At 32.9% G+C, this 72,089-nt stretch overlaps 4 protein-coding genes across 6 annotated transcripts; all 4 read left to right on the top strand.

Moving 5' to 3' along the window:
* Positions 1–2,580: 2,580 nt before the first annotated feature.
* Positions 2,581–6,100, top strand: LOC25479483 (cysteine-rich receptor-like protein kinase 25). Its single transcript, XM_039827054.1, has 7 exons — positions 2,581–3,374; positions 4,077–4,114; positions 4,420–4,541; positions 4,697–4,907; positions 5,022–5,259; positions 5,366–5,519; positions 5,755–6,100. Exons 1-7 carry the CDS (start codon positions 2,581–2,583, stop codon positions 6,085–6,087), a joined length of 1,890 nt encoding a protein of 629 aa, XP_039682988.1. The 3' UTR covers positions 6,088–6,100.
* A 3,753-nt stretch (positions 6,101–9,853) lies between these two features.
* Positions 9,854–22,440, top strand: LOC112418463 (replication protein A 70 kDa DNA-binding subunit-like). Its single transcript, XM_039827053.1, has 6 exons — positions 9,854–10,003; positions 10,091–10,358; positions 10,543–10,642; positions 10,738–10,859; positions 10,945–11,014; positions 22,011–22,440. Exons 1-6 carry the CDS (start codon positions 9,854–9,856, stop codon positions 22,438–22,440), a joined length of 1,140 nt encoding a protein of 379 aa, XP_039682987.1.
* Positions 22,441–27,459: 5,019 nt separating this feature from the next.
* LOC25479489 (disease resistance protein RPV1) lies at positions 27,460–37,066 on the top strand. 2 transcript variants are annotated; one of them, XM_024774816.2, is made up of 7 exons: positions 27,460–28,200; positions 29,441–30,551; positions 30,734–31,018; positions 31,218–33,174; positions 33,631–33,814; positions 36,050–36,147; positions 36,228–37,066. In XM_024774816.2, the coding sequence occupies exons 1-4, from the start codon at positions 27,704–27,706 to the stop codon at positions 33,108–33,110; spliced, it is 3,786 nt and encodes a 1,261-aa protein (XP_024630584.2). In that variant the 5' UTR covers positions 27,460–27,703; the 3' UTR covers positions 33,111–33,174; positions 33,631–33,814; positions 36,050–36,147; positions 36,228–37,066. The 2 variants fall into 2 exon arrangements, with proteins under 2 accessions (XP_024630584.2, XP_024630585.2); XM_024774817.2 differs by lacking the exon at positions 33,631–33,814.
* Positions 37,067–57,842: 20,776 nt separating this feature from the next.
* On the top strand, positions 57,843–65,413 carry LOC25479490 (disease resistance protein RPV1). Of its 2 annotated transcripts, XM_013588094.3 has the most exons (6): positions 57,843–58,433; positions 59,437–60,547; positions 60,739–61,026; positions 62,188–63,373; positions 63,727–63,910; positions 64,933–65,413. In XM_013588094.3, exons 1-4 carry the CDS (start codon positions 57,937–57,939, stop codon positions 63,307–63,309), a joined length of 3,018 nt encoding a protein of 1,005 aa, XP_013443548.1. In that variant the 5' UTR covers positions 57,843–57,936; the 3' UTR covers positions 63,310–63,373; positions 63,727–63,910; positions 64,933–65,413. The 2 variants fall into 2 exon arrangements, with proteins under 2 accessions (XP_013443548.1, XP_024630586.1); XM_024774818.2 differs by lacking the exon at positions 63,727–63,910.
* The last annotated feature ends 6,676 nt before the right edge of the window (positions 65,414–72,089 follow it).

Genomic DNA, 72,089 nt, shown 5'->3' with positions numbered 1-72,089 from the left:
GTGATTAAATTGGTCAAAGAACGAAATTTTAAATGATTAATGATTGCAAGGATAGTTTGCAAAGATTAGCAATTTCAGGGACCAATTTTTAAACGACCCCTAATTGCAAGGATCAAATACATATTTAAGCCTTTTCTATTAATACACAGATAAATAATATAATATAAGATGTTGTAGGATTCGTCTTGATGAATATTTTTCAAATATTAAATTTTCATAATTTTTCTATAATAGATAATTAAAGATAAAAATATGCATTACTATTACTATGTGTGACAAAGTCAATTGTGCCATTTAATATAAGACGGAGAGAATAAAAGATAAGTGGGAGTAAATTTGTTAGCTTACTCCTTAGTATTTTTGGGTAGGAGTAAGTTAACTGCCAACCCTTATATATATAAATATATAAGTTTTTCTATCATGTGCAAATTTGCATATGTCAAGAATTTTAAAAAAGTAATAGGCTAAAATATGGTTTTGATCCCTGCAAATATGCTTCGTTTTGATTTTAGTCCCTATAATTTTTTTTATTTTTTTTTTTGGTACCTGCAAATATGTCTCGTTTTGGTTTGGTCTCTGACCCCACTTTTGTGATTATTTGCACACGTGGCACATGATGACTGAACTCATTTATTAGATAAATAGTCCCTGCAAAATCTTTTGATTTTTAAAAAGGTCTCTGCAAAATATTTTACTTTTGAAAATAGTCCCCAGGGACTATTTTCAAAAGTGGGGACTATTTTCAAAAGTAAAATATTTTGCAAGTACCAAAAACAACAAAAAAAATTATAGGGACTAAACTCAAAACGAGACATATTTGCAGGGACCAAAACCATATTTTAGCCATGGTAATATTGTATCAGAACTTGTGCATTTCATATTAAATACTCCCTCAGTCCCAAATTGTACGTCGCTTCAGGGAAAAAATTTGTCCCAAATTATATGTCGTTTTACAATACCATTGCAACAATTGTTACTTTTCCTATTATAACCTTAACTATTTATTACTCTCTCTCCTTTCAATTCTTTCGTTTATTTTTCCCATATTATTTATTAAGGACAATTTTATAAAACAACTCATAATATCTATTTTGCACTCAATATTAATTGTATTTTTTAATATATGTGAAATGCCCAAAACGTCATACAATTTGGAATAGAGGGAGTATAATTTTTAATAAATAATTGTTCTTATTCAATGTAAAGTTACTACTTTTAATTCCTTTAACATTAAATAGACTTGGTGCTAGCTTATTTCGGTAGACTAAAATAAAAACTGTGTATTAGCCCACATCGCCCGTTTAAGGATTCTTTAGTCCCAGTCAACGTCGCCACAAAGCGTGTATTCCGTTTTCATGCTAATATTAGCTTTTGGAAGAATCCTCCTCATTCCCAAAGAAAAAGTTTTTCCAAATACTTCACTTTTTTTTTTTTCCTTCATAATAATTGAGAAAACCGTTGGTTTTAGAATTACAAAATACCTTTCCCTTAAAAAGAATTAGAAAATACCTTAAAATGATTACTACATAGCAGATTATTGAAGTGAAACGTTTCGCGGCGCTGTCTAAAACTGTGGAAAACAGACCATCAACCATACCATCTTTTTTATAAAAAAAAAAAAAAAAAACTAAGTTTATTGTTGTGGTTATGTAATGTATAATAGAAAATCATTTGAGAATTATCACTACTAAAAAAAACTAAATTTATTGAGGGAAATTTAGTGAGGGAAAACGTAAAATCCCTCTCTAATTCCGTCACTAAATTTTGCGACCAAGGAATTTGTGAGGAATTTCATTTTTTCCGTCACTAATTTTCCTCGCTAATTTTGCTTTTTCTAGTAGTGTATTATACCCTTAAAGATGGGACGTCTAACCTTCGAAACTGAATAGACGAAAGAAAATAATAGCTCGTTAAAACAAGCTGAAGGAGAAGATCAAGTAACAAAAAGGTTCAGATAAACTTGGGGGAGTAAGTTCAACACACATGTATCAGATATGAGGGATACAAATAATTAGTTGGATCGGATAGACACGAAAAAACTTGATCACTAAAGGAGTGGTTTCAGAAGACTTACGGGACCGATTAGAAACTTTCAAGAGTTATGAGACCAAATTGAGAAAGAGAAATAGGTTAAGGGACTTACCGATGAATTAAGACTAAAAAATATATATCATTTAGCTCAAGCTCAAGCTCAATCCGTTAACCGGCTAGATGGGCGTCGTAGTCGCATGTGATATATTATTTTCGTGAGTGGTCAATCTGTTCACAGAAGTGGGCACAACGGCATCCTTACCAATGTGTTTGATATATCCAACGTAAAACATTTACTTTTTTCAATTCACATGATAATAATTCTATCCAATGTAAGACTTGGTGTTTAGTCTTTCAACTTACATTTTTGTTGCGACAAAAATATTGAAATAATTAAAAGGACACAATTTTATTGTTTCGTTAAGGGAATCAAAAAACTTAGGACCGGCCCTGGATATAATATTATATATACCTGGGTAATTAAACTTTGTTGGCATACATTGCCTCTGTCATTGCAAATCAAACAAACACATTCTCTCATCAAAATCCATGGCTTACTCTAAAATTCTCTTTCTCTCAATCCTTATTCGATTCTTTTGTTTTGCAACTATCAAGGCACAGGACTCTACTTTTCTGTATTCCAATTGTTCCACCAATCGTACCACAGCCAATAGCACCTTCCAAACTAATCTCATGACCCTCCTTTCTTCCTTGTCATCAAAAGCCACAGGCAACACCGAATTCTACAACATCACAGGAAACCCCTCTGATTCTGTCTATGGATTGTTCATGTGCAGGGGTGATGTCACCTTTCAAATCTGTGATGAATGCATAGTTAATGCAACTCAAAAACTGTCCTTAGATTGCCCATTATCCAAACAAGCTGTAATTTATTACGAAAATTGCATGGTTCGATACTCCAATGAGTCTTTCTTTTCCACTGTTGATACAAATCCTTCGTTTGTAATGTGTAAGTCCGCCAACGTCTCAAACACGACAAGCTTCGAGCCTTTATTGTCTTCAACTATGCATCAAACTGCAGACATGTACAAGAAGCAGGCAACAAAAGATGCACGTCGACTTATTGGAACCATAAACAAGAACTTTGCAACAAGAGAAGCACGTTTCAAAAATCAGACCCTGTACTGTCTAGAACAGTGCACGCCGGACTTGTCCCCTAACAATTGCAGAACCTGTCTCCATAGAGCTATTGAATATCTTCCTATGGTTTGTGATGGAAAGGAGGGTGGGAGAGTTGTTTTTCCTAGCTGTAATATTAGGTATGAACTATATCCTTTTTATAGGTCTATCAATACTACTTCTTCACCAAATGAGCTTGTTCCTCAAACAAACTATTCAAAACAAGATACTAGATTTTCAAAAGATCCCTTTTATCTTTCCTATAATTGCTCAAGAAACCAAAGTACAATCACTAAGAAAAACTTCAAATTACTTCTCTCTTATTTGTCCTCCAACGCCACAAATGGCGAAAAATCCCATACTGTTAAAGTGGAAGAAACGCTGTATGGCCTCTTCATGTGTCGAGGTGACCTTCCCGTTCACCTCTGTGCTCGATGTGTGAAAAATGCAACGGATCAAATATACTCAAAGTGTCTTTCACGTCCCAAGGGTATAATTTGGTACAGCCACTGCTTGGTTCGCTATTCAGATAATAAAATCATCTCTAACATGGAAACAAGTCCTATGTATAGAGATATAAATATCACCAAAAATTGTAGCACAAACCAAAACTTGTTCACTAGTACATTATCCAATGAGTTATCTCAACTTGCGAATGATACAGGGGACAGTGATGATAGATATAAGACTAATTCATTAAAACTGAATGATGTACAAACCTTGTATAGTCTTGGACAATGTACGCGAGATTTGTCTAGTGAGGATTGCGCTACTTGTCTAAATGATGTGATCGCTACAGCAATTCCCTGGTCAAATTTGGGTAGTGTTGGGGGCAGAATTATATATCCTAGCTGCAATCTGAGGTTTGAATTGTTCCAATTTTACATGGACGGTAAAAAAGCTCAGCCACCTGGGAATCCTTCTCCATTACTAGACAATGCAGGTAAGGTTTGTATTGTTTATTACTACATTAAAATTATGAGATTTATAAATGTTAATTACTTTGTGCAGAGAAAATTGTCGTCATTGTTGTCTGTACAATTTTTCCGGTGATGCTATCTTTTATTTGCTATATTCTTAAGAAAAGGGGAAGAAAGAGTCGTAGGACTATTCTTCGAGAAAATTGTAAGTACTGTCTTATTTATGTATGCAGAAAGGTTCCTTTGATCTTCCAACTTCATATAAGATTTAACAAGTTTAATAACTTAATTTAAAAACTAAATCAAATAAATTGTATCTACTGTCTAGTTGGTGAAGAAAGTGCGACTTTAGAACCACTACAATTCGATTGGGTGGTAATTGAAGCAGCAACCAACAACTTTTCTACTGACAATTACATTGGCAAAGGCGGGTTTGGAGAGGTTTACAAGGTGAGAAAATGCAAAAATAGGAAACATTATTGAAAACTTTCAAGCCATTATTTTGGTATTTTCTATAGTTAGTTATCATTTTCACTCTATCTCAATTGAAGAGGAAAATTCATAATTAAATATATTTGACAGAAGACCGTTCCTTATGTTTTTAGGGAATACTTGTTGATGGACGAGAAGTGGCTATAAAAAGGCTTTCAAAAAGTTCTAATCAAGGTGTAGAAGAGTATAAGAATGAAGTTTTGTTGATAGCCAAGCTTCAACATAGAAATCTAGTGGCATTTATTGGTTTTTGCCTTGAAGAACAAGAGAAAATACTTATTTATGAATTTGTGCCCAACAAAAGTCTTGATTTCTTTCTATTTGGTTAGACACTTTTCTTTTTAAACTCTTTCATTTGTCAATATTTAGATTGATGCATTACATATATAAGTTTTTTCTATATATTGGCTTAATTTTATTTCCTGAACTATTTTGTAGATTCTCAAAAACAAAAGTTGTTAACTTGGGGTGAACGCTTCAACATCATAGGAGGAATTGTTCGAGGGATTCTTTATTTGCATGATCATTCACGACTCAAAGTTATACATCGGGATCTCAAACCTAGCAATATTCTATTAGACGAAAATATGATTCCTAAAATTTCAGATTTTGGTTTGGCTCGGATTGTTGAAATAAGTCAAGATGAGGGAAATACAAATAGAATTGCTGGAACATAGTAAGTTTTGAATGTTGACACCTCTGTTATCTTTTTCTACTCTTTTTTTTGGTTCAAATCTTTTCGCACAACTTCATAATTAAAATACATTTAATTTATTTTGTAGTGGTTATATGTCTCCGGAATATGCAATGCTTGGACAATTTTCTGAAAAATCTGACATTTATAGTTTTGGAGTTATGCTTTTAGAGATTATTGCTGGAAAGAAGAATAAAAGTCCATTTACTCCACACCATGTTGCTTATGACCTCTTGAATCATGTGAGTGTAATGATCTAGCAGTAGTATCCTTTCATTTTTCCTTTTATGATAATTGCATATACTCTCGAGTCAGAACATGGAACAATCTTTAGTCGGACTTTATATATCTTTTGGTCGGATTTCAAGTTACGAGAGCTTCTTTTCGAGTTACAAGAAATATATATTATTTGCACTTAAATATATCACATGCGACGTGGATATTAGTTGAGAAATTGGATTTCATACATTATTTCAGGTATGGAGACAGTGGATGGATCAAACACCTTTAAGTATATTGGACCCAAATATTAAAAAAGATTATTCTACAAATGAAGTCATTAAATGCATTCAGATTGGTCTGTTATGTGTTCAAAATGACCCGAATGCTAGACCTTCAATTGTGACAGTTGCTTCTTATCTTAGCAGTTATGCAATTGAATTACCAACTCCAAAAGAACCTGCGTTTCTCTTGCATGGTAGAACTTATTCCGACGTTCTTGCACAAGAATCAAGTTCTACTCAATCTGCCAATAGTTCTGCACTTTTCTCATACAATCAAATGTCTGCAAGTACTTTTATTCCTCGATAGTTTATTAATTTTTACAATATTTGTATAATTGTTGTCAACAAACTATGTTTTCTAATATAAAATAGTATAAGTTTGAAAAGGATTTAGGAAATAATTTTTTTTTAATTTGTGCTTTGTTGGATTTTTTTTGTTGATGAATGGTGTAATTTTTGTCAAAGTTGATGTAATTTACCTTTCATGATGTATAAGTAAATGCTTTACAAGGGCATTGTTCCCAATAACTTCATTTACCCTTTAATGATTGAATTTGTTAGAAAGATGAATAGAAGAAATGCAAAGTATTTATTGGAAACTTTCAATGAAATTTAGTTTTTGAGTGTTCTTCTTCCACAGCTTGTGCTCAACTAGGAGATTGGTATCTAAGAAAAAACAACATAGAATGTGGTTTTGGTGATTGGAACAATGCTTGTGAGACATATTTTAGATTTACCTTCCCTAATTTGTTCCACAATTCAACAAAAAAGAACCTGGATGAGAGATATCATGGCTGATGGATAAAATGCTTAAATTCTTGAGAACCTGGATGATGCGTTTTGACTGAGTTGGGTGAACTTTTTTTTTTTTTGGTAATGCTGGTTTTGCCTTTCTGCAATTCTGTCACTACAACATAATTAAGATTTAGTAACAGTTGAAAAATGTAACTAAATAAACAAAATGTTACTAAATGAATATAGTAACATTTAACCAATTATTTGGCAAACCCCTGTTACTAAATAGCTTCAGTAACATTCAAAAAATGTTGCTTATTTATATTTTCGTAACACTTTAAATATCACCAATAATATTAAAAAAATGTTGCATAATAATTTTGAGAATTTGTAAAAAAAAAAGGTGTTGTAAAGTTGTCTAGACTAAAATTGTGAATCTACCATTTTAGATTTTGCTTAGATTTGCAAAGAAATGTTTCTTAGACTTATTTGTACACATTTGAAATTTGATTTCATAATGGAATTGAAATGTGCACAACACAATTTTAATTGCATACTAAAACAATTACAAAATGTCATCCAATAAAGCATGTAAATGTAAGAAAAAGAATGTGTAATAAGCCTTCATTATGGAGGCATACAAAATATATACAGATTTTGTTCCTTTTTATTATTCTTTCATTTTCACACTAAGTAGTGCACATCCATAGCCCCACTAGTTTTTGAATGCAATATCCTCAAGCATGCGACCGATTAGCCCCTTAGCTTTCATCACCACAAGTTGACCAAAAGATTTTTTACCTTCGAAGAACCTGCAACAAATTTGAAAACATTGAAGGAATAAAACTATATGGATATATCAAGTCCTCTGCTCATATTCTTTCATTTCACCTCCATGTATGAACCATAGAATTCAGCTTACCATGTTGTTTTCCCATGTTTGTAAAAACTAAGAAAGAAGCCGGTACATGAAAAAATAGCTGATACATTACTATTATATGGACAATTTTTTAATGTGGCTTCATAAATACTTGACTAACAATCTTTCCTAGTGTTACTGAAAAAATGACCAGGTGTTTCAAGGTGAAGTGCAAGATCTAAGAAATAGGGTAATCTAATAGATATAGCAACACAAGCAACATAGTGAAAACATAATCTATAAGGTTATGGATTTCAATAACTACAGATAAATCTTCACTATTGTAGCTATATAATGCTCCTTGCTTCAATATGTTGAGCTTCAAGCTCTACTTTGAAGCATGAGTACTTGTAAAATGGTAAAGTATCGGTACCGGGTATGCACCTATATGGGGTACGCGTACCGTACTCCATTCTTGCTCATTATTGTATTGTGAGTGAAATTTGAGGCTTTCTCTTTATATTATTGAGTTTCATACTTGGTTTTATCACAACGAGTCCATGGTATAAGACTAAATTAAAGAAGATGATGAATTTATACTGTGATCGAACATCTGTTGACTTCAACTCAGTTGTTTTCTTATTCGATGGCCGAAAAATACGGGATGAACAAACTCCCGATGAGGTATGTCTTTCTACTTGAATATTGTTAACACTGGAAAAATATGTTACAAAATAACACTACAAATTTTATGCATAACTTTTCAGCTTAAAATGGAGTTTGTTGAGAAGATCGATGCAATGCTACACCAAACTGGTGGAACCCCATTAATCTATAGAATTTTATGTTGGTTTTTTTGAAAACTTTAATACATCACTTGGAAGTATTTATTTGGATGTATGTATCCTATGGATTTATAATATAAGAATTGTGTGATAAATTTTAACATCTTTATTGTAGATCTTGCTTGAAATATATGATATGCTCTTAAGGATGTAGTTTTGTCAATCACCTCCCTTTTGAAATATGGAGTATTAAATTACTATTTTTTACCTTTTAGATTTTGTAGTAGAATTTTGTTTTGAAATAGCTTTATCTTTTCTGCTAACATGACACTCATGTTAATTGTTTAGAAATGATAATGTCCAACTATATATATATTCTCATGGTTTGGATATTTCTCAGTTTGTATCCTCGCCTTTTTTATTTTATTCAAAAAAAATGCATAATTAATTACTATTGATATGAATTATCAAATATAAACTTGCTCGTCGTAAAAAAGTATAAAATATCTGTAAGCACTCTTTGAGTCATGAGAAACTTATTTTGAACTTATTAATTCATTGAGAGTTAACTTATACGGGTCTCTTTGGCAAGATAAAAAAAGCTATCTTAGGACTTATAACTTATAAATTCGCATGACAAATGAATTGTTTAATAACATTCATTTCCTTATGAACTTCCAATTTATTCCACTAGCTTCTAGCTTACTTTTTATTCATTATTTCATGTAGTGTTTGAATGTATATATAATTTGTAACTTTTTCTTCCATTTTTTCCCTTTTTATTTTATCTAAAAATTCTTTTTTTTTTCCCTTTTCATTTATTACTACACTACATAGATTCATAGTGATATACATCCAATCCAAACACAAGAGATACTTTAGTTACCATGGTGTGCATGACTAACAAAAGAGAGTTGTTTAATGTTGGAGAAGGATCAACAAGCAAGCTTGTCTCCAAGCTTTCATAGCCCTCCATTGGATTCATCTACACTCTACTTTCATCCTCTCTCTATAATGTTTTGGGTTTACAAATTGATTACAATTACAAATTACTTACACTTCTATTTAGGTGGCATTTCACATGGGAAAGGTTAATCTTTTCCACCATGGGAAAGTTGGATTCAATGATTAGATTAAGTGAAGAACATATTCTTAACATGCTCTCTCAACACTAGATTTTTCTTCACACTATCTTCCAACAATTTAAAAATTCTGAAAATTAATTTTCAAAAATTAAAAAAATCGAAAAAATATAAAAAAATTCAGATAAATGTTACACTAAGGCATTAACCTACTAATTAAAAAATTAATTGTATTAAATAGTTTTTAAGGTTATATAATTAATTTTTGTTTGTTACAAAACTATATTACATAATTATTTATAAGATATTATTAAATATTAAATTAAATTTCAAATGTTATGAAGTTAATTTTTTGTACGTTACATGAAATATAATTTAATCGTTTAATGCACGTTTTATAATATCAAAGACGTTGATAATATTAATTTTAAAACGGTTAAATTGATAATTAATTTATATTAACCGTTATGGTACTATTTTTCTATATAAATAGTAGAGATTTTGGGTATGAGTACACAACAATCACAAAATATAGTTCTTCGTTTTCTGTTCTTTGGTGCTATGATATCAATATTCTAAACTATTTCTATAATTTTTCTATTGCAAATGAAAATGTCTGCGAAACACGACTTCATCTCTAATGTTTCTCCAAGAAAACAATCGTGGACATTGGTTGTGAGGGTTGTTCGTGCTTGGTTTGGTCAAGACCACAAAAATAAAAAACTACCATTTTCCATGGAGTTGGTTCTAATGGATCGAAAGGTACCTTTTTCATATCGTTTTTCTTTTTTGTTTTTTTTTTTAGTATTTTTTTGTTTAAAGTATAGTGTTCTCATCTTTTTTATCTAGGGTGATCAAATTGGTGCGTCTATACGAAGAACATTGATCTACAAGTTCAAGGAGCAACTCCAAGAGGGAATGGTGTTCACGATTTCCTCATTTGATGTTGATAGCAACAGTGGTTCGTATCGACCATCACGCAACGAATACAAACTGAATTTCACAATCAACACAAAAGTCAAACTATCTAAAACTGTTTTGGTCCCAACAAACGTGTATTCGTTTACACCTGCACCTGATGTTTTCAATGAATCTTACGACAACAACTACTTAGTTGGTAAGTGACTATAATTTTCTTCATGTAGATTTTTTTAAATATTATTTTTGCTTACAAGAATAACACAATAATTTATATATTGAATTAATAAAATGTTTTGTTTAATATGATTCAATTGTACATTATATTGTTTTAATAATAAATAGTAATTTGATCGATATTTTAATGTGTGTTATATATGCAGATGTAATTGGAGTCATGATTGGAGTTGGAGTTGAAAGAGAGTACGAAAGAGATGGTGTAAAAACTAAAATGAATGTCATGACTTGGATTCAAATTGGTAGGTTTGATTTTATTTTTTTTTGTAATTGTAATTTTTTAAGACCTATTTTATAGTATTTTTATTAATATTTGTATAATCTTTGACAATTTTAAATAGGTACCGTTTTAAATGTACTCTTTTTGGAGAGTATGTTGAAGAGCTGAACTCTTTCCTATCGTCCGATGAATCTCAAAATGTTGTTGTAGCCATTATGTTGACAAAAGTTAAACTGTTTCAAGGTAATAATTTATGACTAGAAATTGTGATCGTTTGTTTATACGAATATATATACTTGATTCATATACTTTTGAATCTTAATGATAGGAAAATCAGCATTGCAAAATGCATTTTCTTCCACTAGAATCACATTCAATCCTGAAATTGGTGAAACAAAGTAACTAAAGAAAATGTATATATATTTTTTTTAATATAACATTTTTTTTTCTTAAGTTATAATATTATTGATTGATACTTTTTATTATAGCTTTCTTAGTGGAGTAAACAGTCAATTTCCCCCCCTGAAATTGTAAGTTTCATCAATTACCCCCTGAAATTAACAAAACTTCAATTACCCCCCTGAAATTTCACAACGTTAGTCAATTTACCCCCTCCGTCAATTTTTTTTGTTAGTGAACATGACATTTTGCAAATACCCCCTGAAGTTTTGCACTTATGTGCAAAATGCCCCCCAAACTTAAAAATTTATATTATTTTTTCTTAAAAACAAACAATTAATAGTTAAATATTAAAGCTAACTATTAATTTTGGAGTTTAGAAAAACTACATACATATTTACATCAAAATAGGGAAAAATGTGTATTTTTAAAGTGACAATAATGATTATTTCTAATAGACAAATTATTATTTTTAGAGGTTTATAAACAAATTAATAATCAGATTTAAATTTATATTTTCTCCTTCACCATCTTAGTCTTTTAACTCCTCCAACTCCTTCAACAATTTTCTCAAACCATTTAAACTACACAACCCCCAATATTAATCCACAAATCATCCCATTATTGTCACTTTAAAAAATACATATTTTTCCCCATTTTGGAGCCTATTTTGATGTATATATGCATGTAGTTTTCCCAAATTCCAAAATTAATAGTTAGTTTTAATATTTAACTATTAATTATTTGTTTTTTTAAAAAAATAATATAAATTTTTAAATTTGGGAGGCATTTTACACATAAGTGCAAAACTTCAGGGGAATATTTGCAAAACGTCATGTTCACTACAAGAAAAATTTGACGGAGGGGGTAAATTGACTAACGTTGTGAAATTTCAGGGGGGTAATTGAAGTTTTATTAATTTCAGGGGGTAATTGATGAAACTTACAATTTCAGGGGGGAAATTGACTATTTACTCTTTCTTAGTGCAAATACAAATTCTCCTGCATCAGGATTGATCCAGTTACCAAATTCATCTCGCATACCTGTAAATGAGGATTTTCTCTTACTTACTCCTAGGACCACTATTGAGGAGTTGAAGAATGTTAATAAGGTTTTATTTTTATTACAGGTCTATTTTGGTAAAGTTTGTACACCTTTTGGTATAATGTTATTTTGTACGGTGATGCAGGGCACCTCTTTTATTGTCTTGGGAATTTCAATTTTCAATTGAACAAATTGTTTTTGTTGCATGTATTGACACTTCAATAAAAAATAAAATAAAAAACCAGTTTCCATATTTACAATTTACTTATGTCTTAAACTTTACACAAATTCTAAAGTAAATACAAAAATTAAGTTTCCCTAAGTGTGAATAATTAGCGATAACCTATCATTTTAAAAATATTGTTTTTGTGTTTTAAACTTATTTTTTGTTCACAAATATAAAACCAAACTTGATTTGTTAATGCTTTTTTTATATTCAAAATTTAACATAAAAATTCTTTTTTTTTAATGAAATACAAAATATACATATATTTATGAAGTAAATTTTATTCAAAAATGTGCTTATTTTGATAAATTAAAGAAATAATGTCAATGAATATTATTTATGAAACCAATAAAAATAATAGATGTAACTAAAATTTTGAATTTAGGTTTTTTTTTATTTATAATTGCGATCATAGAGATCATTGTGATTAAATAAAAAATTAATATTTTTATTAAGAGTGAAAAATTAAAACATAGGTAATCATATCCATTTGATATATTGAATGACTGACAAACCAAAGCTAACCATAGGTAATCATATCCATTTACTAATTAGTTAATTTTTTAGAAATATATTAATTATTTATAGTGTTTTTATCTTTTGGGTTTAATTGTACTTTTGTTGATTATTTTATCACTCTCACAAAAATAGTCATCTATAAAATTTAACTTTTTCATCTCAATAAATGATTATTTATTGTTCAATTTTAAATACGAAGATAAAATACCACATAATGCCAAAATTATGGATGAAAAGAAACAAAAACAATAATATTTAAAAAATCTGTTAAAATTTAAATCATATTAATAAAATTAAAATAAAATGTATCCCGTGCTTGGCTCGGGGAGTTACACTAGTAATAAAACATAACGTACTCTAACTTACTAATATAAAGGCCCCATAATTTAAGCCCAATATTTTATTATTTAACATCTACCCTCAAACTCACAATGAGTCAACGGGAAGCATTGTAATTTTGTCAAACAAAATACGAAAAACATACTAATTAATATAAAATTCTAACACCACCTCTCAAGCTGAAGCTTACTAAGCTTTAAGCTTGTTACAAATTGACCGAGGAAAATAAATCAAATCAGCTGTTAAAAGAACCAATAAAGAGCAGCAACCAAAGTGAGCTACCTTCGTAGAGAGAGCAGCAAGAACCACTACCACCAACCAGTCAAATAGAGAACCATCCAAACAAAAGAACCGGTAGAGATAACTAGCCATACATAAGAACCAATAGAGAGAAGTGCAATGCTATCAATCAGAAAAATCCATAAGGGGAGAAGTGCAATCAATCAGAAGAATCAAAAGAACCAGTAGAGATAACGCCCAATTTTTATTTGTTTATTTATTTTATTGAGCATAGAGTCTTTTAGAATAATTTATTTAAAGGTTAATAGGCCTTTACCCTCTTGCAATATAGGTCACTTTTGGTTTTCCCCCCTGTGAAATTTTTTTGTTAGATTCCGTCCTTGTAAAATTTTTTTGTTTTGGAAAACCCCCTAGGCCAGCTGACTGTGCATTTTCGCTGATGTGGCACGCTGACTGTATAATTTTATTATTTTTCATTTTTTTAGTGTGTACATGTGGCATTTGTGATTTTTTTTTTAAATAATTAAAAATATTCATAAAATAAATATGTATCGAAATTTTTGAAAAAATTATAAAAAAAAAAATCTTAATTAAGTTCGTGAAAAATTCTAAAAAATATCAAATTCCTGAAAAAAAAATTGAATTATTTTTTTAAAATTTCGAAATAAATTTTCGTATAAAAAATACTCCCTCCGTCCCTTAATAAATGACCTAGTTGACAATATACATTATTGACTTGACATACTTTGACCATACTAGTCTACTAATTTACAAAGATAAATAATATCATGTAAGATGTTGTTGGATTCGTCTCGATGAATATTTTTAAAATATTAAATTTTTATAATTTTTTTTAGTAGAGAATTGAAGATATCAACAGTAAATCATATGCATTGGTACGTGTGTTAGAGTCAACTAGGTCAGTTATTCAGGGACCGAGGGAGTAATAAGATTTTTAGAATTTCTAAATAAATTTTCTTATTATAAAAATAACACTTTTTATAAATATTTCTTATAAAAAATAATAAGATTTTCAGAATTTCTAAATATATTTTCTTATTATAAAAATAACACTGATTATAAAAATTTCGAAATTTTTTTCAGGAACTTGATCTTTTTTAGAATTTTTCAGGAACTTAATTAAGATTTTTTTTTTTTATAATTTTTTCATTATATGAGATTTTTTTTTATTTTTCTTGTATTTTATAAGATTTTTTCATTATTTATTTTTTTATAAATTTTTCTAGAACTTTTTAAGATTTTTTTTTTTGTTTTTTTTATTTTAAATTTTTTTCCAGAATTTTTGTATTTTTTCAGCTTTTTTTTCGTTTTTTTTTATTTTTAATTATTTTTTTAAAAAAAATCATAAATGCCACGTGTAGACAATAAAAAAAATTAAAAATATACGGTCAACGTGCCACATCATCAGAAAATGGTGACTCAGCGTGCCACATCAGCGAAAATGCACAGTCAGTTGGCCTAGGGGGTTTTCCAAAACAAAAAATATTTACAAGGACGGAATCTAACAAAAAAAATTTCACAAGGGGGAACACCAAAAGTGACCTATATTGCAGGGGGGTAAAGGCCTACTAACCCTTTATTTAATTATTGTGATATGTTTTATTTTTGTGTTATGTGGGGCATTTATTAGTAGCTTTTATTTTATTATTTAGTGGAGGAATATAATTAAAATAGAATTATGAGGCTTTGGGGGCAGATTTGGAAATAAGGGAAAATAAGTAGGTTAAGGATTTATATAAAGGGGAGAGTTGGAATTAGAAAATAAGGAATATGTGTAAACTGTGTTTTCGGGAGAAAAGGGAGAAACCAAGAGAAGAGAAGAGTTGGAGAAGAGAAAGCTTGTAGAACCTTGTGATCAATCAATCTAAGGTAAGGGTGAGATTAACTTTATCTAATAATGGGTTGTATAATTCTGAAAAAGGGTTTAACCTTGTAGTTGTTGTTAGGTTTGATGATTAGAGAAATTAGGGTTAGAGATTAAAATTGATTTGTTGAAAGAGTAGGTAATATGATGAATTAGGGTAATAATTGGTGTTTAGGTTGCAGAATAATCATAAGTATATTGTTCTGAAAAAGAGTTTAATTTTATAGTTGTTGATAGTTTTGATGCTATAGAAGTTAGGGTTTTAAATTGCAATTTGATTGTTCAAAGTGTAGGTAATCCATAATCCAATGAACTAATATAAAAATCGATGTTCAGTGTAACGCTAGTTTTGATTTATTTAATTATTAAGAAAAGTTTAAAATATATTTATGTGATTTTAGATGATTTATATGATTGGTGTGATTTATGTTATTTTATGAGGACTTGTGACTTATTTTATTGTTTAGTAAAATAAGATTTAAAAATAAAATAAATATTGAGTTGAGGGGTCGTTTTGAGATTTTAGAGAGTTTTGGGGGAGAAAGAGGAATAAGATAAAATAGATAGAGGAGATATAAATAGGAGAGACCTAGTTTAGAAAAATTAGTTTGTACGATTAGTTTTTGGAGAAAAGGGAGAAAAAGTCAAGAGAAGAGAAAGAGACCAAGAGAGCTGCGATTTTTTATTTTTAAGGTAAGGGTGAGACTAGCATTCAATTCTATTAATCTATATAATTCTGATGGTTGTATTTAACAAGGGTAGGATTGATTTTAGAGAATTGGAGAATTAGGGTTAAGTGAGAAATTGAGGATTAATTGATGTAGAATAACTATGTTATGATGATGAATTAAATCCGCTGCGAAGTTTTGAATAACTATGTTGAAAAAGATAAATTGTTATTTATCTCATTTATAATTTTTAAGAAGTATAGCATTCCGTTTATGTGTTGATTACTCTGATAAATGTTATGAAATTTTTAAGTTGGGAAAACGGGGTGTTACATTCAGGTTGTAGAATAACAATAGGTGATGTTTCCAATCAAATTTGGGAGTCTTGTGTTTGAGTCTAGTGAATTAAGAGTGATTCTTAAGAGAAAAACACATTGTTAAGCTGATTTTTGAACTGTTGTGAAGCTCAAAATCGGCCGCCGAGTTGCCAAAATCGGCCACCGATTTCTGAGCTGATTTGCCAGTTTTGGTTCAACGAAAATCGGCCGCCGATTTTCTGTCAGGAAAATTTGGAAAATATTCACAATTTTCACCCCTTCTGTTTGAATATTGCCTCTACGTGGGTAACGTGCAGTTAACCAGGATTAGTTGCTGATGTGAGTTGACTCTCTCACGCGTCGTCTTATGGTCGCTCTGATACGTAACGAGATGGGGATATTTGTATTGTTTTCCAATTGTTACGTATTATTATGATTTATATTGATGAACCATTTGAAATCGAATTTTTAAGAAGTTGTTTATGTTGAGGCCATAGTGTCATTTTGTTGAATAATGAAATGTTTTTCCGCTGTGATGTAATTTTAATTATTGATAAAAGATGTTTAAATAAATAGTAATTTTACTCTATTTATCTTTTAAAGAAGTGTGACATCCTATTTAAGTTGAATACTCTGATTATCATGTATTATTTTGCATGTTGGGAAAACGGGGTGTTACAAATGGTATCAGAGCAGGTCGGTCCGTCAAGCCAAATAGTTGAGTCGTTTGTGTTGTGTGACAGTTGAAGATTGGCGTTGTGTTTTTCTAATTAATGGTTATGTTTTATTATGTGATCATGTATAACTAACTAACTTTAATGTGGTTTTTGTGTATTGTTTGAAGTTTCTATTTGTTATATATAGTTTAAGATATTTAAGCAATAATTAAATTCATTTTCTTTTGTGCTCTGAATTTCAAGGACGAAGTTCTTCTAAGTGGGGGAGAGTTGTAACGCGCTATTTTTATTTGTTTATTTATTTTATTGAGTATAGAGTCTTTTAGAATAATTTATTTAATTATTGTGATATGTGTTATTTTTGTGTTATGTGGGGCATTTATTAGTAGCTTTTATTTTATTATTTAGTGGAGGAATATAATTAAAATAGAATTATGAGGTTTTGGGGACATATTTGGAAATAAGGGAAAATAAGTAGGTTAAGAATTTATATAAAGGGGGGAGTTAGAATTAGAAAATAAGGAATACGTGCAAACTGTGTTTTCGGGAGAAAAGGGAGAAACCAAGAGAAGAAAAGAGTCAGAGAAGAGAAAGCTTGTAGAACCTTGTAATCAACCAATCTAAGGTGAGGGTGGGATTAACTTTCTCTAATAATGAGTTGTATAATTCTTAAAAACGGTTTAGCCTTGTAGTTGTTGTTAGGTCATGATGATTAGAGAAATTAGGGTTAGAGATTAAAATTGATTTGTTGAAAGAGTAGGTAATATAATGAATTAGGGTAATAATTGGTGTTTAGGTTGGAGAATGATCATAAGTATATGGTTCTGAAAAAAGGTTTAATTTTGTAGTTGTTGATAGTTTTGATGCTATAGAAGTTAGGGTTTTTAAATTGCAATTTGATTGTTGAAAGTGTAGGTAATCCAATGAACTAATATAAAAATCGATGTTCAGGTTGTAGAATAACAATAGGTGATGTTTCCTATCAAATTTGGGAGTCTTGACTTTGAGTCTAGTGATTTAAGAGTGATTCTTAAGAGAAAAACACATTGTTAAGCTGATTTTTGAACTGTTGTGAAACTCAAAATCGGCCACCGAGTTGCCAAAATCGGCCACCGATTTCTGACCTGATTTTCCAGTTTTGGTTCGGCCACCGATTTTCTGTCAGGAAAATTTGGAAAATATTCACAATTTTCATCCCTTCTGTTTGAATGTTGCCTCTACGTGGGTAACGTCCAGATAACCAAGATTAGTTACTGATATGAGTTGACTCTTTCACGCATCGTCTTAGGGTCGCTCTGATACGTAACGGGAGGATTAACCCCTTTGCCTACATACCCTTAAAGAAAAGGGATCAAAACCAATGTAGTTCCCCTAAAGAATTTCTTTGGTGGGTTGGATTGATTTTAAATTTTTGAAATTGGTTTTAAGAAGAGATAAGAGGCCTCAAGGCATGAGAAAAATAAGTTAAGGTTGGTCAAATTTTAATTACAAGAAATTCAAGTCTAATATGGATATTAAATTGATTAAACATTTGATTAAGGAAATAAAAGGAAAAAACACTTGGGTTAAATCCAAGGTTTACTAAGAAAATATTTTTGAAGTTTCATATATTTGATTTTTTTGGGAAAATGATTTTCTAAGTTAAACGCAAGCTAAAAAAACTAATTGCAACGACGTAACGTAATAAAAAGTGAGAAATTTACAAAGGACGTTGGATCCCAAGCAAATTCTCAAGTAAGTGAACCGAAAATTACTAATAGTTTTGATTTTAAGAAAATTTTTGAAGTCCGATAATTAACCTAAATATCACTAATTCATTTTGGTCCTTGATCGCGATTATGACTTAAAATGGTAAAAATAAAGTTTGGTGTTGGTGCTACTTCTCATTTATGGATATTTACAAGGGACCTAGATACATGCTAAAGTCTCAAGCAAAATGTAAATAACAAGAAAAATAAAAATGCATGAATTATATTACATCAATTCCTAAATACACACTAAAAATCAATGACAATAAAATAAATGACATGAATTAAAATATGCATGAGAGAATTCTAAATAATAATGCAAATATACTCTAGAAATAATTAAAAAAAACAGTAAATGAACAATTAACACAAAGCAAAATATTTTTTAAAGAAAAAAAAAACAGAGAAAATGGTGTAAAAATTAAAACAGTGGTGCATTTAGCAAAACAGTAGAGAAAAATTAAATGAAAATTGGCTCAGACTGGATGAATCTGGACCACTTGATGAATCAGGAGGTCCAGATTCAATCACTGTATCATCTTATCACAGCCACTGGATCAGATATCCAAGGGTTTTAAAAAAAACAGCACAAAAACAGAGAAATAACACAAGAAACACAATGACAGTCAAAGATCTGACGGTTCAAACAGAAAAGACACTTTAGTTCACATAGGAGAACACATACAAGATTTAAAACCAGATCACACAGTAGCCATCAGATCTTGGAACTATCCAGATCTGATGGCTCACAACACGAGGGAACACTGAATTGCAGTTTACGCGCGTATACATGATTGGACAAAAACATCCAATTTTTTTAACGTTTTTAAACATCCATTTTCTTGCTTTACATGAATCCGAGCTTAATTTTTGAAAACAAGTCCCAAACGGAGTAGATTTGAGTTTTAACTTAAAAAATTTTCAAAGAGAAAACACAAAAACGTGGAAAAAAATCTTCTACATCTTTACCTCGAGTTGAATCCGCTACGGTTTACCTCCTCTCCGTTGAACCACGCTCTGATATACTCTTTTTGCTCCGGTCCGGTTCTCTTCTTTCACTTCGGTCCGCGTTTAAGCCTTGTGCGGTTCGGTCTCGGTGGTTCCAAAGAAACCCGTAAGGTTTTGGGTTTTAATGCTCAAATCCGGATTGGTTCTGTGATTTTCAAGTATTTGAGTATATTTGTGATGATTTTAAGACTTTTTGAGCATTTATGGTGATTTTGGTTTGAAGGTTCTATGGAGAAAAAATTGTGATGTTCTTGATGTTCATCACAATTTTGTGATGATTTTTGTGGTTTGATTTGAAAAGAGAAGAGAAAAAAAGTTTTTGGTGTTTGTGAAATGACTACTACAGCTTTTTCTGACGCGTTTTTTCTGAGTGTGTCAGTGCAATAAATGGGGCCTTAAATAGGATAAAATTCGGGTATCCCCCTGATATAGACAAAAGACCAAAAATGCCCCTAAAGGGTCTCTGATGCAAGGTGACAGCAAGACACTTAAACTTGGAGGAAAAGTTTTTAGTATGAAACCAATCAAAGACTGCCACGTGGACTTGGACCAATGGACCTTAAAAGGGACTAAATAAAAGAAACACTATTTTTTTTTTAAAACAAAAGAACGTGAATTCAAAGAAGGAAAAAAAATAAAAGAACACTATTTTTTTTTTTTAAAAAAACGTGATTTTAAAGGAAGTAATGAAAAAATAAAATAAAAATGGGAACAAAATAAAATAATAAAAAAACATGAATCAAAAAAAGGAAAATAAGATAATGAGAATTAAATAATAATAAAGACACAATAAGTGTGTTAATGAAGGTAAAATTGTCCATTTCGGAAACCAAAATGAGTTATTTTAAAATACCTTTCTGCCGAAATTTCGTTCGAAAAATTGTCAATTGGATATGCTAATATTTGTTCAAAATCATTAGCTTTTGTGTTTTTTTTTCTCAGCAATTTAGGGGTGCTTTTGTATTATTTATTTATGGTATATGATAAAGGCAGTAATTGTTTAAAAAAAAAAGAAGATAAAGGCAATAATAGATCTACTTTAGTAATCCAACTGTTGGTCCCTTCATTCCTTCATCAAAAACATTAGGTCCCTCCACTACGCGTTTAAATCATAATAGAAAGACTTAGTAAAAAAAAAAATTATAATTCAAATGTGTAAAAAATATCAATATAAAAGAACCATCCTAACAAATTATTAATGGACTAATGGTGGACTACGTTGATTTGTTTTGTGCTTTATATATTCCTTTACAATTTTGAGTCTCAACAACTCTACGCGCCAACCGGTAAGATTAAGATTCGGGGGTAATGCTAATAAGTGTTTTAAAAATATTATTTAAGAAAATTATAAAATTAATAAATATATTTAAGCAAAATACAAGTTAAACACATGTAAAATTAATAGATATACAATTTTTAGGTAGAAGTCATTACTTTTGGAAGTTGTTTTTGTGGTCACCCGCGATGAATTTTGAGGGTTTGACTCAAGTTTTTTTTATCGGTTGTTGAGCGTGGGTTTTGATTTTGATTTTGATGGCTAGTTTTATTGGTTTTCGGTAGCCCTCGGTTGGATGGTGTTTAATTGGTTTATTGAATATTGTCTTTGATATACAATGTGTATGACTTTTCTTTTCGATGTTTCATCTATATACGATACCCTTTGCTATCTCTTTTTCAGTCTCGTCTGTTTCTATTCATTTTCTAGAGGGACTTGGTTAAACAAAATCTTGGGTAATGTTAGACGAAGTAATGTTAAATGTACTGGCAACATTTGTCCATCTTATCAAGAATAGCAATCATCGATGGACAATTTCATAGTCTCCTTTTGGCTATGAATATGGGTAATAAATAATAAGGGAGGTATTTTGGCTGAGTTCAATGCAATATTCGGTGCTCTTGATAAGGCCAAGTTGAAAGGTTGGACTAAAGTGTGAGTTGAATCATATTTTAAGTGTTTGTGAACTGCTTTATAGTTCACAAAGTCTATCCATTTATATTGCAGTCACATTTATAGGGAAGTCAATGAGTGTGTCAAAAAGCTTGAAAACTATGGGTTCTCCTGTTAGATAATATCATATTGTTTATTATATTCTAGTAAGGGTAGTTTAGTTGTCTTCCCGTTCGGATGTATGTGTTTTTCTTGGTTATGGGGATGGTCAAAAAGGTTATCGTTGTTATGACCCCCATACAAAAAAACTTTATGTTTTTCGTCATGTTGTTTTTCTTGAACACATTCCTTTTTACTCTATTTCCTCTGATTCTCATATTGATCCCTTTGGCCTTCATGATAATTTTTCAGTTGATTGTAATTTTGAGAATCGTAGGACTGATACTACTTCTACTCCAGATATTGACATCCCTCTTGTGCCCTCGGCTGCCCAACAACTTCCTGCAATTGTTGATCCTGATCCCCCGTCTTCTCCTCCTCGTTATCCATCCCGTCATCGTAAGTCTACTCAATTTCCTGATTTTGTCTATTCCACATACTCTGCTTCTTTTGCTTCTTTTCTAACCTCTATTTATAGTTTATCTATGCCCTCTTCCTATAAAGAGGCTATACTTGACCCTCTTTGGCAGCAGGCTATGAATGAAGAACTTTCTGCTTTGCACAAGACAGATACATGGGAATTAGTACATCTTCCTTCTGAAAAATGTCTCGTTGGGTATACAAAATCAAAACTAAGTCTGATGGGTCGGTTGAGCGCTACAAAGCACGCCTTGTTGCTAAAGGATTTTCTCAACAATATGGTATAGATTATGAAGAAACTTTTGCTTTAGTGGCTAAAATGACTACTATTCGCACTCTTATCGCAGTTGCATCTATTCGTCAATGGCATATTTCTCAAATGGATGTTAAAAATGCATTTCTAAATGGTGATCTTCAAGAGGAAGTTTATATGGAACCTCCACCAGGTGTTTCTCATAATCAGGGGGAAGTGTGTTAGTTGAAAAAGACTTTATATGGTTTGAAACAAGCTCCACGAGCATGGTTTGAGAAGTTTACTACTGTGATTACATCTCTTGGCTTCCGCTCTAGTGATCACGATTCTGCTTTGTTTGTTAGGTCCACTTCTCATGGTCGTATTTTACTCTCATTATATGTTGATTATATGATTATTACAGGTGATGATGTTGATGGGATTGATGATTTGAAACTACAATTAGCCAAGCAGTTTGAGATGAAGGATCTAGGTATTCTTCGCTACTTCTTGGGCATTGAAGTTGCATACTCTAATAGAGGCTACCTTATCTCCCAATCCAAGTACATTGCCAACATTCTTGAACAGGCTCACATTTCTGAGACTAGAGTAGTAGATAGTCCTCTTGAAGTGAATGTGAAATATGCTCCTTCTGATGGCGTTCCTTTGGAAGATCCCACTTTGTATCGTACTTTAGTTGGCAGTTTGGTGTACCTTACGATTACCATACCTGATATTGCTTATGTCATTCATGTTGTCAGTCAATTTGTTGTCTCTCCCACTACAGTACATTGGGCAGTTGTTCTTCGAATTCTTTGTTATCTTCGGGGAACACAATTTCAGAGTATTCTATTTCCCTCATTGTAACGCCTTCTTTTAATTATTTAATTATTTAATTGAGTCTAGAATTTATTAAGATGAGTTTATATTATATTTATATGATATATGTGTGATTTAAGAGGTTTATATGATTGAGGTGATTTTATGAGGAGTTGTGACTTATTTTATTGTTTAATAAAATAAGATTTAAAAATAAAATAAATATTGAGTTTAGGGGTTGTTTTGAGATTTTAGAGAGTTTTGGGGGAGTAAGAGGAATAAGATAGAATAGATAGAAGAGAGAAAAAGGGAGAAAAAGCCAAGAGAAAAAGCTAAGAGAAGAGCAAGAAGACCTAGAGGCTGTGATTTTGAGTTATAAGGTAAGGGTGAGACTAACTTTGCAATTCTATTAAATCTGTGATTCAATGGTTAGATTTAACATGATGTAGGATGAGTTTTAGAGGAATTGGAAACTAGGTCAAATTGTAGAATTATTGATTAAACGGTGGAAACTTGTTAGATTGATGTAGAAACTGTTCCTAGACCTCTAGTTTAAAAAAAACCACAGACCGACACCGACTATATTTAATTAATTTTGTTATTTTCTTAATTCATGTAATGTGGAGTATGGTCCCTAGTGTTGTTTTTCAAATCCTTTATAACTGTTACCAACCCAACACTTTCATCACATCGTTCATATTCCTTACTCAATACAGACTAACATTTCCTCTCTCCTTTTGTTCAAAAAAACCTTTCCATTCTTCTCATGACTGCATCACCATCCTCATCGTCCATCACGAACGATGGATACGAATACGATGTGTGTTGTATAATTAATCATAAGAATCATCTACAAATAATAATCATCATATATAAATAGAAGCATCAATAAAATATAGCTAAAAGAGAACAATGAACTTATTTGCGGTGATTTGATGTTGTAAATTCGAAGTAAACAAATACGAAACCATGAAAGTGATAACCTGCCAAGAAGTAAACCATTACATAAACCTGAGGTTATGTCACTGTCCTTGAGTATATAGAAGTGATGGCTGAGTTACCAATGTAGTTCCCCTAAAGAATTTCTTTGGTGGGTTGGATTGATTTTAAATTTTTGAAAATGGTTTTAAGAAGAGATAAGAGGCCTCAAGGCATGAGAAAAAAAAAAAGATGAGATTGGTCAAATTTTAATTGCAAGAAATCCAAGTCTAATATGGATATTAAAATGATTAAACATTTGATTAAGGAAATAAAAGAAAAAAGTACTTGGGTTAAATCCAAGGTTTACTAAGAAAATATTTTTGAAGTTTGATATATTTGATTTTTTTTGGGAAAATAATTTGTCTAAGTTAAACGCAAGCTAAAAAAACTAATTGCAACGACGTAACGTAATAAAAAGCGAGAAATTTACAAAGGACGTTGGATCCCAAGCAAATTCTCAAGTAAGTGAACCTAAAATTACTAATAGTTTGATTTTAGGAAAATTTTCGAAGTCGATAATTAACCTAAATATCACTAATTCATTTTGGTCCTTGATCGCGGTTATGACTTTAAACGGTAAAAATAAAGTGTGGTGTCGGTGCTACTTCTCATTTATGGATATTTACAAGGGACCTAGATAGATACATGCTAAAGTCTCAAGCAAAATGTAAATTAAAAATAAAAAAAATGCATGAGTTATATTACATCAACTCCTAAATACACACTAAAAATCAATGACAATAAAAGAAATGACATGAATTAAAATATCCATGAGAGAATTCAAAACAATAATGCAAATATACTATAGAAATAATAATAAAAAAAAACAGTAAATTAACAACTAACACAAAACAAAATATTTTTTTAAAGAAAAAAAAACAGAGAAAATAATTTTTTAAGTAAAAATGGTGTAAAAATTAAAACAGTGGTGCATTTAGCAAAACAGTAGACAAAAATTAAAGGAAAATTGGCTCAGACTGAATGAATCTGGACCACTTGATGAATCAAGAGATCCAGATTCAATCACTGTATCATCTCATCACAGCCACCGGATCAGAGATCCAAGGGTTTTAAAAAAAATAAGCACAAAAACAGAGAAATAACACAAGAAATACAATGACCGTCAAAGATCTGACGGTTCAAACAGAAAACACACCGTAGTTCACACAGGAGAACACATACAAGATTTAAAACCAGAACACACAGTAACCATCAGATCTTGGAACTATCCAGATCTGATGGTTCACAACGCGAGGGAACACTGAATTGCAGTTTATGCGCGTATACATGATTGGACAAAAACATCCATTATTCTTACGTTTTTAAACATCCATTTTCTTGCTTTACAATAATCCGAGCTTAGATTTTTGAAAACAAGTCCCAAACGGAGTAGATCTGAGTTTTAACTTAAAATATTTTCAAAGAGAAAGCACAAAAAGGTGGAAAAAAGCTTCTACATCTTTACCTCGAGTTGAATCCGCTACGATTTACCTCCTCTCCATCGAACCACGCTCTGATCTACTCTTTTTGCTCCGGTCCAGTTCTCTTCTTTCACTCTGGTCCGCGTTTAAGCCTTTTGCGGTTCGGTCTCAGATTGGTTGTGTGATTTTCAAGTATTTGAGTATATTTGTGATGATTTTAGGACTTTTTGAGCATTTATGGTGATTTTGGTTTGAAGGTTCTATGGAGAAAAAATTGTGATGTTCTTGATGTTCATCGCAATTTTGTGATGATTTTTTTGGTTTGATTTGAAAAGAGAAGAGAGAGAAAGTTTTTGGTGTTTTTGAAATGACTACTACAGCTTTTTACTGACTGTGTCAGTGCAATAAATGGGGCCTTAATTAGGATAAAGGCTTAATACATGTTTTGGTCCCTCAACTTATTTTTGAATTTCATTTTGGTCCCTTAACTTTAAAACGTCTCAATTTGGTCCCATAACTTTACCTCCGTTTACCTAAGTGGTCCCTTCTGTTAAAAAAACTAACCGAAGGGACCACTTAGGTAAACAGAGGTAGAGTTATGAGACCAAATTGAGACGATTTAAAGTTAAGGGATCAAAATGAAATTCAAAAATAAGTTGAGGGACCAAAGCATGTATTAAGCCTAAAATTAATTTTAATATCTATACCTATAATTTTAATCTAAATCAAAATAATTTCAATTAAAAACAAAATTTAACATTATTATTAATAATAATAATAATAATAATAATAATAATAATAATAATAATAATAATAATAATAATAACAACAACAACAACAACAATAATAATGAAATTAACATATACAAAAGAAATATATTCCAAAATCTATATAACAAGAATCTAAATTTAATGATTGAGTAGAATAATTATTGATGAGACTTTCCTACCTATTAATCGAACTTTAAATTACCACTACTTCTTTCTCCCAAAATCGGATGGTATATTATACCATAACACTTTTTTTTTTTTTCTAATGAGTCAAATGTAAAAAAATAAATTATTGGAAAGTATATTAACTTATTTTTGAATTTCATTTTGGTCCCTTAACTTTAAACCGTCTCAATTTGGTCCCATAACTTTACATCCGTTTACCTAAGTGGTCCCTTCTCAATTTGGTCTCAATTTAGTGGTTAATCCACGTAATTAATGTATATAATTTTTTAGAGGATGATTAATACATATATTAGTTGTTGAGTTGAATTCAACACTTTCTGCATATGTATTATTATTTTATAACTCTAACCTTTCTTCATTTCACACTGCTTTCGGTCAAATACTATATTTAATTAGTTTTAATATTTTCTTAATTCATTCATGTAATGTGTGTGTTTGGTTTGGTGGTGGTAATAATTGATTTTGATAGAATTAAGTTTGAAAGAATTGATTTTGGTTAAAAGTGAGTTGAATGTGAATTGATTATGTTTGGATACACTTTAATAGAAGTTATTCTTATGAATTGATGTTGTTTGGATAGTTTGAATCAAAATTGATTTTGAATGTGTAATGACTAAATTATCCTTCAAATTAAAACTAAATATCTCATTCCTACTTAAAATAATTATTTGAACTTATCTAAAATCATTAATGGATTTTTATTGGTTCACAAATTTATTTAAAAATAATTTCAGATTATAAGAGTTTTTTCTAAAAATAAAATTTAATATTATAAGTGTTTTTTATTGCTCCAAAAACATACTTATATAGGAAAAATAAAATACGTTTTTCTTTCTCCACCCTCTTAGATATTTGTAAAATAAAACATCTTTTTATGCCAGCAGCCTCTTAGACAAAAGTAACATTTACATGGCCCTAATTATTTTGTTGCTTATCTCTCTGGAGAGTAGCCGTCATATCCTCATCTTCTATTGTGTGGTTTCAAAAGAAGAACACACACACAAAGTATGGTCTCTGGTGTTCTTTCGAATCCTTTATAACTGTTACCAACCCAACACTTTCATCATATCATCCATACTCCATACTGAATACAGATTAACCTTTCCACTCTTTTGTTAAAAATAACCTTTCCTCTCTTTTCATGGCTGCATCACAATCCTCATCATCCATCACCAATGATGGATACGAATACGATGTTTTCCTCAACTTCAGAGGCCCTGATACACGTAGTGATTTTACAGGAAATCTTTGGAATGCTCTACATAACAGGGGGATCCGCACCTTCAGGGATGACTTGGAGATTTACAAAGGGAAAAATATCGAGAAATCACTTTTTGAAGCTATTGAAAAATCAAAGGCGGCCATTGTTGTTCTCTCTCCGAGTTATGCAACTTCATCTTTTTGTTTAGACGAACTTTGTCATATCCTTAAATGCATAGAGGGAAGGGGTGGATTTGTTTGGCCAATCTTTTATGAAGTTGACCCTTCAAAAGTGAGATGGTTAGAAGACACTTATGGAGAAGCAATGGCTGAACATAAGAAGAACAATTGGTATAGCGAAGATAAGTTGAAGGAATGGGAGAATGCTTTGAATCAAGTGGCTAATTTGTCTGGTACCGTTTACAAATGGAAGAAAGGGTATGTATGTTCTTATTTATTTTCTTTTTGTTGCTGTTTAATTTACATAATTCTTAACTGCACAATTTGAGTTCCTACAAAAAATAACTGCACAATTTGAGTTATAATAAATACATAAATGCTACTCCTTTCGTCCCAAAATATAAGCAAATTTTACTTGTTAGCTTCATTTAATTAATGATGTATATGAACCACATACATAATTTATTTGAATGAACCTAAAAAGTAAAATTTGTTTATATTTTGAAACGGATGGAGTACTTAATTTGTGCACGATTTTGACACAAGTATGCGACACTTACCATTCACTTGAAAATTTTGAATTACATGGTTAACACAATTATGACGTCCAAAACATCTATTGAATTTGTAATTATTAAAATCAATCTTTTAATATGAATTAAACAAACACCACCACAAGAAGATAAAAAATCAAACAATGTCGTGCAAGAGGACCAACATCGCATATTACATGATGTAATTTTTTTTTTTTTTTTGCAAGAACGTGTTTTTTCTATTTACTTATTTATTTAGACAAAAGAACATGTTGTAATTTGTTAACCATATAATGAATTAAATCAACCATATCTTTTTTTAATCAAATCATTGAACTCAGGTAGTTAATCAACTATCGTTAAAATGAATTGTTTGAGAGAACACAAGTTCGATTCCTTATCAAACTTAAGATTACTTGTGATCAATCTTCTAGAAATCAAAACGTTAGCAATAAAAAACATATAATTTTCCGGTGGTTCTGGGAAAAAACAAAAAAGAATATAAAATAACCATATACCTCTTAAAAATAAACTTTTTAAACACATATTAAACTGAACTAACCATAACTCGTTAACAACATCATATTCAATGAATAGTACCATATGCCATATCTTCTCATCTTGCCATGGTGTGAACAGTAAATAATATGTTGTGATGTATTTTTGTCAAAACAATTGGGTTAGTGTGCAGTCACACCATGGACTCATGCAAGCCATTTGAAACAATCTGATTGAGGTCGGATGGTTCAAATTTGAAGTTGTTAATTTTGAATTTTTAGAAAATATAAACATGCTATTTTTTAGAACCGTATGATCTTGATCTGGTGCGAACATATCATCTAAGTGCATGAGTGCTCTGAATCCGAATTTGTGTCCAAATTAAATGGTATTTCAGTAATAAAAAAGTGTTAAAAAATCCTCTCAAAAAGGTCCACTAGGATGACTTCATTTGTAATATTGGACAGGGATGGATATGAATACATGTTTATTGATAAGATTGTTCGAGTCGTCTCAACAGTGATACAACCTTTTTCTTTATCTATACCTGATTACCTAGTTGGGTTGGAGGACCAAAAACAAGATGTATTATCGCTTTTGAATGTTGACTCTGATGATAAGGTCTATATGGTTGGAATCCACGGAACCGGTGGAATAGGGAAAACAACTCTTGCTCAAGCGGTTTATAATTCAATTGTAGATCAATTTGATGGTTCGTGTTATCTTGAAGATGTAAGAGGAAAAACAGGGAATGAGGGGTTGATACATCTTCAAAATATCCTTCTTTCTAAAATATTTGGAGAAAATAAAATCGTGGTAACAAGTGTTAACGAGGGAATTAATGAACTTCAAGTTAGGCTAAAAAAAAAGAAAGTTCTTTTGCTTCTTGACAATGTTGACAAGTTGGATCAATTACGCAATATTGTTCGAGAACCCGGATGGTTTGGTCGTGGAAGTAGAGTTATGATCACGACCCGTGACATAGACGTGCTAAGAAGGCATGGGGTTGAAAGAAGACATGAGGTGAAAATGTTGAACAAGGATGAAGCTTACGATCTTCTTAGATGGAAAACTTTTCAAACTAATGAAGTTAGTCCAAGCTTTGAAGATGTTTTCAATCGTGCTTTAACCTATATCAGTGGCCTTCCATTAGCTATTGAAATAATCGGTTCTCACTTATTTTCAAAAAAAACAATAGAAGAATGGAACTCTGTGTTAGATCAGTACAAAAAGGTTCCTAACCAAGAGATCTTTGAGATTCTTAAAGTGAGCTACAATGATTTGGTCCAAGATTATAAAGATGTTTTTCTTGACATAGCTTGTTTCTTCAAAGGAGATAATTTGGAATATGTCAAAAAAATACTTCATGCTCATTATGGTGACGAGAAGAAAGATCATATCAATGTGTTAATTGAAAAATCTCTCATAAAGATAAGCGAGTTTAATGATTTGAGTTTACATGATCTGATAGAAGATATGGGAAAAGAAATTGTCAGACTAGAATCACCATATCAGCCTGGAGAACGCAGTAGATTATGGTCTGTTAAAGACATAGTTGAAGTTTTGGAGGAAAATACGGTGAGTAAAATTTATTCAACTTTTAATCTTTAACCTAGTTTTAGATCTTTTCAGTATCCATATTACTAATGCTCACATTACAAATTTTTCCTTTATAATTTGTAATGTTATTTAAATATGTGTAATTAAATTCTAACGTATATACATGTATTTTGATTCATTTATGCTCTTTTTGTTAACAGGGAACAAGTAAAATTGGAACCATTATTATGCCTTGGGATATCAAGAAGGACAATGTAGTAAATTGGGATGGAGAGGCTTTTAAGAATATGACAAAGCTTAGAACACTTCTTATTGAAGGAGTTAAATTTTCTGAAAGTCCAAAGCATCTTCCAAATAGTTTAAGAATACTGGAGTGGTACGACTATCCATCACAGTATTTCCCGGTTGATTTTCTCCCGAGGCAACTCATCATATGCAAATTGAGCTCTGAATTTTATCGTCCTCGGGAAGACTTTTTCAAGAAGGCAAGCGTGATGAATTTATAATATTCTTAACATTCTTGAAAATTTTATAAAAGCGTAAACATGCCATTTTCTTATGAGCACCTAAAATAAAAGCTGATAATTTTGTAAAGAAGAAAAATATATTTAATCCAATTAATAATGTCACATTAATTAAGATCACTCGCTCACTCATTTATTTGTTTTTTGTTTTGTTTTGCAGTACTGCAGGAATATGAGAATTTTACAGTTTCTTCATTGTAATTCTTTGAGATCGATACCTAATATGTCAGGTCTCCAAAATTTAGAAGAACTTTCATTTTGGAGGTGTCCGGAGTTAATTACATTTGATGACTCCATTGTTTTGCTGGGTAAACTTAAAATTTTGAATATCATAAACTGTGGTGAACTCAAATATATTCCACTCCTCAAATTAGCTTCATTGAAAAAACTCACTCTTTCAAATTTATATAGTATTAAGAGTTTTTCTCCCATGTTGAATGAGGCATTGGATAAACTTCAATTTTTGGAGGTCATCTGGTGTCCTTTTCTCAAATATATTCCACCTCTTAAATTAACTTCATTGAAAACACTCACTCTTTCACATATAGATCGCATTAAGAGTCTTTCTCCCATGTTGGACGAGTCATTGGATAAGCTTAAAATTTTGATGGTTGAATATTGTGCAAAGATCCAAACTATTCCATCTCTCAAATTACCTTCATTGGAGGAACTCACTCTTAGCAATTTATCTAGTATTGAGAGTCTTTCTCCCACGTTGGATGAGTCATTGGATAAGCTTAAAATTTTGGAGGTTGATGATTGTGGAAAGCTCCAAACTATTCCATCTCTCAAATTACCTTCATTGGAGGAACTCACTCTTAGCAATTTATCTAGTATTGAGAGTCTTTCTCCCATGTTGGATGAGTCGTTGGATAAGCTTAAAATTTTGAAGGTTGTTGATTGTGCAAAGATCCAAACTATTCCATCTCTCAAATTACCTTCATTGGAGGAACTCACTCTTAGCAATTTATCTAGTATTGAGAGTCTTTCTCCCACGTTGGATGAGTCGTTGGATAAGCTTAAAATTTTGAAGGTTGTTGAATGTGCAAAGATCCAAACTATTCCATCTCTCAAATTACCTTCATTGGAGGAACTCACTCTTCGCTATTTATCTAGTATTGAGAGTCTTTCTCCCATGTTGGATGAGTCATTGGATAAGCTTAAAATTTTGAAGGTTGTTGATTGTGCAAAGCTCCAAACTATTCCATCTCTCAAATTACCTTCATTGGAGAAACTCAGGCTTGGAAGTTTATCTAGTATTCAGAGTCTTTCTCCCATGTTGGATGAGTCGTTGGATAAGCTTAAAAGTTTGAAGGTTTTATTTTGTAAGAAGCTCCAAACTATTCCATCTCTCAAATTACCTTCATTGGAGAAACTCAGGCTTGGAAGTTTATCTAGTATTCAGAGTCTTTCTCCCATGTTGGATGAGTCGTTGGATAAGCTTAAAATTTTGATGGTTGATGGTTGTGAGAACCTCCAAGCTATTCCATCTCTCAAATTACCTTCGTTGGAGCAACTCTGGCTTGTAATTTTATTTAGTATTCAGAGTCTTTCTCCCATGTTAGATGAGTCGTTGGATAAGCTTAAAATTTTGGAGGTTCATGGTTGTGTGAACCTCCAAACTATTCCATCTCTCAAATTACCTTCATTGGAGAAACTCACTCTTAAAGGTTTATATGGTATTAAGAGTCTTTCTCCCATGTTGGATGAGTCATTGGATAAACTTAAAGTCTTGAATATTAGATATTGCTATGACCTGTGTAGTTTTCCACATGTCATGTTGCCTTCACTAGAAATCCTTAATCTTTTATATTGTTATTTTCTCGAGAGTTTTCCACCTGTCATGTTGCCTTCACTAGAAATCCTTGATCTTTCATATTGTAAATCTCTCGAGAGTTTTCCACGTATCACCAGTCGGTCAATGACTAAACTTAAAATATTGAGACTTGAAGGTTGTGAAAAGCTCAGGAATATTCATGCTATCAATGTGGATTCCTTAGATGAATTCGATTATTCAGGATGTGAGAGTCTCGAGTTTCCCACCTCTGACTGATGGAAGAGATTAATGCAGTTTACACCATTTCATTGTGTCAACTCAAGAGCACTCCCATTACTAGGTAGCTCTTTAAAAAGATATTTATATATGAACCTTTTTTTTCTTTTCTAAGACTTGTATATGGTTTGATTCTAAAAAAGTTGGATTCTACTGGAGATATACTATATCTTGCAGGTCTCTTTTCCTGCCAATTAAATCTTATGCATTTTCTAAAGGTTTAAATGTTGATTTATGTATTTTGCCTCAATCACGATTTTGATCCTCCTATTTTTATATCTATGATTTTAATCATCGATCTAACTTTTAAAATCAATGACTTAATTTATTCTACGTGTGCATTTTGAAGCTGAATTTTGATGATATGATAAGTGAGATGTTGATCAAAACATACACTAATTTTCATTACAATTCATACTGCTTCTTGATTTTTGTGTGTTAATCGCATACCTGGAGAAAATGCTAACAGTTTTTGTTGTTTTTGCTGCAATCATTATTAATATTAATTTTGTCTCTATAGAATGGATCAAAAAGCGTGTGATGAATCTGTCAAAAAAGCTTCGGATTTCAAGTGTGATAATTTTTTTTAAGAAGTTGATAAATCAATTGCATGCCCCACTCAAGTGTGATAAGAAGACTGAACCATTATTTGCAAAATAATCTTTTCAAAATATTTGCAACAAAGTTGAAGTTCTTGCTAAGAGGTAATTGCAAAATTATTTATTTATTTATATATCACTTACTCTGAAAGCTTATAAGGTCTTGCAACCTTTTAACATAATTTTTCCCTCTAATAAAGCTTCATTATTTGCTAATGGTCCCTTAACCTTACAATTTTTCCCTCCTCTTCTATGCCTAATTTGAAATTCAAATAGTGATGGTTTAATTTTCCCTAATAATCCGTGTATAGATAAGGAGTAAATAGTCAATTTCCCCCCTAAAATTGTAAGTTTCATCAATTACCCCTCTGAAATTAACAAAACTTCAATTACCTCTGAAATTTCACAACGTTGGTCAATTTACCGCCTCCGTCAAATTTTTCTGTTAGTGAACATGATGTTTTGCAAATACCCCCCCGAAGTTTTGCACTTATGTGCAAAATGCCCCCCAAAATTAAAAATTTATATTATTTTTTTCTTAAAAACAAACAATTAATAGTTAAATATTAAAGCTAACTATTAATTTTGGAGTTTGGAAAAACTACATACATATATACATCAAAATAGGGAAAACTGTATATTTTTAAAGTGACAATAATGGTTATTTATAATCGACAAATTATTATTTTTAGAGGTTTATAAACAAATTAATAATCAGATTTAAATTTATAATTTCTCCTTCACCATCTTAGTCTTTTAACTCCTCCAACTCCTTCAACAATTTGCTCAAACCATTTAAACTACACAACCCCCAATATTAATCCACAAATCATCCCATTATTGTCACTTTAAAAAATACATATTTTTCCCCGTTTTGGAGCCTATTTTGATGTATATATGCATGTAGTTTTCCTAAATTCCAAAATTAATAGTTAGTTTTAATATTTAACAATTAATTGTTTGTTTTTAAGAAAAAAATAATATAAATTTTTAAGTTTGGGGGGCATTTTGCACGTAAGTGCAAAACTTCAGGGGGTATTTGCAAAACGTCATGTTCACTAACAGAAAAATTTGACGGAGGGGGTAAATTGACTAACATTGTGAAATTTCAGGGGTGTAATTGAAGTTTTGTTAATTACAGGGGGATAATTGATGAAACTTACAATTTCGGGGGGGAAATTGACTATTTACTTGAGTTTTAATGCTGCTGCATTCACAAGACTGGATTGGAACCAGGACAGTAAATAGTCAATTTCACCCCTAAAATTGTAAGTTTCATCAATTACCCCCTGAAATTAACAAAACTTCAATTAAAAATCTGCCTTTCAACATACATAGCTAATTCACCATGATATTTAAATATATTGCTTGATGAACTATGTTATGATGAGTCTTGCATTTGCATTTGTACAAAATCTCTTATACTTTCTTTCAAGAAGAAAAAATCGAAAAACTCTTATATACTTGATTATGCACTAGCCATTGTCTTTGTCTTATTTCAAAGCTCTTTTTAAGCTAAAGCTAAATGTATACTCCCTTAAAGTTTGAATGTATATGAGGATTTAATATATTTCTATGTTTTTACTCCTTACAGTTTGAATGTATTTGATAATATAGTGGGTATTAAAATGATTTCTAACTCAAGCTGCAACGCAAAAGAGATGCATGCCAATTAAGTATATGGCTTTATTTTTTTGAACAGTTTTTAAATTGATTTTTGTCATTAAGCTCCTAAAAACTAATACTATTTAATCTCTCTTAAGTATTACTTATAGTTAGTTGTGGTTTAAAATTCATTGTTGACCGAGGCTAACTTAGATGCTTCCCATTCAAACACTGTAAGATGGTAACAAAAGAAGTTATAGAATTTATTGTTAGGTGGAAGATTGATAAAATTCATTGATGCCAAAGAAGTTATGCTCCTTCATTCTCATAAAGTGGTTCTGAAATTTGATGAACACTTGGTTGTTTTATCTCTCTTCTTGAGCAAGTGGCTATTTTTTTGTTTATGTTTGCATATGATTAGTATTGTATAATTTATACTTTATTTTGCAGATGGAATTAAATTATACTGGAGAGAAAGGTCAAAGGTTCTTTGGTTGCATGAGTTTTTGTTATGTGTATTTGTGCTTATTTGACATTGAGTTTTGTTTATGTCCCATTGAACCAACGACTAAATAAAATTGTGCTTATTTACCAATATGCAATGGCTGGCCGTACAACACTGAAACGATGTTGTCATATCATTGTTTGACTGGTAGTTATGGTGAATATTCGTATTGGTTTGCAACAAATTTGATGATATTAACTGATAATTTCTTTTTTTTTTTCTTTTGGTAGGTCCTTTGGCGAACAATCCAGTGACTGATTTTGAAAAGGCTGTCAATAAGTTGCGACAGAAATACAGGTCTTACATCGTGGAATATGACACTGAAGAGGTGGGTAGTTTTTATTTTGATTTGATGCCTTTTGCGTTTTACATTATTAGGGTTTAACCGTTTTTGTTTGTTTTGTTTAGGGCTTTTGATGCTTCCCAATATGTTTGCGAAAGATTTTTGGGATCAAATCACGCATTTTGCAACATTAATAGATCCAAAAAACAACAAGTTTGAAGTACTGGTGGAACGTGTCAATGGGCATGTGTTTTTTTTACCAAAGGATGGAAAGCTCTGCGTGACTTTTATGGAATTCGGTTGGGGGCATGGGTGACATTGGTATTTGTTGGTATGAGACAGTTTGCAATAATTCTGAAGGTTAGGTTTGGGAAAAAAGTCAAGTGTCCGGTTTTCAATCTGCCTATGCAGTTCGTGATTGACAAAACTTCTGTGCAGCCAACCTTCAACAATATTGTCCCCTCTTCACTGTAAGTCTTGCATATCGGCACAGCAACACCAACATGCAGGTTGATATGGTGCACAAACTAACTGATTATGATGTCACCAGTGGGTTTTTGGTATGCAGAGTTTAATATTTTCGGAACTGAACCCTATGAACACTGCAGAATTGGTGGAAAGTGGAAACTTTTTGTTGATTGCTGCAATCTTTATGAAGAAATGAGGATGAGGTTTGGTGCGCCTGTTGGTGGCAAAAACACTGCTCTTTATGTTAAAGTCGTTGCAAATTAGAGATGTGGTTCTTTTTCATATGGTTGCAGGAGGATTGTTCAAGTTTATTTAAGTTTCTTTTTGTTTTTTAAGTTTGTAATGAACATCTGTGCTTAAGAAGTGTTCTTTTTAATTTTCTGTTGTCAGGAACTTTAAGTTTGCCATCAACATCATGCACCTCATGCTAATCATCAGTTAAACGAAGTAACTTTTTTCCCAATACAAGTTTGCAAGCATTGTGTTCTTTCTATCATGCATTGTGTTCTTTCTAATAATTTGCACCATATCAATTAATGATGGTGTATGTGTGATTTGATTATAAACTACTTGGAAGCTGCCATATGCCTCTGCATGAAATTGGTATATCATGAATTATAGATTGGATTCCACACCATTTTCGAATAATCATCCAACTATGTACAAGCATATTAAAAAAGATGAGCAGTTTGTAAACCTACTATGAGATATTAATTTTGGAAGCTACCTATGTTTTATGAATTACATTGTATCTTTGCCTTTTTTTTATATACTTTGAGATATTAATTTATATTTTTTTTGGCTTTAGAAGCTTTATTGACTTTCTTTGAATATTTAGAGATTATTTAGTGAAACTAATGAACTATATTTTATTATCTTATTGTTTCATATTTATCATAACGGTAAATTTGGTTGAACTCGGTTGTAGATGGTCATTCTCCACAGTTTTTGCCATTATGTCACATCAGTTTTTGTTATATTAATTTCGCTTTTAAAATATATTCACGACACTAATCTTTCATAAATTACACCTTATCAATAAACCTCTAAAACCGCCCCCCGTATCTTAGCCCAACTTTTCCACTATGAGTTGAAATTAAATAATTAAATAGTTATTGTAAGCTAATAAGACCCGTGCGGCGCACGGGTTGTCAATCTAGTGGATAGTAACCATTTTAAGGTTGTATTTTGATATTTTCCCTCTAATTTAAATAATCTTTATGTGATTGACATGTTGACAGCAATAATTATTTGAAAAAAATGACATAGCGGGTGTGCCTCTACATTGAGGGAATGGGAGTTGGAGATCTTGGGTTCAAACCTGGGCAAGGAGTAAATATATAATCTAACAACTAATTAACATTTTCCATTCAAAAATATATAAATAAATGCATCGTACATGTCGGACACTAGACACATCTTTGATCAGAAGTGTTGGTTCAACAACCCATCTTCTATGAGTTTGTGTGTAAGTGTGTTAGAGTTGTCAAATAGCGGATATAGGGGCACTATGCCATAGTAAAATTTAAACAAATTGACTTTACTAAAGTTCACCATATATAGTCAAAGTTTTGATTGTAGAGGATCCATTTCCTTTGATTCATTGATTAAGGAAGTGACTGTACGTAGTGTGTTTTATTTTCAGAAACTTCTCTTATGCTCATCTAGCGCAAATGAAGTATATACTTCCCTAAGGTTTAGAAATTGAAAAGGTGGTTGTTGTTGTTGTTAAGAAGAGCTTGTGTATGAAACCGGATTTGAAGATCACCTGTCTTCTGATTTGGCTCTTATACGATATTTTAATTCAAGGCTGATTAATTTCTTTAATCTGCAACGTGAGGTAACATTTTTTGATTTAGGGTTGTAGCTCTTGTTATTTGTATTTTATGTATCTGAAGGAACAATGTACGCTATCTTAACGGTGGTATTAGTATATCGGATCTTATTCAAAGTCCACACTTCTATGTCCAATCTTAGTGATTTCTAGAACTTCATTGGCTGTGTCTGAGTTATACATCTCACAAAGTCCAATGTAATCAATGTAATACTGTCATTTTTTGGTAACATTGTCAAGGCATTTAGGTTTTCATTCTTTGAATAGTACTCTATGTTGTGATTGTGATTTGTGATTCCATAGTACGCTATGTACAGCTGCAACTTTTGAAATTTGTAAAGGTGAAAAATTACAAGAAGGGGGGTTGAATTGTATTTGTTTTTTCTTCTTTAATTTTTCTCCTATCTGAAAATACTGTTCAGAAGCAGATAAAGTTCTACTTCAGAAGTGTTGTTCAGAACTAATTGCAGCGTATAAAAACAGAGAGAAAGAAGGAAGCACACAAAGCAATTTATACAGGTTCCTTCTACAAACCGGAAGTCAGCCCTGTCCCCCTTGCACTTCCAAGGAGAGTTCACTAAAAAGTAATATCTGGTTACAATTGCTCACTACTAAACTTAGTAAGAGACTTCAAATGCTCAAGCACAACTGCAAGAGACTTCTATTGCTCAAGCACAACTGCAAGAGACTTCTTAATTCAAACAGAATTACAAAGATTATCTTTGAGTTTGAACACTTGATATACAATCAGTGGTGTTCATAATACAAATCAGATACAGACTCTAAAGACTCTAAAATTTCTAAGATATGAACTTTGATAAGAAACTCTAAGAGAAATTTTGAATGCAGAACAATTTCAGCAGAGTTTTGGCACTATTAATCCTTGGTATTGTTGTTTTGAAACTCTGAGTCCTATAACTTAGAATATGTTTAGGATGAATTATGGAACAATCTCTGGTCCTAAGACCACTCTTTCACCTGACTCAAACCAGCACAACGGAGTTCTGCATCTCCAACCATATAAAGCCTCGAAAGGTGCCATTCCAATACTAGAATGATAACTATTATTGTAAGTGAACTCGATCAACGGAAGATGACTATCCCAAGTTCCTCCTTGCTCAAGAACACAAATCCTCAACAAATCCTCTAGCGACTGAATTGTCCTCTCCAACTGACCATCTGTCTGTGGATGATAAGCCGAACTCAATCTCAACTTCGAACCCAAAGCCTCTTGCAAACTATTCCAAACTCTAGAAGTAAATCTTGGATCTCTATCTGATACAATGCTCGAAGGAACACCATGCAACTTCACAATCTCCTTAATGTAAATCTCCACCAACTGGGCAACAGGGAAACTAATATTGATCGGTAGAAAATGAGCCGATTTCGTCAATCTATCAACAATAACCCAAATCGCGTCGTTCCCTCTAGGAGTATTCGGCAAACTCGTCACAAAATCCATCGATATACTATCCCATTTCCATTATGGCACATCTAAAGGTACCATCATTCCAGCAGGTTTCTGATGCTCGACTTTCGACTTCTGACAAACTAAACAGGAATTCACAAACCGTGCCACATCTCGTTTTAAACCAGACCACCAGAAAACCTTCTTCAAATCGTGATACATCTTCGTAGCTCCCGGGTGAATACTCAAGCTACTTCTATGACTCTCTTCAAGAATCATCTTCTTAATCTCCTCATTGTCTGGAATACAAATTCTCCCTCGGAATCTCAACACACCTTGATCATCGATTTTAAAATCGTTGTCCTCAGTCTGGTCACTAGCAACCAACAAGTCCACAAACTTGACATCAGCTTTCTGTGCTTCCTTGATACTTTTCAGGAACTCACTATCAATCTTCAGCATACCCAGTTTCACACTCTGAGGTGACCATTCACACACCAAACTCATATCTCTGAACTGTTCAAGTAACTCGAACTCTTTAACCATCATAGCGGACATATGCAATGTCTTCCAACTCAAGGCATCTGCAACAACATTAGCTTTACCTGGATGATAATTCAAACCAAAGTCGTAATCCTTTAACAATTCAAGCCATCTTCTCTTTCAACACTTGTAAAACAATTTTCAAATGCTCAGCATGTTCTTCTTTAGTCTTGGAGTAAATTAAAATGTCGTCGATAAACACAACCACGAACCGATCCAAAAATGCATGGAAGATGCGATTCATATACTCCATAAACACTCCAGGTGATATCCTGACCTCAAATCAATCTTGCTGAAAACACGTGCACCCACTAACTGATCTATCAAATCATCAATTCTCAGAAGTGGATACCTATTCTTGATAGTTACCTTGTTCAACTGTCGATAATCAATACATAACCTCATACTACCATCTTTCTTCTTTACTAGCAAAACCGGCGCTCCCCAAGGTGAAACACTTGGTCTAACAAATTTCTTCTCAAGCAAGTCTTCCAACTGTTTCTTCAGCTCAGATAATTCGGAAGCAGACATACGATAAGGTGCCATCGACACTGGCTTCGTTCCAGGAACAAGATCAATAGAAAACTCGACTTCTCTCTCTGGAGGCACATCAGGAATCTCATCTAGAAAAACTTCAGGAAATTCACACACTACTTGGAGCTTATCAATCATTGCTTGATTCTCAATAGATAAGGAAGCCATCAACGAAAACATCAAAATACGATCACGTTCCATCTGCTTCAGCTGCTTAGTAGATAAAAACTCTACACCACTTTCCTCTTCGACGGAAGAGAAATGCACTGACTTGCTAAATCAATTAATAAGAACGTGGTTGTACTCCAACCAGTTCATACCCAGAATCACATTCATACCGCTCAAAGGTAGACAAACCAAATCCATTTCAAAATCACGACCAAACATAGACAAAGGGCATTTCAAGCATACGAGAGAAGTAGTCACCGAACCCTTAGCTAGAGTTTCGACAACCATCTCTCCATTCATATCAGACAAATCAAGACTCAAAGCAGAAACACAATCATAGGCAATAAAGCAATGAGTAGCACCAGTATCAATAATAGCAACTAAAGGAGTATTATTAATATAGCAAGTACCTCTGATCAAACGATCCTCATTCTCCGTCTGAGTCCCAGTCAAAGGAAAGACCCTACCAGTAGTCGGCGCCCTCTTAGGCTGAGTACACTGAGAACTAATTTGTCCCTCTTCATTGCAGTTAAAACATACAATGTCTTGACGCTTGCAATCAGCTACTATATGACCCTTCTTGCCACATTGGACACACTTCTTAATTTCTTCAGGACAACCATTGCTCTTGTGGCCTTTCCCACCATAGTTGAAACACAAAATTTCAGAAGCATCCTTCTTCTTAGGCCGCCTATCATCGGCCATTCTCTGTTTCCCTTTATCAGTAGGGGCATTGTACGGTTTAGGACGACTCTGCTGTCCCTTGCCCTTCTTCTCATTCACCATCTTGTAATGAGCCTTAGTATCTTCCTCGTAGATTCTGCAGCTATTAACCAAATCCGGAAAAATCCTAATCTGTCGATGCCCAATCGCCCTCTTAATGTCGGGCCTCAAACCGTTCTCGAACTTAATGCATTTCGAAAACTCAGCAGTCTCTGCAGCATAATGTGGGTAAAACTTTGCCAACTCAACAAACTTGGCAGCATACTAAATCACAGACATGTTTCCTTGCTTCAGCTCAAGGAACTCGATCTCTTTCTTCCCGCGAACATCTTCCGGAAAGTATCTTCTCAGGAACTCTCTCCTGAAAACAGCCCAAGTCACAACAGCTCCTTCTTGCTCAAGGGTAGGCAGCAGATTAACCCACCAATCATCAGCTTCCTCAGCTAGCTGATGAGTACCGAATCACACTTTTTGATCCTCGGTGCACTGCATCACACGGAAGATCCTCTCTATCTCTTTAAGCCACGTCTGGGCTCCATCCGGGTCATATCTTCCCTTGAAGGTTGGAGGGTTCTTCCTCGAGAAAGTGTCCAACATCCTCGTCTCAGCATTTGCACCAGCATTCGCTTTAGGTTGTTGTCCCACAGCTTGGGCAACAGCTTGTCGAGCAGCAGCTAACGCAGCATAAGATAGTAATATAAATATTACTAAGACTCGACACGACTCTTCTAATTGACCGGACAGACCGACCTGCTCTGATACCAATTGTAACACCCCGTTTTCCCAATGTAAAAATTTCTAAACATTTATCAAAGTAAAAACCATAAACGGGATATCACATAGAAACGTAATCCAAAATTAGTTAAATAATAATTTAACTTTCACATAATATCTTAACATAGCAGCGGAATATTAGTTCGGAAATCATAAATCATTTTTGGCACGTAGGCCCCAACAAAATGTTCCAACAATCATATTAATAACATAAATGTCACGTAAGGCAATGAAGCATGCATATAACCCCATCCTGTTACGTATCAGAGCGACCTAGAAGACACAAGGAGGCAAGGCCACTCACGACGGCAAACTGCACACTAAACACGATCACCTGCAAGTTACCCATACGAAGGGCAACATTTTCAAGCAGAAGGGGTGAGATTTCGTAACAAAATAACATTAATCAATGTAAATACGAATCATAAGTTAACATCATAATCATTTCTTTAACAACTTTGCATAATTGCTAAACAGTTATCACGTAATCATATATTCAATTATCATGAACAACATAACATATTTGATAAACACTTATCACGTAATCACATATTCAATCATTATCAACAAGGCATCTTAATCATGACAATGCGACAATGCTCTTAGACTCCTTATATGCATGTGGTACCAATCGTCATCAGAAGTATAAATATACTTTAGTCGTGGGGAGGACAAAGCTCCTAATAAACGTGCGGAGGACAAAGCTCCTAATAAACGTGGTGAGGACTAAGCTCAATGATATGCTATGCATGGACTCTTAACAACAAAACACGTAATCATCGTAATCAACATGCATCCAATAATTTGGAGCTAAACGTCATCTTATTCATTACACATAATCATTATGCACTTAGTTAAATAACAGCAACAGCATAATCAAGTCACATAACAGGATGATATCATTATATCAATAGCAAATCATTTGCATCATAATTAAACTTTCATATCTTACATAATTGTACAATACATTAATCATGCTCAATTAATGACAACATGTCTTAAAAGGCTTTACAGATTGCATTAAACGTCATCATTAGGTTTCATTACCAATTAGGGGTTCACTCTTGATCAACACGTGCGACACAGATCGCACAAACACTCAAGCAACTACATTCTGGTTGTGCTCGCGAGGCGAGAGTTCTTACTCGCCATGGCGAGTACCACTCAACTCCCAAACTAGTGTTGTTCTGGGTTCAATCTGATCCTACATTCATTCCTAATCAATACTAGGTATGTTCAGGCACTCAAAGACACTCAAGGTCCAACTAAAAAGTCGAGAACACAAAATCCAACATGCTCTCTGCCTTAGCTCGCTATGGCGAGTAAGGTTGCTCGCAGTGGCGAGCTGCGTTACACAACTCGCGAGGCGAAGGGAATTGCTCGCCATGGCGAGTTGCACCAAACAACTCGCGAGGCGAAGGGGAAAGGCTCGCGTGGCGAGCGATGAAGTTCATCACTCGCGAGGCGAGGATCATCACTCGCCAAGGCGAGCGATGAACATAGGCTCGGGCAGAATACGATTTTTCTCAAAAATCCAACAACTAACATGGTTCAAAGCTTAGTTTTGATTCCATAATTCATCCTAAACATATTCTAAGGTTATAGGACGGTTTCTACATCAATCTAATCAAGTTTTACCGTTTGATCATCAATTTTAGGGATTTGACCTAATTTCAAAACTTTTCTAAATCAATCCTAACTTTGTCAATTAATCATCAGAATTACAATAACTAACATTACTGAGTTATTAGTCTCACCCTTACCTTGTTTTGCAAAAATCGCAGCCCTCTCTCTTGGTTTCTCTTCTCTTGGCTTTTTCTCCCTTTTTCTCCAAAAACGTACGTACAACAATGTTTTTCTAAAACTAGGTCTAACCCTTTTATACCTCCTCTTAATTACTTATCTTATCTCACTTTCTCCCCCAAAACTATCTAAAATATCAAAACAGCCCTCCACTAAATATTTTATATTATTTTCAAATCTTTATTTTATTTAACAATAAAATAAATCTCATATCCTTATCAAAGCCTTCAAAATTCATAACTTATCACGTCATCAATCAAATCACCAAAATCATCGTAAATTATCAAAACATATCAAAATCATGCATATATTATATAATTATAATATAATCGCCTAAACTCGATTAAATAAACGATTAAATGAAAGTGGGCGTTACATTAATCATGATTATGGTACATCTGACAAGAAATCAGATTCTGGAAAAGCTCCAAAGTTCAATGGAGATCCAGAAGAGTTTTCTTGGTGGAAAACCAACATGTACAGCTACATCATGGGATTAGATGAAGAGCTGTGGGATATTCTTGAAGATGGAGTTGATGATTTGGACTTGGATGAAGAAGGAGCTGCTATTGACAGAAAGATTCACACTTCTGCTCAGAAGAAGCTATACAAAAAGCATCACAAGATCAGAGGGATCATTGTTGCTTCTATACCACGTACTGAATATATGAAAATGAGTGATAAATCCACTGCTAAGGCAATGTTTGCATCACTCTGTGCTAACTACGAAGGTAGCAAGAAGGTCAAAGAAGCAAAGGCACTTATGCTAGTTCATCAGTATGAGTTGTTTAAGATGAAGGATGATGAGAGTATAGAGGAGATGTACTCAAGATTTCAAACTTTAGTATCTGGACTGCAAATACTGAAGAAGAGTTATGTTGCTTTTGATCATGTAAGCAAGATTCTGAGAAGCTTGCCTTCTAGATGGAAACCCAAAGTAACTGCCATTGAGAAAGCTAAGGATCTAAACACCTTGAGTGTTGAAGATCTTGTCAGTTCTCTCAAGGTACATGAAATGAGTCTGAATGAGCATGAATCCTCTAAAAAGAATAGATCTATTGCTCTACCATCTAAAGTAAAGTCTTCCAAAGCTTACAAGGCCATTGAATCTGAAGAAGAATCACTAGATGGAGATTCTGATGAAGATCAATCTGTGAAGATGGCTATGCTGTCTAACAAGCTTGAATACCTGGCAAGGAAGCAGAAGAAATTTTTGAGCAAGAGGGGTGGTTATAAGAACTCCAAGAAAGAAGATCAAAAGGGATGCTTCAATTGTAAGAAGCCTAGACATTTCATTGCTGATTGCCCTGATCTTCAGAAGGAAAAGTCAAAGAGCAGAGCTAAGAAACCAAGTTTCAGCTCAAGCAAATTCAGAAAGCAAATCAAGAAGAGTTTGATGGCTACCTGGGAAGATCTAGATAGTGAATCTGGTTCTGATAAAGAAGAAGCAGAAGATGATGCAAAAGCAGCCATGGGGTTAGTGGCAATAGTGTCATCAGAAGTTGAATCAAAATTCAAGCACAAATCTTCACATCCTGAGGAGCTAATAATTGGAAGCAAAGACACTCCTAGAAGAACAAGTTCTCATTTCAGACAAGAAGAATCTATGATAGGATTGCTATCAATAATTGAGCCAAAGACAGTTGATGAAGCTCTCTCAGATGATGGATGGATATTAGCCATGCAAGAAGAGCTAAATCAGTTTCAAATGAACGATGTGTGGAATCTGATACCTAAACCCAATCAGAAGAACATTATTGGAACAAAATGGGTATTCAGAAACAAGCTGAATGAACAAGGGGAAGTAACTAGAAACAAAGCTATACTTGTTGCACAAGGTTATAGTCAACAAGAAGGCATTGATTACACTGAAACATTTGCTCCAGTTGCAAGATTGGAAGCAATTAGGTTACTTCTATCCTATGAAGTTAATCATGGCATAATATTATATCAAATGGATGTCAAGAGTGCATTTCTTAATGGTGTCATTGAAGAAGAAGAAGTGTATGTCAAACAACCTTTTGGATTTGAGGATCTTAAGCATCCTGACCATGTTTACAAACTTAAGAAATCACTATATGGCTTGAAACAAGCTCCTAGAGCTTGGTATGATAGACTAAGTAATTTCTTAATCAAAAATGATTTTAAGAGAGGCCAAGTTGACACGACACTCTTCAAAAGGACTCTTAAGAAAGACATTCTGATTGTGCAGATATATGTTGATGATATAATATTTGGTTCTACTAATGCATCTCTTTGCAAGGAATTCTCTAAGTTAATGCAGGATGAATTTGAAATGAGCATGATGGGAGAATTAAAGTTCTTTCTTGGAATTCAAATTAAGCAAAGCAAATAAGAAGTATATGTTCATCAAACAAAATATACAAAGGAGCTTCTGAAGAAGTTCAAACTAGAAGACTGTAAAGTGATGAACACTCCAAAGCATCCACCCTGCACCTTAAGCAAAGAAGATACTAGAACTAAAGTAGACCAGAAGCTATACAGAGGTATGATTGGTTCTCTTTTATACTTCACTGCATCTAGACTAGATATTTTGTTCAGTGTATGCTTGTGTGCAAGATTCCAAGCAGATCCTAGAGAATCTCATTTAACTGCTATTAAGAGAATCTTCAGGTATCTGAAGGGAACAACTAATCTTGGACTCTTGTATAGGAAATCCCTAGATTATCAGTTAGTTGGATTCTATGATGCTGACTATGCTGGTGACAGGTTTGAAAGAAAATCAACCAGTGGAAATTGTCAATTCCTGGGAGAAAATCTGATATCCTAGGCAAGCAAAAGACAAGCAACAATTGCTATGTCTACAGCAAAAGCATAATACATTTCAGCTGCAAGTTGTTGTACACAACTACTTTGGATGAAACATCAGTTGGAAGACTATCAGATTAATGCTAACAGTATTCCCATCTTTTGTGATAATACTGCTGCTATTTGTTTGTCAAAGAATCCAATTCTACATTCAAGAGCCAAGCATATTGAAATCAAACACCATTTTATCAGAGATTATGTTGAAAAAAGAGTTTTAGATATACAATTCATTGATACTAAGCATCAATGGCCTGATATATTTACAAAGCCTTTAACAATTGAAAGATTTGATTTTATCAAGAAAAATTTGAACATGCACTTTGTGTCTGATTAAGATTTGCTTCCCTCCGAATAAGAAGTTTGGTTCTGAAGTCTGTTCAGAAGCTTTGGTCCATCAGAAGCTCTTAACTGAGGTTCTGAGGAAAATGTGCTTCTGAAGATGACGTCAGCATTAAAACTTCAGAAGCTGTGTTCTTTACTTCTGAATAGTAGGGTTAGTGGAATCGTTGGCAGTTGCATCTCAGTAACACCTGTCCCATTAACCAATGTTGTTAGTCTGAAAAGTTTCTGACGTGGTCTATATGTATTGGAGTATAACAAAAAGGGCAATGATGATTTTTTATGCTTTTAAACGTACTTACACGCGCCCCTAATTTGTCATTAATGCTATGTTTGTTTGTCCCCTTATGAATTGCAATCGTTTTACTTAAAACACTTTGACAAAACACACCCTACTCACTTCACAACCTACACTTTCATTTTCTCTAACTTTCTCTGCGAAGTAAGCGCATTGTCTTCTAAACCCTAGAAACCCTTTTCACTTCACAATCATTCAAATGTTTTCCTCAAGCTATGTTCCTTCAATCAAGATTTACACCAACGAATCCTATGTGCTCAAGGAAAGAATGATGACTATACCTCTGAACAAACTGGATGTTCAAGTAGAAGCCACCGTAGATTTTGGTTCCTTGGAAAGGAACGAAATGGATATCAAGGGATACTTTGCTGCTCAACATATGTTGGATTACTTCACTATGATCAATACACCTTCCTATGAAAACCTGGTCAAGGACTTCTGGGTAAAGGTAGAGGTGTTCGATAGAAGAAACGCTGAAGAAGAAGAAGTCAGGGCTGTAAAGGAGGATCCCAGACTCAAAGGGAAATCAAGAGCAGAAATGGGTTTAAGACCATTTAATGGAATAGAAATTAGATCAACAGTGATGGGTATGGAAATTACCATCATGGTGGAAACTATTTCTAAAGCATGCAAATGCTCCATTGATGGCCAGTATCAGGTCGATGCAATCAAAGGCCAATCGGGGAAGAAGATTAATGGAGTTCTGTTCAATAGAAATTCAAAAGCCAAATCTGCTGACTTATCTCCAACTCATAGGTTGCTGAAGAAGATTGTCTCAGAATGCATCTTTCATAAAGGAGGTGGTACTCATTCTCCTTCTCTAGATCACAAGCCTCTGAAGTTGTGACTCTGATTGCTGAAACTCAAGAATAGACAGTTAAGGAAGCAACTGTTCTGTTACAAGAAGCCATGTTCCAGGAAGAGAAGGCACATCAGAAGCTCACGCATCAGAATCTGAAGCCACTATCTCAGATAGTCTGAAAGGTATTCTAGTTCTTCACTAGAGCTGTCAAAACGGGCCAGGCCGTATGGGCCGGCCCGTTTATCCCGAATAAATATAGGGTTGGGCCTAAAATATTGAGCCCGAATTTTAATAGGGCTTTTTAGCCCGGCCCTTAAAATCCCGGTACCCGTTAGGGCTAGCCCGAACGGGCCGCAGGTAGCCCGTTAGCCCGCATAACAAAAAAAATCCTATAAATTATATATATTTTTCAATTAATTCTTTACTTAGTTGATTATCGAAGTAAAAAAACAAAAGTCAAAAGTCAATGAATTAACACAAATATAAATGTAATATAAAATTATATTTATTCGTTTCGTTATTTAAAGTTTTAAAGGTCGAATATATAAATATTTATAACCATAACATATCTAATTTATTTAAAATCATTTTCCTCGTCGTTTTAGTTTACGACGTTTGTACGAAAATGTTTACAATTTATTTTTGTGCTAGACATTATTTAAACATATTAAAAATATTATTTATAAAAAAATTATAGCAATGTTTTATAGTACTATTTTAAAATAAAAAAATATATAATTTTTAATACGGGCCAGCCTGTTTAGCCCGCAGCCCGTGTAGGGCCGAGCTCGGGTAGTATATTTCAAGCCCCTTTTTCAACTGGGCTTTTTGGCCCGGCCCGCTAAAGCCCGAAGCCCATTAGGGCGGGCCCGTTTAGGGCCGGGTCGCCCGTTTTCACAGCTCTATTCTTCACACTCTACTGAATATGTTAATGTAGAATCAGATTCAACCCCATCTATTTCATCTGAATCAACCACATCTTCTTTTGACCTAGATGATATTACAGTTAGTCAGAAGTATAATATTCATTCTAAAAACCTTTCACCATCCTCCAAAACTCACAAAGAACCAGAGTCTAGTATATATGAACATATCAATGAACTAGCCTCACAAAGAATGAAAGCGATTGAGCACTTACCACCTGATCACCCTCTTAACCGTGACTCAGCCTTTCTCAAACCCCTTTCTGTAGTTTTACCAGAAACGAACCCAGAACCACAAAAGGCCTCTGAAGTAGCTTCTATAGAAGTTAGTTCAGAACAACCCCAACCTCAACAACCATCTTCCCCATCAACCCTATCTTCTTTAGAAAAGCATTTAGGTGGTGAGATGTGTTTAACTCCACAAAAAGCCTCTAAAACAGTTCCTGAACAGACTGTCTCAGAAAACCAACAATTTGAACCCTTCTCCTCTAACCTCTCTGAACAATTTGTTCCTGAACTATCTGTTCTTGAAAAAACTGTTTCTGAGCAACCTACCCTTGAAACCCAATCAGAACCAGAACCTATGATCTCATCAGATGTCTCTGATGCTGAGGAAGAGCTTCTTAACTCTTCTTCTGATGTGATCATGGAATCTGCTTCTGATCACCTACCTTCCTCCTCAAACAGCCATCAAACTTCATCAACCTTAGCCATTCAACCATTCAATTCTCCAAAACCATCCAAGATACCCTCACCTCCAACCATCTTTCTTGATTCTACATTACTGACAGATGTGTGTGAGAAGATCTTTAAGGAATTGAATCAACTCATTCAAGCTAGGAATGACTTGATTCATAAGGATGACTATGAGAAGCAGTGGAACAGACTGAATGAAAGAGTCAACTACATTCTGTATGCTCTCATAAGCACTTGTCTGGATGAGCAAGACTTAGCTCAGAAGAAGTTTCAGGACTGGCTAAAAGGTGTTGACAACAATCTTCAAGAAGTCAAAATCCTCAGAATATGGGTGCAGAATCCTTTAAGCCTAAGATGAAGAGAAGCAGCTGACTTCATTCCTAATTCTGTGCATCCCAGAAGTTTGGATTTATCCTTCTTAAGTTCTGTTAACTTCTAGTCAGCATCTCCAAACCTTGAACTGATTTAAAGGAATGCTACTTTGGAAGAAAGAGTCAAGAAGCTTCAGAAGGACTTACTAGAGCAGAAGGTACTTTTGCTGGAATACAAGGATGTTACAGAAGCTAAACTTGCAGAAGCCAGAACAAGAGAAGAGATCTTGATCAGAAGCAATGAAGAATTCAAGCAAGAGATGAAGCTTCAACAAGAATCATTGCAGAAGCAGCAAGCAGAAACAATTAAGTTGCTTAAACAAATGATGGAAACGATTAGCCAACAAGCCAACCCTTAGTTGCACACACCTTTTTAGCTTGTTTTAGTTTCTTGTCTTTCTAACTGTTTCTGAACTCTCTTGTGCTTCTAGTTTAATATATCTTTTTTGCTCTGATATTGTGTTAAGTGCTTATGATAAATTATCACCTTCTGATTAATTCATATATTTGCTCTATTATTTAAAGTGCTTCTGAGTCAATTCTTTTTATTTTTTTACTCTCTTTCGTTTTCTCTTTCTTTTATACTGCTTGTTGATGACAAAAGGGGGAGTAAGTGTATAGTATTTTTAGGCTTTGAGCCCCATTAATTTAATCAAGTTAAATTAATAGAACTTAGAAGCACTTAAATTAATAGAACTTAGAAGCACTTACAAACCTCACCTTAAAGGTCTATTAGACTCAGGGGGAGCTTACAAACCTCACCTTAAAGGTCTGTTAGACTTAGGGAGAGCTTACAAACCTCATACCTAGTAGTCAACTTGTTAATTAGATCAACAACAATTGAACGTTTTAAATACTATTGTTTGTCATCATCAAAAAGGGGGAGATTGTTGGAACAAAATGTGTTTTACAATAAACCTTAATGAGTTTTGATGATAACAAGGTATTAAAAATTGTCAATTGGTTATTGCTAATATTTGTTCAAGTGTACAGGACCATAGGCAAACTTATTCAATTTCAATAGGTCTTGGAAGAACAATAGAGAGCAAAGGAATCTAAACCATCTGAAGAAAATTGCGTCTGAAGCTATGAAGTGCTTCTGAAGTTACAAGTGCCTCTGAAGTTATGACGTCATCAGAAGCAGAAGTTCATCAGGAGCAACATTTCATCAGAAGCTATACCATCACCAGAAGCTACAGTTGATCAGAAGATTCAATCTGAAATCTCAAAAGAGCTGTCTCTTGAAGATAACCTCGTCTAAGAGAGCGAAGGATCAAAAGGAAAGTGCCAACGTTCATTTGAAAAGCACTGGGTGCTTGTCCCTCATTGAAGAGTTGACAAAGTACAAGTGTACAACCACTACCTCCACGACCCTGAGTGTGTCCTCGCTACAGGACAAGATAACAGCTCTGCCTGCAGAATTGTCCTTCAAGATAGGAATGAATTTGAAGTTCATCCTTCATAGGACTACACCTAAATTAGGCAAAAGATTACTGGTGGATGATCAAAGGAACTCAACGACTCTTTAGACGTGCTAAAAATCTCAACGTCTCTCTACTCACCTCTATATAAAGGAGTGAAGACTTGAAGATCAGAAGAGACATCAACACAAGTTAAAAGCGCCCAAACTCTGCCAAATTTGATTCTCAAAAGCACTTTGAATTTCTGCACTGATTTGATATATCTTAGAAATTCTTAAGTCTAGAGTCTTTTATTGCATTGTATTGTGAACACCACTGATTGTATATCAAGTGTTCAAGTCAAACAATTTTTTGTGTCATTCTGTTTGATTAGAAGTCTCTTTTTTTAGTGCTTGAGCATTGGAAGTCTCTCGCCTGCGTGCTTGAGCATTTGGGAAGTCTCATATCTGATTCTGAACAACACATCAGAAGCACTCTCAATCTACTTCTGAATTGATATCAGAAGAAGAATTTTAAGAGAAAAAGAAAACACAATTCAACCCCCCCCCCCCCCCCCCCCCCCCCCGCCTTTCTTGTGTTTTTCTCACCTTCAGGTTTTAGATATGTGTTTAAAGAATGGTGTTTTGAAAAATCATAATTATAATGACGACGACCTAGGTGCACCTAGTATGTGATTTCGATTAGGGAGAGTTACCCATTAGATGGAGCCGCCCCTATGGGAAGGCCACCATTAGGAGGAGAGGGCTATCAATGAGACGTAAACTCCCCAAATTGAAAATGTTTGACAGTTTGTTTCGAATTGAGAGAAAAGAGCTATCTGTTAGATGGAGCCGCCCCTATGGAAAGGCCACCATTAGGAGGAGAGGGCTATCAACGAGATGGAGCTAGTTCTCGATTCACCCGTTTTGATTGTTTTCACTAAATTGAGTTTACTATATAATTCAAAACATTTTTGTTTTGAGTCAAGAGAAAAGGGCTATCCGTTAGATGGAGCCGCCCTTATGGGAAGGCCACCTTTAGGAGGAGAGGGCTATCAACGAGATGGAGCTAGTTCTTGATTCACCCATTTTGATATTTTCACTAAAATTGGATTGTTATATTCTATTTGGATTTGATTATTTCGATTCCTTTTCATTATGCTTGATTTCGATATTTTCTTTAAAGTTGCGGATTTGGATTCACCTTTTTTACGACATTTGTATTTTGATATAGTCTTATTTGGTTTGATAAAACTACCAAGTTTTTTACGAATTTTCATGAGACACTTGATCGTGAGTTTATAATATTTTTATACGGGTACTAGCTTTGTAAATTAATATTAGATTTGAGAAAAGTAATTAATCGTGCCCTTGTGTGTTTCCCTTCTAGTTGGTGGTGGTTGTTGTCTCTCACTAAGTCCTTGCGACTTACTCTTTCTCTTTCTATTTTTTCAGATTTTCAAGCAGCTGAGTAGAAAGCGGCTAGCAGACTCGAAGCTCAGCGGCGTCACATTTTGTTGGTAGGCTTCCTTGATGGCCGACTCTTTTATTTATGTATATTTTAGTGTCAATTGATGTATCTGCAGCTATTTGGGAGTCTAGGATGTTTCATTTTGAGTTGTACAAGTAGTATGAAAATGAAGATGTTATTTAGAGATTCTGGCTGATAGAATAGGTTTTTCAAACAGGATTTACATCTTGGAAATGTTGAAAATACAGAGGAAACTCTGTCGAAATTTCAGTGAATATATTTTTTTTGAAATGAAATTCAAATTGGAAATTTTTATTTATTTATTATAGTTGTCAAGTTTGATTAATAGGCTTGCCGGGCTAGAATGATCTAGTTCGTGCGCCGGTCACGATAAGTGTTTTTAGGTCGTGACAGTTGCAACTTGTCATACCCCAAATTTTGACCACTTTCTCTATTTTTTACTCATTTTTATTCGTATTTTTTTTTAAGCCAAAAATTTTCATTATTTCAAACAAAATTTCAGCATAGAGGTTACTTTGAAGTACCTCATTTTGGTTCCGAGTCGGACCCCCCTTCTCTCGATTTTCAATTGTTCATTTAATTTTAGTTTCCATATTTTATTAACTTTAAATCTATTTTAAATTTTTATCTTTTCATCTCATTTTTTACTTTTATTATTGTTTATTTTAAATTAAAATTCTGTCAGATAATATCCAAAAAAAACAGCTCACGCCAGCTCAATACAGCCTGTCCTGTCCCCTTGTTCCCAAGCCAAGGCAAACTTTGTCTGTCCTTTAACAAAACTGGTTGTCTCATTCCAGCCCTATAAATATACAACACATAAACCAGCCAAAAGGGAGAGGAGAAACAACTTGGCCTAACACGCACAAGAAAAAAAAAACAATTTTCCAAATTGCAGAAATACACAAAGAAAACAGTTTTCTAGCCAACACAAGCAGGCCGAAAATGCACCAAAAAAAAAACATAAACCAAAACATTAACAACATAACTCATCTTTTAACCAGTATTTTCCAGCCATAATAACCCCAAATCGGTTCCCATCAAAACGATCCCAATCCAATCAAAACCCATTAACACAACCTCAAAGCCACAAATCCGAACCATACCACCACCGGTTTCGAATCCAAACCGGATCTACCAAAAGGTAGTATTTCTTTCCTTAGATCTAGATCAAACCGCTTGGTAAAAATAATTTTTGAGCTTAAAATCAGAAAGAGTGAGTAAAAAGAAGGTGAGAGGACGAAAAATAAATAAAAAAAAAAAGGGAGAAACTTTCATCTCCGGCGCGGCGGCGCAGCCGTGATGGCTCACCGGCCACCGCGCCGGAACAACCTCCGGCAGCCTCACCTCATCGGAGAAGATGAAGAATTCTAGAGAGAAGGCAGAGCCTCTCTCTCTAGAAATAAGAGAAGAGAGAGAAGTCTGAAGTGAAAATGAATAAAAAAACCGGTGCCTGCCTATATATAATGCTAGACCGAACCGGTTCAACCTTGGAACCGGTCTGAACCGGTCTATTCCAGGCCCACACGCGCCTGGCCTCACCCAAGGCCCAAATCCTCTTCATTTTATTTTCTGCACCCTCCTTTACTGCTCACACACACCCCAGCATCTCATTTTTCTAATTTCTTTTTTCATGCATTTTAATTCTCTCTCTATCTGTTAATCCAGAGTGCTCTGGTCCTATATTAACTGTTAATATTATATTTATGTTTAATTTAATTATTCTCCAGAATAATCTGGTCCTTGTTTGTTAATTAAATTAATCCAGAGTGCTCTGGTCCTTGTTAATTAAATTAATCCAGAGTGCTCTGGTCCTATATTAACTGTTAATATTATATTTTTGTTTAATTTTATTATTCTCCAGAATATTCTGGTCCATGTTAAAATAACTGCATAATTCAGCTTAACGCCATTCTTCTCATTCTGCTTATATAATTTTCATATCATTATTTCAAAACAATAAAAACATTCAAATATCAAAAATCACAAAAACATTTTTGCAATAAACCTTGATTCTCAAATCAAGTGATCGTTCCTTTTATTTTCTTTCTTAATCAAATCTCAATCAATTTTAATTCTACTTTGAGTCTATTATCTTTCAATATAAAAAACACAAACAAATTCTCATTTGCCGCTTGGCTTTTTATTTTAAAACCCTTTTTTTTCCAAAACATATAAAAAGTACAAAACCGATCAAACGTCAATTTCAACCCCGAACTACGAGGTTTTGATCCCTCACGGGTACGTAGGCAGAGGACACTTGTCCTTCCAAATCAATTAAAAAACAATTTTCTTTTTTCTTTTCAATTATCAACTAAAAAACAATTTTCTTTTTTCCTCTTCAATAAAAATCAATTTTATGTTCCTTTTCAAATCATCATCTAATTTTATTTTCATCTCTTCAAATAAGCAAAGCAATTTAGCACAAGATAAATTAGGTAAGAGGTTCCTACGGAGTACCGTAGACGCTTAGGGTGCTAATACCTTCCCTTCGCGTAACCAACCCCCGAATCCAAAGTCTTAAGGGTTTTTTACTCATTTTTTCCCTTCCCACGAATAAAAATCGAGAGTTCAAAGATTGACGATCCAAATCGATTAATGGCCTTGACGTCCGAAAAATGGCGCGACACAACTTTTGAAATTTGTAAAGGTGAGAAAAACACAAGAAGGGGGGTTGAATTGTGTTTGTTTTTTCTTCTTTAATTTTTCTCCTATTTGAAAACACTGTTCAGAAGTAGATAAAGTTCTACTTCAGAAGTGTTGTTCAGAACTAATTGCAGCGGATAAAAACAGGGAGAAAGAAGGAAGAAAGACACAAAGCAATTTATACAGGTTCCTTCCACAAACCGGAAGTCAGTCATGTCCCCCTTGCACTTTGAAGGAGAGTTCACTAAAAAATAATATCTGATTACAATTGCTCACTACTAAACTTAGTAAGAGACTTCAAATGCTCAAGCACAACTGCAAGAGACTTCTATTGCTCAAGCACAACTGCAAGAGACTTCTTAATTCAAACAGAATTACAAAGATTATGTTTGAGTTTGAACACTTGATATACAATCAGTGGTGTTCACAATACAAATCAGATACAGACTCTAAAGACTCAAGAATTTCTAAGATATGAACTTTGATAAGAAATTCTAAGAGAATTTTTGAATGCAGAACAATTTCAGCAGAATTTTGGCACTATTAATTCTTTGTATTGTTCTTTTGAAACTCTGATTCTTCACTCCTTTATATAGAGGTGTGAAGAAAGACGTTGAACGGGCTATATCATTTTATGCACTACTCATTTCTAAAGTTAGGAATCCATTTTTGATAATGAATGGTTTCTTAACTTATCCTATTTAATTAAGGCTTAATTACACTTTTGGTCCTCGTGTTTTGACATACTCACGAAACTGATCCTGACCTTTTAAAACAGAACAAAACGGTCCTTCAATTATCATTTTTGTTGCATTTTTCGTCATACCCCCCATTTTATTCTCCAAAAACGCAGAGAAATGACAGTTTTAGACCTACCCCCTATGCTCGACCATGAAATAAACGAGGAATAAAGCATGTGGGTACAAAGAATCCACTTTATTCAACACACTAACCAAAAAAATCCTAATTTCTAAGATATGTTTCAAATTATGGTTTTTTTTTTTGTTAGTGTGCTGAATAGAATAGATTCCTTGTGCCCACATGTTTTATTCCTCGTTGATTTCATGGTTGAGCATAGAGGTAGGTCTAAAACCGCCTAAAACTGTTATTTTTCTCCGTTTCTGGAGTTTGAAAATAGAAGATAGGACGAAAAATGCAACAAAAATGATAATTAAAGGACCGTTTTGTTCTGTTTTAAAAGGGCGGGACCAGTTTCGTGAGTATGCCAAAACACGAGGACCAAAAGTGTAATTAAACCTTTAATTAATTGTTCAAACAAAAGAAACGATGATTTCTCTCCTATTTTGTGTTTTTGCTCATGGACGGCAAAGGAAACTTCATCTCTTTGCCAAATTTATTTCAAAAACGCGTTCTCATTAGTCTAGCCTTTCATTGGCTAAACAGTATTAGTAAACAAATTTAGTGGTTAATCCACGTAATTAATGTATATTTTTTTAGAGGATGATTAATACATATATTAGTTTTTTTTTTAAGTATAATACATATATTAATTGTTGAGTTGAATTCAACACTTTCTGCATATGTATTATTATTTTATAACTCTGACCTTTCTTCATTTCACACTGCTTTCGGTCAACTATATTTAATTAGTTTTATTATTTTCTTAATTCATTAATGTAATGTAAAGTATGGTCCCTGGTGTTCTTTCGAATCCTTTATAACTGTTACCAACCTAACACTTTCATCATATCATCCATACTCCATACTGAATACAGATTAACCCTTTCCACTCTTTTGTTAAAAATAACCATTCCTCTCTTTTCATGGCTGCATCACCATCCTCATCATCCATCACCAATGATGGATACGAATACGATGTTTTCCTCAGCTTCAGAGGCCCTGATACACGTAGTGATTTTACAGGAAATCTTTGGAATGCTCTACATAACAGGGGGATCCGCACCTTCAGGGATGACTTGGAGATTTACAAAGGGAAAAATATTGAGAAATCACTTTTTGAAGCTATTGAAAAATCAAAGGCGGCCATTGTTGTTCTCTCTCCGAGTTATGCAACTTCATCTTTTTGTTTAGACGAACTTTGTCATATTCTTAAATGCATAAAGGGAAGGGGTCGATTTGTTTGGCCAATCTTTTATGAAGTTGAACCTTCACATGTGAGATGGTTGGAAGAGAGTTATGGAGAAGCAATGGCTAAACATAAAGCGAGCAATGTTTATAGCGAAATTAAGTTGCAAGAATGGAAGAATGCTTTGAATCAAGTGGCTAATTTGTCTGGTACCGTTCACAAATGGAAGAGAGGGTATGTATGTTCTTATTTATTTTCTTTTTGTTGCTGTTTAATTTACATAATTCTTAACTGCACAATTTGAGTTCCTTCAAAAAAATAACTGCACAATTTGAGTTACATGATTAACACATCTATTGAATTTGTAATTATTAAAATCAATCTTTTAATATGTATTAAACAAACACCACCACAAGAAGATAAAAAATCAAACAATGTCGTGCAAGACGACCAACAACGCATATTACATGATGTAATTTTTTTTTTTTTGCAAGAACATGTTTTTTCTATTTTATTTTATTTTTTGACAAAAGAACATGTTGTAATTTGTTAACCATATAATGAATTAAATCAACTATATCTTTTTTTTAATCAAATCATTGAACTCAAGTTAATCAATTATCGTTAAAATGAATTGTTCGAGAGAACACAAGTTCGATTCCTTGTTGAACTTAAGATTATTTGTGATCAATCTTCTAGAAATCAAAAAGTTAGCAATAAAAAACATATAATTTTTCGGTGGTTATGGGAAAAAACACAAAAAAGAATATAAAATAACCATATACCTCTTAAAAATAAACTTTTTAAACACATATTAAACTGAACTAACCATAACTCGTTAACAACTTCATATTCAATGAATAGTACCATATGCCATATCTTCTCATCTTGCCACGGTGTGAACAGTAAATAATATGTTGTGATGTATTTTTGTCAAAACAATTGGGTTAGTGTGCAGTCACACCATGGACTCATGGAAGCCATTTGAAACAATCTGATTGAGGTCGGATGGTTCAGGATGGTTCAAATTTGAAGTTGGTAATTTTGAATTTTTAGAAAATATAAACATGCTATTTTTTAGAACCGTATGATCTTGATCTAGTGCGAACATATCATCTAAGTGCATGAGTACTCTGAATCCAAATTTGTGTCCAAATGGTATTTCAGTAATAAAAAAGTGTTAAAAATTCCTCTAAAAAAGGTCCACTAGGATGACTTCATTTGTAATATTGGACAGGGATGGATATGAATACATGTTTATTAATAAGATTGTTCGAGTCGTCTCAACAGTGATACAATCTTTTTCTTTATCTATACCTGATTACCTAGTTGGGTTGGAGGATCAAAAACAAGATGTATTATCGCTTTTGAATATTGACTCTGATGATAAGGTCTATATGGTTGGAATCCATGGAATCGGTGGAATAGGGAAAACAACTCTTGCTCAAGCGGTTTATAATTCAATTGTAGATCAATTTGATGGTTCGTGTTATCTTGAAGATGTAAGAGGAAATAAAGAGAATCAGGGGTTGATACATCTTCAAAATATCCTTCTTTCTAAAATATTTGGAGAAAATAAAATTGTGGTAACAAGTGTTAACGAGGGAATTAAAGAACTTCAAGTTAAGCTCAAAGAAAAGAAAGTTCTTTTGCTTCTTGACAATGTTGACAAGTTGGATCAATTACGCGCTATTGTTGGAGAACCTGGATGGTTTGGTCGTGGAAGTAGAGTTATGATCACGACCCGTGACACACAAGTGCTAAGAAGTCATGGGGTTGAAAGAACACATGAGGTGAAAATGTTGAACAAGGATGAAGCTTACGATCTCCTTAGATGGAAAACTTTTCAAACTAATGAAGTTAGTCCAAGCTTTGAAGATGTTTTCAATCGTGCTTTAAAGTATACTAGTGGCCTTCCATTAGCTATTGAAATAATCGGTTCTCACTTATTTTCAAAAAAAAAAATAGAAGAATGGAACTCTGTGTTAGATCGGTACAAAAAGATTCCTAAGCAAGAGATCTTTGAGATTCTTAAAGTGAGCTTCGATGATTTGGTCCAAGATGATAAAGATGTTTTTCTTGACATAGCTTGTTTCTTCAAAGGACATTGTTTGGAAGAAGTCAAAAAAATACTTCATGCTCATTATGGTGACGAAAAGAAAGATCATATCAATGTGTTAATTGAAAAATCTCTCATAAAGATAAACGAGTCTAATGTTTTGAGATTACATGATCTGATAGAAGACATGGGAAAAGAAATTGTCAGACTAGAATCACCATATCAGCCTGGAGAACGCAGTAGATTATGGTCATCTAAAGACATAGTTGAAGTTTTAGAGGAAAATACGGTGAGTAAAATTGATAAAAGTTATTCAACTTTTAATCTTTAACCTTGTTTTAGATCTTTTCATTATCCATATTACTAATGCTCACATTCCAAATTTTTCCTTTATAATTTGTAATGTTATTTTAATATGTGTAATTAAATTCTAACGTATATACATGTATTTTGATTCATTTATGCTCTTTTTGTTAACAGGGAACAAGTAAAATTGGAACCATTATTATGTTTTTAGATTTCAATGAGGAGATTGTAGTAAATTGGGATGGAGAGGCTTTTAAGAATATGACAAAGCTTAGAACACTTTTTATTGACGAAGGAGTTAAATTTTCTGAAAGTCCAAAGCATCTTCCAAATAGTTTAAGAATACTGTTGTGGGGGGGCTATCCATCAGAGTATTTCCCGGTTGATTTTTTCCCGAAGCAACTCACCATATGCATATTGAGCTCTGAATTGTATCGTCCTCGGGAAGACTTTTTCAAGAAGGCAAGCGTGATGAATTTATATCCCCCATCTTATATTTATTATACTGCTTTATTTCTGAGTTTAGGAGGGAGAGGGACATGAATGAAAGACTTTTGAAGGTTGAAATTATAGAAAAAAATGGTAAAAGAAAATTTGCATTTTTTGAAGAGTAATTATTTAGATAATGATAAATTAATACTTATGATTAATATATTTTAATTTTAAAAATATTATACGGGTTATTGGTGCTTTACCCCCTGTATTATAAGTCATTTTTGGTTTTTTCCCCTGTAAACTATTTTTGCAGACTTTACCCCCCTAATAGGTCATAAAAAAACGACTTTATTTTTTTTTTTTTTGTAGAATTTTTTCGTTTTTTTATGACCTACTAGGGGGGTATTCCACAAAAAAAAAAAATTTTTTTACAGGGGGTAAATCAAAAAAAATATTTTACAGGGGGATAAAACATCATTAACCCATATTATAATTACATATATTAAATTGAAGAATTCATGTAAACCTCCAAAAACTCTCCTCTAATACAATTTTTGTGTTCCTAAAATTTGAAAGATTTTGTATTATAAAGAAAAATAAACCTCAAAGTATTTCCCTCTCAATGTCATTTAATTCTTCAAGTGTCTCTAACTTCCTAATTTTCCAAACTCGCAAATAAAGAATAAGGATCAACTATATAAGATGTTTTAGTTGTTTTCTTATTCCGTAACAAAAGGACATGTTTACGTTGTTATAATTCTCCAATACGTAGTTTTACTCCCTGCTAGATTCATACATCATTAAATTTTTAAACTTTATAGTTGATTTTTTTATTTTTTTACATGTTCTTAACATTTTAAAAAGTTTCTAAAAAAAAAATAGAGTTTGAAATTTGTTTTTAGATCCATTTTTCAATAATTTTCCATTGAACTTTTATCATTTAAAAATTCATATTAATTTCATTCCATATTAAAATAATATATAAATTTTGTAAAATATATTTTTTATAATATTCTTAACATTCTTGAAAATTTTATAAAAGCGTAAACATGCTATTTTCTTATGAGCACCTAAAATAAAAGCTGATAATTTTGTAAAGAAGAAAAATATATTTAATCCAATTAATAATGTCACATTAATTAAGATCACTCGCTCACTCACTTATTTGTTTTTTGTTTTGTTTTGCAGTACTTCAGGAATCTGAGAATTTTACACTTTCATGATTGTAATTCTTTGAGATCGATACCTGATATGTCAGGTCTCCAAAATTTAGAACAACTTTCATTTAGGAGGTGTCAGGAATTAATTACATTTGATGACTCCATTGGGTTGCTGGGTAAACTGAAAATTTTGAAGATCAAATACTGTGATCAACTCAAATATATTCCACTCCTCAAATTACCTTCATTGGAGGAACTCACTCTTAAAGGTTTATCTGGTATTAAGAGTCTTTCTTCCATGTTGAATGAGTCATTGGATAAACTTAAATTTTTGAAGGTCTGCCATTGTCATTATCTCGAATATATTCCACCTCTTAAATTAACTTCATTGGAAACACTCACTCTTTCAGCTTTATTTAGAATTAAGAGTCTTTCTCGCATTTTCGATGAGTCATTGGATAAGCTTAAAATTTTGAAGGTCGACGGTTGTGGAGAGATCAATACTATTCTAAATCTCAAAATAGTTTCATTGGAGGAACTCTATCTTTCAAATATATATATCATTAAGAGTCTTTCTCCCATGTTGGATGGGTCATTGGATAAGCTTAAAATTTTGGAGGTTTTTGAATGTGGAAATCTCCAAACTATTCCATCTCGCAAATTACCTTCATTGGAGGAACTCACTCTTAACTGTTTATCTAGTACTAAGAGTCTTTCTCCCATGTTGGATGAGTCATTGGATAAGCTTAAAATTTTGAAGGTTGTTGATTGTAGAAAGCTCCAAACTATTCCATCTCTCAAATTACCTTCATTGGAGGAACTCACTCTTAGTGGTTTAGATAGCATTGAGAGTCTTTCTTTCTTGTTGGATGAGTCATTGGATAAACTTAAAGTCTTGAGTATTAGACATTGCTATAAGCTGTGGAGTTTTCCACATGTCATGTTGCCTTCACTAGAAATCCTTGATCTTTCATATTGTGATTCTCTCGAGAGTTTTCCACGTATCATCAGTCGGTCAATGACTAAACTTAAAATATTGAGACTTAATGGTTGTAAAAAGCTCAGGAATATTCATGCTATCAATGTGGCTTCCTTAGATGAGTTCTATCATTCAGGATGTGAGAGTGTCAAGTTTACCACCTCTGACTGATGGAAGAGATTAATGCAGTTTATACCATTTCATTCTGTCAACTCAAGAGCACTCCCATTACTAGGTAGCTCTTTAAAAAGATAATTATATATGAACCTTTTTTTTTTCTTTTCTAAGACTTGTATATGGTTTGATTCTAATTATTATTATTTTTATATCTATGATTTTAATCATCTAACTTTTAAAATCAATGACTTAATTTGTTCTACTTGTGCATTTTGAAGCTGAATTTTGATGATATGATAAGTGAGATGTTGATGTGAAAGTGTCTTGATGGATTCTTACTTTTTATTGGTTATATAAAAACTAATTTTCATTTCATCAAAACATACACTAATTTTCATTACAATTCATACTGCTTCTTGATTTTTGTTGTTTTTGCTGCAATCATTATTAATATTAATTTTGTCTCTATAGAATGGATCAAAAAGCGTGTGATGAATCTGTCAAAAAAGCTTCGGATTTCAAGCGTGATAATTTTTTTTAAGAAGTTGATAAATCAATTGCATGCCCCACTCAAGTGTGATAAGAAGACTGAACCATTATTTGCAAAATAATCTTTTCAAAATATTTGCAACAAAGTTGAAGTTCTTGCTAAGAGGTAATTGCAAAATTATTTATTTATATATTGATAGTAACCATTTTAAGGTTGTATTTTGATATTTTCCCTCTAATTTAAATAATCTTTATGTGTGTATATCTATGAAGTATGCTAAATTGACACGTTTACAACAGTAATTATTTGAAAAAAATGACATAGCAGGTGTGCCTCTACATTGAGGGAATGGGAGTTGGAGATCCTGGGTTCGCAAGAAGTAAATATATAATCTAACAACTAATTAACATTTTCCTTTCAAAAATATATAAATAAATGTGTCGTACGTGTCGGACACTAGACGCATCTTTGATCAGAAGTGTTGGTCCAACAACCCATCTTCTATAAGTTTGTGTGTAAGTGTGTTAGAGTTGTCAAATAGCGGATATAGGGGCACTATCCCCCTTAATATAAGAAGATAGTATGTTGTGGAAAATCCCAAACTAACCTATCCTCTAATGATGCCACGTCCTAAAATGATGGGCAAAACATGTCTATATAATGTTTTTCATAACTAAATTACCAACCTCTAATATTATGATGTCAGTAAGTAGAAAGTTATGTTTAATTGGTTACATTGCACTTGAAATTGATTTTTCCGGTTTAATGCGGACTACATACACCAACTATCGTACAATAGCTAAAAGGTTTCTGTTAGCTTTTCTATAACAGTTCACAAAGTCATATACCCAATCAATCAAAAAGTTTTCACTGTTATCAATATCTATCATCATACATATCTCTCATAATACTTTTAACACTTCTACACAGAGAAACATTTGCTATGCTCTAAGCACCCAAACTATTTTTCACACTTCATAGTTTCCTGGAAACAATTTCTCCCATTCTCATTTCATGAACTTCTTTTTTTGTTATGGTTTCACATTTTTAGATCGAAAACTCTGATTGGTTTTCCTATTCTAAGTTATTTATCGGATCTGAGTTCACAATATCGCTATTCAAAAGAGAAGCTTTATTAAGCCGGATGAGTTTGCTATTCTAACATATTTGTTTCTCTTTATTATCAGATCAATCATGTTGGTGAGACCATTTCAATTTATCGGTGATATTAATCAGAAGAAAGATTTTTGGAAGCTAGTTGTGAGAGTTAAAGACAAATGGACCGTTGTTAAGGATGGGACAAGCACTCTTCAATGCCCCACCCCCTGCTGAAACAACTCATGTGACTCCTAAGGTCACATTTGTCGTTCCTTAGCCACGCAACCATGATGAAATCCCTCTTGCCAAGCACTCTTCATTCAAGAGGGTGAAGCTAATCAAACAGGAGAAGAAGTGATCTCATTACCTGCACTATTATTATTATGTCTATCTATAATTAGTTTTGTAACATCGTATTAACTTGGTTAACTTTTGTGCATCAAGTGATACAAAACTTCCTACTAATGACTTATGCTGATATATTATTGCACTAATTATCCAAGTTATGTAAGCAACTGCTATGTAACTTCTATCTATTTCAATTTAATGTGGACTTATTTCTACCTACAATATAACTTGCTCAGATATGTTAAGAATGTGACAATATGAGAATTTTGAGCATATTATGTTATGCGCTAAAGTACTTTGGTCAATGTTATAAATACTGTTTATACATAAAGATTTGATTAAGTCTTTATGTGTTGTATCCTAACACACACATTTATATGTTGTACAATGTTATAACCTATTGATTAAGTCTTTAAGTCTCTCAAACAAACCTTACTGGTTTTCATTTATTGGATCCAAACAAAACTGAAATCTTATGTCCCAAACACTCTTTTATTCGCGTGACTACTCTGAATATATCAATACCCACTATACATACAAGGGTTTTGTCACATCATTGAATGAATTAACACATGATTTTTTATATCTCATTAACTATCATGGCAACACATCATTAAAGGCATGTTTATAACTTTTTAAGATCTTTAAATATCTTAAAATGAGTTTAAATAAATTAGTAAATTCTTAATAATATTTAAAGATCTTTAAATACGTGGTATAAAGTTTTACCATACATTCGACTGATTTGTCTCTCTTTTTTTGTCTTGTTTATAGGGAAATCATACATTTCAAGTGAAATGAAAATCATACATTTCAAGAAGATGGAAAATCTCAAAACACTAATTCTTAGGCATGTCGATTTTTCTGAAATCCAGAAACATCTTCCAAATAGTCTAAGAGTGTTGGAATGTCACAATTACGGTTTTCTTTCATCAAATCGATTTGAGTGGAAGGGCTTTCGCTCTCCAGCAAATCAATATGAGTGGAAGTGGAGGGGCTTTCTCATAAATCTATTTTCAATTCAAAATTGTATGAAACTAATTGTGATGGATAAATCGGTTGGTTTTCTAGGTAAACTTAAAATCATGAGTATTATAAGATGCACAATCAAGACTGTTCCACCTCTTAGTTTGGCTTCACTAGAAGAACTCAATCTTTCACATTGTTATCAACTAGACAGCTTTCCTCTCATGGTGAATGGATTTGTTGGAGAGCTTAAAATCTTGAGGGTTACAAACTGCACCAAAATCAGAATTATTCCATATCTCATGTTACCTTCTCTAGAAGAACTTGAACTTTCATATTGTAGTAATCTTGAGAGTTTTTCACCTATGGTAGATGAGTTTGGTGATAAGCTTAAAATCATGAGTGTTAAAGGTTGAATCAAGCTAAGGAGTATTCCACCTCTCATGTTAGCTTCTCTAGAAGAACTCGATCTTTCAAATTGTATTGGTCTTGAGAGTTTTCCACTCGTGGTGGATGGGTTTCTTGGAAAACTTAAAACCTTGCTTGTTTTGTTACATTCTCAAGAGTATTCCAGCTCTCAAGTTGGATTCGCTTGAAAAGCTTGACCTTTCATTTTGTTATAGTCTTGAGAATTTTCCATGTGTGGTAGATGGGTTGTTGGATAAACTTAAATTCTTGAATATTGAATATTGCACCATGCATAGGAATATCCCTCGGCTCAAGTTGACTTCGTTGGAACAATTCAATCTTTCATATCCCTTAAATGAATTTCCGTTTCCATTTGAAAATCATACTCTGCTTCCAACATCATATCCATGCAAATGTGGAACTGTTTATTTACCAAATAGAGTTGTTGCATTGTCGCTGCTGGCTGAATTTATCATCAAGGGTGAAAGAAAAGTGAGCCCGAAGCAATCTTCACAAGTAGAATATATTTGTCTCAGGAACTGCAAACTTTCAGATGAATATTTTTCAATAAGTTTCATGTTGTTTGCTAATGTAAAAGAATTACACCTAACTGAAAATCAATTCACAGTTCTTCCTAAATCTATTGAGAAATGTAATTTTTTATGGAGGCTTGTCTTGGATGATTGTGAGGAAATTCGGGAAATTGAAGGGATTCCTCCATGCTTAAAAACTTTATCTGCAATAAACTGCAAATCATTGACTTCGTCGTGCAAAAGAAAATTACTAAATCAGGTTGTGATTTATTTTGTAATGTATTTGATATGATAATTGATATTCTTCTTGATATATTTAAACTTACATTAATTATTTATGATTAACAGGAATCACATGAAGCAGGAAACACTTGGTTCCGGATGCCACGAGTAAAGACTCCAGAGTGGTTCGACCACCAATGCTCGGGAGGATTGTCAATTTCTTTCTGCTTTAGAAATAAATTTCCTGCCATAGTTCTCTGTGTTGTATCTCCATTGACAGATCCTCAATGTCCTCTAAGAGTGATCATCAATGGCAATACATTTTTCTATACATATGATGAGAAGATACGTATGTGACGACTGAAAATGTATCATTTAAATCTTTTTCATATGAAAAGGGAAAAATTCAACGATACTATGGACAAAGCACTTTTAGAAAATAAGTGGAACCATGCAGAGCTTGACTTTGGATCCCCATTCATGTATAGTGGAATCCATATATTGAAAGAGAAAAGTAGCATGAAGGATATTCGATTCACCAACCCAGAGACTAATGCTAACATTGTGTTACGCTCGGGATGTTGAAGTAAGCATATCATTCATTTTACGCAAATTGTAACAAAGCTTTCTTCTTGAAGTTTAGAATGCTAATTTGTTTCATTATTTTATGATAGTTTTTACCATGTGTTCACAATTATAGGCTGGACTGTATAATCTTTATGTAACTTGGTTTCGTAATGCAGGTAAAAGAGAGCATCGGTCAGTCTTTTATAAAATCAACCCAAACAAAGAATTCCTCATCTTTTGGGAAAACCAACCAAAACCATAAAAATTCCTCATCTTTGCCAGATCTATAGTTAATGTGACTCACTCATATTCTGTTCTGACAAAAGAATTCTAATCTCAAAAGAGGGGCTCTTGCAAAAGAGTTTGATTTTGCATTTTTTTTTAAATGTTTGGTAGAAAAATATAATTTGTATTTAGAATACTTTTTTCTTTCTAGATTAACGACAAGAAAGGGATTTATTAACTGCATTTTATTTCTTTTGTATTTTGTTACTATTCTCACATGTTCTGGCTCGATTCAAATCTCTTGTTTATTCACAGTTCACAAGTATATGCTTGCGTTCTGTGTTTATAATTGTTCATATATATACTTAGCATATTCTTGATATCAATTTTCATATATACACATTTTGCATCTGATAAAAAATATTTTCTTTAATTTTTTATTGTAAAAGCAATTTTGTCTCTCGTGAAAGTAATTGATTTCTTGTTAATTGGGTTTCTCTATGCAGGGACGAGAACCATGGTCATTCTTTTCAGAAAATCAATGTACATCTACATTGTTTGATAACAATCCTTCATCCTTGGTGGAACTGGTTAATGTAAAAAGATCTTCAATCACAAAAGAGGAGCTGTTGCAAAAGATAATGATGAACTGTAATGTAGTACATGGTTTCTTAGCAGTAAACAATGTCACTAACTAATCCTGTCGGTATCTTCTGGAGACACTATGTACTGGTGGGTCTCTTTCTTTTTTTCATTCATGAAACCTTAGTTCTTTTTGAGTATCAGTCTCTTTTAGGGACGTGAAAATTTCAGTCCAACTTAAATCATGATATTCCAGCCTTCTTTGGACTATAAAAAAACAAAATTTTACATATATCATGGATATAATGGAATAGCAGAACTTTAAATGTTATTGGTAGCAAAAATCCCTTGGCTTTGACTTCAAACTAGATATTTATTTATTCTCTTTGTGTTCTTAAGCTTGTAGTTTATAAAACCTGTTATATTTTCAGTGTCAAGAATGTCTTAGATTTGGACTCAGTTCGATCGAGGTTTCTCAGCAATGTGAACAAAGAAGATGTGTGAAAGGCTTTTGTGCAATGATAGGGAGTGTTATTTCTGGTAATAAAAAAAAATATGAAAGAAATGGTCCTAAATTTGGAGTTTTGGAAGCTACGGAGGATCTTCAATTATCTGCTTGTGTGGAGGATATTGAACTACGACGATAGGAAGTCTGCAAAAATGAAATCAGGCTGAAGATGGGGGATTTGTCTTCGGTGGTGGTGGAGGTGATGTAGGTTAAAGGAGGAAAGGGATTGGAGATCAGAATTAAGAGAAGGAATGAAAGAAAGAACCAGTGATTAAGGGTTTGATTGTGATATATATATAAGGAATGAAAGAAAGAACCTCTGATTAAGGGTTTGATTGTGATATATATATATATATATATATATATATATATATATATATATATATTTGCTAGAAGACACTATTTATGAAGGTGTTTTTTAGCAAGTTATTCTGTAAACATTTGCTAAAAGACACCAACTAAAAAGTGGATTGTTCCTATTTAACTGTCACTTTCAAAGTCCAATGCAATATTAAATGTTGTTTTACTAATATTATCTTTAGTTATTTATTGCGGAGAGAGAAATATATGAAATGAGATATTAAATGAATAAGGTTATTATAGTAAAAGTATAGTTTATTGCATCAAAAGTAGTATCAATTGTTGATTGTCTTGATTTGTGTAAAATGTTAAAATGTGACAATTAAGAAGGAACGGAGGTAGTACTCCCTCCGGTCCTATTTATAAGAGAAAGTTGACTTTTCAGATACATTGAATAATTTATGTATGTAGTCAAGAATCTAAACCAAATACATAAATTATTTAATGTATCTAAAAATTAATTGTCTCTTATAAATAGGACCGGAGGGAGTATTAGATTTGAACAATGCTTACCTCTTTGTTTTCTAGAAAATTGGACAAAAAGTAAAGCATTTCTTGAGATATTTATGTATTGGAAAGCGTAGTGTATGTTATTTATGTTTGTTGGAATAGGGAAAGGTCATCGTTGCTGGAAGGTGCGTAGAAAATTTTCTACATGGGAAATAGAATAGAAGTTAACGTGTATGGAAGATGGAGAGGTGTCTTTAACGCTGAATTTCAAATGAAGCATAGTAGCTAGTCATTTCATGTGCGTTACTATGCGTGTTCATCAGCTGGCCATTTAGGGTCAAGGGTTTGGCAATTAGGGTTGCATGTCTGCTTGGATTAAATAGTAAGAATAAGAACTACACGTCTTCCTGTGCTGTCGCACGGGTCAAATAATATTAAAAATGTAACTTGAATCAATATAAAATTGTCCATGTGTTGATTAACGTTTGATTTTGCTAAAATATAGTTGAATTAGTGTGTTAATTTGATGAATACATGTTAGTACATACTGGTAATATTTGGTTGACTACGCCACGGTATTTATAACGTAAGTTATTGTGAAAGAACCGTAAATAAATATAATTACCTCAATAACCTCCAACGACAATTAGTAATCCTAAGCATGTGTCTGGGATAATATAGCATATAAGAACTCAGAAACACAATTTAATTCCATATAGTTGGAATACCATTATAAAACGATTCGAAATAAATAGAATTGATATGAAAGCAAGGTAAATTAGCATTCAAGATAATTGACATCAGTTAAATCAGTAATTTTTTACTCACGAAATTACAAAGACTATGCAGTAATAGTGCTGTCCATATAAAATTGCAACATATAGTGAGTTCATCAGTATACATAAAAGCAGTTTAAGGCTTGCCACCAAATCCACGAAGTCCTGGACAATTGTGAACACGCAACGGCCGACGACATTGTCATGTAAAAAACATGAAAAAGATAGCAAAAACTTAAATAGTGCGGACACTGTTGCAATTGGAATGGCATGAAAAAAACCAGCATTAAGTTATCACCAAAAAGTACCTTCCAAGGCAAGAAAAAGATGAAATCAATTTTTACCTGCAATACAGGCAAATGATTTAAATGTTATTAGTGGTTATGGTGTCTACATGATTATAACTAAATAATCATTTAGATGCTTTATTATAATATTTCAGTATTTACCTTTAACGCAACAACAACTTGTATGACAGTAAAATGCACTCCATTGCCTTCAATATTATAAGTATGATCTCATATTGGTCAGCCAAAAAATAACAGCCTCTATATTCTCATTCATAGTAATAATGCCCTAGACAAAAGTACAAACAACTTAATATATCAGCTGCAACCACTGCGAGAAAAAAAAAATGTTAATTTCTATTAATTATTAGTCCAGCAGCAACCTATTTATGTGTAAATTTATCGTAGGACACCAACAGCGTTGGTGCATCATTACAAATTGCGGAAGACTTCTTTAAACACCAAATTTGATGTAGTGCTCATGCAATTGCCATCTTCATCCGTCAATAATATCTTCAATTCGTTTCTTGATGTAACCCTTGACACCGCAACATACAGTTGGTTGTCGGAAAAACCTGGTTGAGGAAGGTATATACATTGTAAATGTAGTAGACAAAAGCAAAATTTAATAGCGCAATCCAAACTTATAACTTTAATGTCATGATTTTGAATACAACTATAATCAAAGTTTCTCTTGTCTACACATTTTGAAAAATTTCTTTAAGCACTACATTCGATGTAATATCAATGCAAAGACTATCATCATCTATTAGCGAAATTTTCAGACCATTCCTTGAAGTAACTCCTGATATTGCTACATAAAGTTGACCATGCAAGAACACTGGTTGTGGAAGATATATGTCAACTTGTTTGAGTGACTGCCCTTGACTTTTGTTCATAGTCATTGCAAAACATACAACTATAAGAAACTATCTTACGTTGAAATTTAAAGAATTCTTGTATCAGATGGTGTCAAAGATAGTCTAGATCATCGACCCGTGCTTTAGCGTGGGT

Source organism: Medicago truncatula, chromosome 6, assembly GCF_003473485.1.
Source record: "Medicago truncatula cultivar Jemalong A17 chromosome 6, MtrunA17r5.0-ANR, whole genome shotgun sequence".
Taxonomy (NCBI): domain Eukaryota; kingdom Viridiplantae; phylum Streptophyta; class Magnoliopsida; order Fabales; family Fabaceae; genus Medicago; species Medicago truncatula.
The sequence above is the reverse complement of the archived record's forward strand: the minus strand, read 5'-3'. Positions and strand labels throughout refer to the sequence as shown.

Excerpts from the sequence above, each read along its gene's own strand:
- LOC112418463 (XM_039827053.1), top strand. The coding sequence starts at position 9,854 with ATGTCTGCGAAACACGACTTCATCTCTAATGTTTCTCCAAGAAAACAA. Across the intron at positions 10,359-10,542 it reads CGACAACAACTACTTAGTTG|ATGTAATTGGAGTCATGATT; the intron begins GTAAGTGACTAT and ends TTATATATGCAG. Across the intron at positions 11,015-22,010 it reads CCTGAAATTGGTGAAACAAA|GACTGATACTACTTCTACTC; the intron begins GTAACTAAAGAA and ends TGAGAATCGTAG.
- LOC25479490 (XM_024774818.2), top strand. The coding sequence starts at position 57,937 with ATGGCTGCATCACCATCCTCATCATCCATCACCAATGATGGATACGAA. Across the intron at positions 58,434-59,436 it reads GTTCACAAATGGAAGAGAGG|GGATGGATATGAATACATGT; the intron begins GTATGTATGTTC and ends AATATTGGACAG. Across the intron at positions 60,548-60,738 it reads AAGTTTTAGAGGAAAATACG|GGAACAAGTAAAATTGGAAC; the intron begins GTGAGTAAAATT and ends TTTTGTTAACAG.
- LOC25479483 (XM_039827054.1), top strand. The coding sequence starts at position 2,581 with ATGGCTTACTCTAAAATTCTCTTTCTCTCAATCCTTATTCGATTCTTT. Across the intron at positions 4,115-4,419 it reads TCCATTACTAGACAATGCAG|TTGGTGAAGAAAGTGCGACT; the intron begins GTAAGGTTTGTA and ends TCTACTGTCTAG. Across the intron at positions 5,520-5,754 it reads CTTATGACCTCTTGAATCAT|GTATGGAGACAGTGGATGGA; the intron begins GTGAGTGTAATG and ends ACATTATTTCAG.
- LOC25479489 (XM_024774817.2), top strand. The coding sequence starts at position 27,704 with ATGGCTGCATCACAATCCTCATCATCCATCACCAATGATGGATACGAA. Across the intron at positions 28,201-29,440 it reads GTTTACAAATGGAAGAAAGG|GGATGGATATGAATACATGT; the intron begins GTATGTATGTTC and ends AATATTGGACAG. Across the intron at positions 31,019-31,217 it reads GGGAAGACTTTTTCAAGAAG|TACTGCAGGAATATGAGAAT; the intron begins GCAAGCGTGATG and ends TTTGTTTTGCAG.